This window comes from Symphodus melops (assembly GCF_947650265.1).
Source record: "Symphodus melops genome assembly, chromosome: 23".
Classification (NCBI taxonomy): domain Eukaryota; kingdom Metazoa; phylum Chordata; class Actinopteri; order Labriformes; family Labridae; genus Symphodus; species Symphodus melops.
Genome location: NC_136713.1, coordinates 12,807,564 through 12,879,470, shown reverse-complemented (window position 1 = coordinate 12,879,470; position 71,907 = coordinate 12,807,564). Strand labels below are relative to the sequence as shown.

Genomic DNA, 71,907 nt, shown 5'->3' with positions numbered 1-71,907 from the left:
GTTAGCATTGATTCATTCAACTTTAGGTGTGCACAACTTTTGTGTGGATTTCATTGAGTATTTGAAATTGGTTTGGTGCCTACCTGGTGTTTGGCGGCTTGGCTCTTTGTTAGACACTGTCCAGCCAAGCAGAAGCTGTCATGCCCACATGACGTTCCATCAGCCCAGGGGAAGTTCTTGGTCTGGCATACCAGCAAACCATTGGAAGTTGTCACAGTACACCACAGAGCTGCACATGTGGTACTTAAATCCGGACAGTGCTGGGAGTCTTCACCAAAGGTCAGGCGACACTGATGATCAGCGTCATAGACCGTACCAGGCAGGGGCTGGGGGAGCTGTTGAGGTTTGACGGGTTTGTCTAAAAGGCACTGACCATGGCCGTTATCCAGGAAGGTGGTGACCATAAGGGCGGAGCAAGGGGACCAAGGCTGCTGCTGGTCTAAGTTTGACAAGGTGGAAGCCATCATGTGGGAGCCCCAATGGGCGCCGTTGACACCGGAGCACAACTGGGAATCATCATGAGGCATGTTGAAGACGTGACCTGAAGGACAGAAATTAAAACAGTTCTTTGAGCATATCTGGTTTCATAAAAAAAAATGACATTGAAAAACAGGATTATTTTTCTTCTTACCCAGTTCATGAGCGACAGTGAATGCTGCTTGAAGCCCATCATCCTCGATGATTGAGCAGCTTCTGTCAGGGTCGCATACTGTGCCAACATCAGCCATGCCAAGAGTGTCACAAGAGTGGGCGCCACAAAGGTCCTGAATGCAAAAAACATGGAGCAAAATAAAGTTGAATACCCCCTTTTTTATTTTTCGGATCAGTCTTAAAAAAGTTCCCCTCCTCCTCTGGTAAACGTACCGTCCTGGTGAAGAGCACAGCAGTGTCGTAATGCTCGGGGTGACGGTCACTGGACGGGTTGTGCTGCCGCTGCCACTGACAGAAGTTGCGTAAAGTCATGGCAGCGTTGGATGACACTTGAGGGCCTCGTTCCTCCTCGTACACCACCAGCAGCTTAACGACTGCCAGGCTGATGGAGTTGTGGATGCTGGGATGACGGTACAGGCGGGAGGCGACAGCCATGATGGTAAGCAGGTAAGGCTTGAGGCCGGCGCCGTGGAACTCTGCCATGGACTGGTCGGCCACCAGCATGATCTCCATGTAGCGAGGGGTGGACACGAAACGTCTGCTTCTGTGGTGAGCTGTGAGAAAGAATAAACCAAACTGGGTTTAATGATCATTCAAAATTTTCCGATTTAAGTCCTGATTTTGCTGCACTGAACATTTGGGACATCTATTAAAATTCAGATTTCCCTGAACTTTCTGCAAAATAGAAAACTCTACCAGTGCTCTAAATAAATACAAAAGCTCGCTCGCTCCGGATGTGCCTGGAGGAGCCTGGCTGTGACTCAGCGTCACACCACTGACGGCTCCTCCTCCTCGGGGTCTACATTCCTACTGTGACCTTCTCTGGTGGAAATATTATGTGAGTAAGAAAAGGGAGAGGAGAAAATCCTTTCTGAGGGGGAAAAAAAAATCTGCCGGCGCGAGTTGTACCAGGAGGCGAGTTTACACGTCTCAGTACAGCCGGGCTCTGGCTGGCCCCAACCCCACTGTTCCCCTCCCCTTCTTCCGTCACTCCTCCTCCTCTTTCCCCTTGGAGAAGTTTCCTCCTCCTCCACATCTTGCTGTCAAAAAGGTAGCCGAGTCCACTGTGCATGCTGTGCAATCTGGCACATTTTCAACTCCAACTGACAGCAGATGTATGTGCACATTAACAGCAGCTCTTGGCGTTGGTACTCAAATGTATCATACACTCTGATTATTAAAGAATCACGTTTTCTTCTTTAACGTTGCAATTTTACTCGTTGCTGGTTCTTTATTTTCGAATTATTCTATTTTGAAAATCAAGCGTTTCAGCAGCCTTACCTGTTTGCTCTGCGTTAGCGGCTTCTTTCCAAGCTTCTTTTTCCAGATTCTTTGGCACTCTCTCCTCGTCCTCGTTGACCCCGCACTTGGAGCTCCCCTCCTCAGCCAAAGCAGCACGACCTCTCCGGCGGATGATGTGGACATCCTCCTCAGAGCCCTGGAAGTCAGTCGAGTTTAGGGGCTGAATAAAATACTCTTCACCCTGAAAGTAGAATCCGCCCCTGAGTCCGTGGCACAGATTAAGCGCAGCGGCGGAGTGCTCCTCTCCGTTCACAGAGCCGGAGAAGAAACAGCCCGGTTCGGCTCCACTATTTGATGGTATCTGCGTGGGTTCTGAGTCGGGGCTCCCCACTAAGCTGAAGACAAAACCCGGTGCCAAGAAGGTCTGGTCAGGCTCGAGCTGCAATACCAGCTCCTTGCCGAATACGTCCAATCGGTACTCCTTCATCTCCGCCTCCTTCTCCTTCTCCTCTGGGGAGAGAGTCCGCCACGGCTCGGTTGGGCTCTCCGAACGGGTTGTTGGGTCGAGTCTGATGGGCACCACAGTGCTCTCCTGCCAGGCGCTGTGCGCCGCGCCGACGCACAGAGCGGCAATTAAACCAATGGAAAGCAACATCATTTAAACGCAATCCAAAATTGCTATCCAACAGTTAGTAGAATAAAACAATAATAAAGTCTATACCGGAACAAATAAATCCTTTAAAAGGTTTTCCACTCTAAGCTACGAAACACAAAGTCTTTAAAGTTCCACAAAATTGTTCCCAAAATTACGCACAAGCATAAAAATCTTAAAAGGGATCAAATCCAGTGCAAAACTCGTTTAAAGTTATGTGCAGACTGACTTGTAAAAGAAATGAAGTCCTTTCTTTAAATGAAAATAAAGGCTGGAACTCTGCAGTAAATTCCAACAGGTCTCTTTCTCTCCAAAACTCAACAGATGTCTCAGCTTCTCTCTCTTTGAGTTCGGCGGCAGATTTTTCCCTCTGCTGGCCCGTTTAGTCTGTTCTCTGCTCTTGCCTTGCAGTCAGAACAGAGCCGGTCCCTCCTATATATCCCCCTGCCCCAGGACCACCCCCTTCCTGAGGGCCCTTTGATGTGAGAGGGGCCAAATCCCGTGCGCAAGGAAAACGCACCAGCAACCTGGAGCGTTGCCATAATAATCAATCATTGTGGAGGGAAGGGAGCTTTGAGCAGAGGAGTGTTTTCTTCAAACTGTGTTTATGACTCACGAGATGTACACACACACACACACACACACACACACACACACACACACACACACACACACACACACACATTATCCACATGTATGATCACTAAATGTATAAGTTCTCTCATTTTACTCAAATGTATTTTTTATATTTACCATTGTGTGTCAACACTCAGGTTTCAAGTGGCCAAAATAACAAATAGAAACCTCTAACTCTAGGTTTCATTGCTCTACAATCTATCTATTATTTTCTGCTGCGTATTACATTTAGGATTATTTCAACATAAATCAGTATGACAGGCAGGAGTGCATTATGGAGAGCAGTGTTGTAGTGTTAGTGCATCTGGCGCTGGGAGATGGCAGCGGGATGGTAACCATGATCGTCCTGGCCAAAGCTCCGGGAGCCGTACTTACCTCCCCCCCGTGCCAAGCCGGCTGTGGTGCGCCGTGGCCGGGTTCCGCAGCTCAGCTCTCCGGGGAGAGGGAGCAGAGAGGGGCCGCTGAGGTCTTAAGGTGGAGCGGCTCCTCATTTAGGCTGCCTGTACAGGCAAACTCAAGGCGAGGAGAGCCCCTGTCCTCCGGCTGCTCCCCCCGCCCGCCCGGACTGTCCCACCTACCCTCTCTCTCTCTCTCTCTCTCTCTGCAACACAGGAAGAGTTAACGCTGGTGAAATTACTGGCAAAGACATATTACAAATCAATGCTGCAGTTTCATCAAAAAACTTAACTCCCTATTTATTTCGATATTTGGGACGATATCGGAGTATCTATGGCTGAAATTACTGCAAAACGCTAAATATCCGAAAATGGGAGCTATCTCAGAAATTACATCATCAAATAAAAGCACCTCAGAGTTAATAACAATTTGAATTCACCTAAGGGCATAATTTCCTCTTCAGCGTTTAACTTTTTCACATTGAACCAAACTTCTCTGATTCAGTCTTTCAGGGAAATGATGAAAATCCACCTTAAGAGGGACAGGTCGAAACAGTGAAAAGTTGTAATATCATCATTTCCCAGAAGATGGTAGGCACGAGTTGAGGAAAATTACCTTAGATTTTCCATTAATGTAAGTTACAATACCCTGTTTAGCCTACAGGTGGCGCCTTAGCATTACATTTTGCTGCATGTGAAAGCTCAGGCTTTGAATTATTGACCACAAGGAGGCAGACACGCTTCACTAATGAGAGAGCTGATCCTGGGTCAGAAGGTCAGACTGAAGAGCTATGAAGGGAAAGAGGAAGAGCAATTCTCTTTAAATATCTTATTTTATTCCTACATGAATGATAAGGGACTTTTGGAGAATTGAAGGGAGGGATCGTGGGTCACACAAACTACGATGTAGTAGCATGAAAATGCTCATATCATGTATAAATAATAGCTACAAAACACAACAGAGGACCAGATTATGTCGATGAGTATTACATTTCCTGAGATCTTCAGTGACTTAAGCTGTGAAACTTAATTTTAACCCAACCTCTATTATATAGCCTACACTTTGATGCAGGTACAGGGAGAGATGACCCAAATACAGACGTATGATGACTAGGATATGTAAAAATAAATAAAGGCCACAATAATTTACCATCGTTCCATAATTATTTTGAAATCCCGAAATCTTTGAAGGGCTGTTCACACAAATCTACTTACTTCTCACTTCCGTTATTTTCAATCTCCTCGCTCCTCTGCCACACCGGAAGTAGTTCCAGACACGCCATGTTAAGGATTGTCCCAAAGCTCTTATAGTGAACGGAGGATGGAGGATCGAGGAGAGAGGAGGGAGATCTGAGGAGTGCTGACCGAGGAGACACTAGAACAAACTTCACAGCAGTTTTTTTTACTGACAGACACGCCCCCCCTTCTCGTTTATCCCTCAGTGATTGGACGCTGCAGTGGATCAGACTTCAGTGAAACTTCTCAACATGAGCGGACTCAGTGGAGTTTAATACCTGAAGAAAGACGGACATTAAAAAGACTTTAAACGGACCGACGGACATTTAAACAGATCATAAACATCTGTGAGTTTGAGAGTTAAAAACTGACATCCTCGTTCCTCTCTCCTCTGCCTCGTCTCCTTGCATCTCTCTGTGCATCTCTGGTGGGCGGGCGGGACTAAGATGCAACTGGAGAAAACAACTTGGAGGACCCTCGATGCAAATAAGGGAAGAGAGATGCAGCCAGGGTCTAGAATCAAATTGGAAATGGAAAAAACACATAGCAGGAAGTAAAACTGTGTGGAAAAAGTAAAACAAAACAAAAACTGATGACGGATGTCGTAAGGGCCAACATTTGAAAGATACACAAAGTCATGACTTTATTTAAAAATATGACAGAACAAATTACCCCTCCGAAATTTGGACATAAACTAAGCAGTCAATACCCAAGTCTTTTTACGTGCTCTTTTGTAATGTTAATAGGCAAACAGTAAGGTCCTTTACCTGCTTTTTGTGAAGTGTGTTGAGATGACACTTGTTATATTGACGCTATAGAAACAAAGATTGATTAGTTATGACTTTATTCAATCAGCCACACGTAGCAATGTTTTGACCTGTGACCTTTACTGAGGTGATTTATTGTAATTATACTAAACCGAATGCTTCCCAGTAATCATGTTTCTTTTAAAACATTGAGCTGTAACTCTGAGCTGTATTTAAGCCTGTGGACGAGTGGTGTGGAGAAAAAATTATCCATATTGTATTAAATAAGAAAGGAAACAGGAGCTGGCACATAGATCATGTTCGTTTGACACATTCATGCTTGGCCTAGTAACAAATGGTCATAAACAGAAATGCTTTTTACTTGTAAAAGACTATCAGATATACTTCATAATACTAACGTTTGAGTATAAGTACTGTAACTGAATCTTCTTCCAGCACTGCTGTCCTACTAAATGCCATATTATGACCTGATGGTGCTATATTTTGGTAATTGGTAATTATATACTTTATATTATACAGAATGTCACTTTAACAGATACTCTGTAAATTAGAAGCTCTTAAACATAGATCTCATGTCTTCATGTCTGAAGTCATGTCTGATTACTGAATGTATTCACACTGCAACATTTATAATAGAGCCCGATCGATTAATTGGCAAGCTGATACTATCCGCCGATATCGGCATATCCAGTGACTATCTGTGTCGGATAATTTTAACACAGACGTTGCTAGATTGATTCACCGTCAAATAGTTTTATTTTTGTTTTATTGTAACCAGCAGAGGGCGCTATATGGATTACGAGCGTTATAACTCTCCAGAGTGTTGAGCTGTGATGCATGTACATGAGCTGTTGCTTTCCAGTTGAATGAAATTATTAAAATGTTAGATATCTGCAATTGGGGGATCAGTGCAATACATGTGTATCTATGAATCTATCTACAGATCAAAGATAGATCTAACAGAGATATTGAATGATATATCTGTATTTGATTTTTTGTACTCAATATCCATATCAGCCCCAAAAATGTCACATAACTCCAAGCTTCTATCCTGCTGGATATTAAATTGTATAAAAAAGGTTATAACACTAGCAAGATCATTAAAATATGTATGCAAATACAAAACGAACAACACAGACACCAAGATATTTAAATATATAGATTTTATGTACATATATTCATGTGGTTGACTAGAAAAAAAACACTATATTCTTACATAGGAATGGATCTGCACAGACATATTCCTAAGTTAAATAGTAATTTGATACAAAATTACTTTAATAAATAAAACTCATCTCAATGCTTTTTTTATTCACACATACCAGTTATACAAACAATAAATTACAAGTTCAGTGCTGTGTTTTTCTGTCATTAAGCAAGACGGGTTTCCCCACCGGAAGAGTCAGAGTAGGTTGTGAGTGTGTAGGTTTCAAAAATTGACAAATACCAACAATGGATTGTATCAATGATGTGTGTATATTATTGTAAATATTACATAACATATACATAAGACCTACTTATTTGTACAAAAATGTCTATACTGTGTAAATAAATCTGAATGTGTGAGGAAAACAAAACACTGTAAGTGGTATGTTGACCTGAAAACCTTTTTTTTTTTTTTTAAATCATGCTTGGTTTCCTCCTGTGCATGTGCTAAATTTCTGAGGTTTACCACACAGGACAATATATGATGGATGCCAAATATATTAAAACAATAAGAGCAAGGTATTTCTGAGAAGTCAATTAGTGTGTAATTTAAATCCAGATTTGTACAACAGGAACCCTGTCGTATGCGCATGGTCTTTACCTTAAAAAAAAGTTGAATTAAAGAATCATTACAAAATAATCACATTTCTTTATATAAACCTAGTTAAATTCTCTCTTTTGTTTTGTTCCTCCTTTTATGGAATATTTTGACATTAATATTAATATTTTTGAGATTTAAGTGAGAGAAATGATACCCTCCTTGTATGCTTCCAGTCAATACAAAATTATAGCTGGTAGCTGGTTAGCTTAGCATTAAAAAAAAGAGGGGTTACGTTGTTTTAACAGTAGAGTTGTATTGATTAAACAAACCTTATACAAGGTAGCATGAACCTCGCTTCGCTACTTTGTACAGACTCCGCTCTATCTGGCCTGCTCCCCCAAGGTGGAGGGAGCGTCGGGGAAGTGTTTCGCTATTTCAATTGCCCAGTTGAAAGGGTGCTTGATAGGCTTATTTATAATTATCGAATAGAGGGGGCCAACTGTTTCCCATTGCTTCATGACTTAATGCTAAGCTAAGCTACTGCTTTTCTGGCTCTACCTTTATTTGTAATTGAATAACTAAGTGTGGTATCAATTTTTCTCCCGGGCAAGAAAATGAATATGTACATTTAATTTCACTGTTAAATCATTCTTTGAAGTAATTTCTTTAGTTTCTAGAACCAAGAAGTTATTGTGGTCATCCTCTGTCAGAAAACATTGACAAAGAGTTTTTAGGCGAACAGATTCTTTCATTGAGTCTTTTCTGTGGGGAGATCTGAATTGTGCCAATGTGTTGCATCCAACGGGGTTGCAAACAGGCTAAACAATCATTTGCATTTACAGGGCATTAAAAGTGAAATGACAAAGAAAACGTACAAAGAGTTGAATTGCAAAAGGACACTGCATTAGTATCTCTCCTGCTGTTGTTGCGAGTATCCAGGGCACACATTGTCATATTAGCATTGCTTCTGAAACAGATAAACAGACAAACAAGATATTTACTGCAACTTAAAAAAATGTGAGGACCATAAATCTCCCAGCACCAGCATAATGATTGATATAAATGGAACTGAGAGTGAGGAAGCATCAAGATCACAGTACATACTGCATGTGCTTTAAAACACAAGTCTGGTACATGGATGTGCTAGCACTTAGCATGCACAGAAGAAAAAAACCCACACACAAAAAAAATCAAGCATTTCCCCAAACTTTGAGTTAATTAACCTCCATAAATGTTAAGGAGTGTCATTATTTTGCCCTTTTGTCAATTTAACTTTGTCCTTTCGAATCCATTTACACCTTTCTGCTATTCTATACGAAACAGGGGAGTATCAGTTTGGACCACAAACTCTCTGGTATTCAGCTGGACTGATCAGTCAAATGAAAGACAAAGAGGGCCGATGGTCAGAACAGGTGGGTAGCCCTGATCCAAAACTGCCATGAGTATTTTCATCTCTTGAAAGTTGGACATTGTAGTCACTTGAAAGATATTAAAATTGGCTTTAGAAAGTCTGTGCGGCAAAATATAAAAATCAAGTCACTTATAGAAGTGAGCCTTGATACTCTGGCCAGTTCCAATTGGAGATTGGGGATGTCTTGACACACAAATCAGTTTTGAGTGAATTCTCAAAACTGATTCGATTAACTGAACTTCCTGTTTTCATTCTGAGCGGTTCCCCAAACTTTAAAGGTTTAAAGGGGCGATCAATGAAAGTCAATGAAATGTCCAAGTTTTGGGAGCTGGTAATAGTGGACCGTGGACTGAAATGCAGTGTTTGGAGCAGGGCTACAATACAGGCAAACATGACATCAATGTAAATACTGAGTGCTTCCCATCATTGGGGCTCTTGTCTTGGAAAACGGACGACAAAAGAAAAAAGGGGTACAACTTCCAAATCCCCACAGTGATTAGAAGACATGGAGTAGCATATAAAAACACAACACGCATGCCATTACAGGGCAACACATACTAAGCCACGTGACTTGGAGACCGAAGTAAAGACAATCAGTTACTGTCCACGTAGAAGTGACATGCAATAAAGTCCTTAGCCATGCCAGTGCTGGACTTGTCACTATCATACGGAAACTGTCCTCCGTCCTCCTTGCATAGCTCTTGTGATTCCAGGACATTCTTGTACCATGCCAATCAATCTCTGGGTCTCTTTGTATCCGGTCAAGGCGCTTTAAGCCAACATTCATGGTCCTGTTTAAGGTTTGATACCTTACATTTATCGGTCCATAGTCCGACATCCAGCACTTGAGACCTTTATCAGAGGTACAGATTAACGTCTTCCAACAAATTATTTCTTGATAGTCAGTTATTCCCTCTTGTCAGTTCAACATTTCTTAACCAGACAGTGTTTAAAGGCAGAAGGCCGGGCACCAAGCATGCAACCTTTGGACAGTTTCCCATCCGGGTCCTTGCACTGAACTGTTCGACTTTGCCAGCCAGTGTCACAAGTCCTGGAACAAGTCATCCAGGATCCCGTTACCCATTGCGGTCCTGGGGTTGGGGTGGAAGGACCTGGACCTGTAGGTGGCCCTGTAATAAGGACAGGGGGAACTGTGGAAGATGTAGTGGTGCTCCTAGAGGTGGTTGTGGTTCTTGTCGTGGTTGAGACACTTGTAGGAATCTGCACAGGGATCGACTTTGGATTAGGGACTAACGGAGCGGAAGGTTGCTGTGGGGTTGTCCGGCGGGGCATGTAAAAGCTGTAACGAACATCCAGAGGCTTTTTAGCATCTGTTGCTAGAATCTGGACCACCAGTGCTTCTTGGATGGCTCCTGGACCCATACTGTGAAGCCACTCATCCTTTTGGCTCCAGCCGCTATAATTGAGCACAGAACCGTTGACTGGGATGACCGTCTCAGAGGTGGAGATCATGAACCTGCCATTTAGGAGGTAATCGCTGTTAGGCCGTCGGAGTGCTAAGTAGGCAGTGTAGCGAGTTTGGTCCTTGGCCTTGTGTTGACGAACCTTGATGTGGGTGGAGCCTGCAGGGATTTTCACCACATCAGTATAGCCCTTACTGTTCAGGAAGAGAGAAAAGAAGCCAGATCAGATCAGTGTCTAATACAATGGGTTCTTTGTCAACCATAGTTTTGATTTACTAGCTGGATAGCCTGCTGGAAATACAAGAGGTCCTCATGGAACTGGAGTCTTAAAATCAATTACATAATCTGCTGCTTTTATAAATATACAAACAAACCCACGTCTGTCCAAGATATTACGAAAACAGTCTTGTCCATGCCTTTCAGGAGAGTCCCCTGAAAACTAGCACATGCTGGGTCCATAAAACCCTGAACACAATCGCTACTGGAAGAGGACATTTCTACTGCTGATAATGTGAATCACTTGTGAGGGTTGGTAGTTTTTTCGAGATACACTTTTTAACGTTTTGAACATTTGGTTTAACATAAAAAACCCCCCAAATAATTCATTAAACCAGAAGAGACTTATGCATAGTATCTTGGACTATGCCATAATATGTTAGCAAATACTGGTAAATCTCACATTATTAGTGACATATCATTAGCAATATTACAAAAAAACATAGTAAAATAAAGGAAGCTAGCAAGCAGTGTAAAACAAATAACCATGACAAAGAAGAATGTAATTTAAGTATGTTGTTTTTTTACACAGTATGTGAAATATAATCCAAAATGATGGACCAATTGTTGGTTTGGTATGGTTCAGTAAAGTCTGATTTACTGGCCATATTTGTAAGTTGGATGGCAATAGCTGCATCAGCTACGTAGCAGCGTCACATCATAGCAGCTAATAGCTAACAGCTGCCCCGCTAATAAATTCAACAAAGCAGAACAACGTGACGCAAACAAAACCAACAATATAAAAGGGAAAATAACGATTCTTTCAACCAATTAACAGACTGCAGTGTTTAGCTACAACTTTTAGGGTCAGAACGATGTACAGAAGGGTAACAAAAAGTAGGACAGTACTAGTCGGTCATTCGGGGATCTTTGGAAACGCCACAACATGCGTTCTGTACCGGGATGTTCTGAAACTGAACCGCTTGGTGGTGCCTCTGACAGGCCCTAAAGGTGCGTAAAGCAGCATGATGCACAGTTCACATTTTCCCTTTTCCCTCACCTCTTCTTGGTGAAGTTGCCAACAACGCGTATGCACCCCGTGCTGTCACCTCCACATATTCCACACTTGTCAAACTGAAGTTTGGAGCCAATGATGCCGTCACATCCTGTCCTTATACAATTCCCTTTCACACACACTGAGCTGCTGTACGGTCGACACTCCGTCCCGTCTACCACCTGCAAAACAACACGCACACATCACGTCATCTCGCAAAGTGGTTTACATTAAATAGAAACTGCACCTTGAAAAAAGAAAATAACTCACCCTCTGAGAGAACACCACATAGTATCCTGTTCCTTTGGCTCTGCAGGTCAGCTTGCACACATCTTTAGGGAGGACTCCGGCATACTTTGGCACCCACTCGACGAAGGTCTTCACTCCTTTAGGATCTGTCTGAGGGCCATTACGCACCTCACACTGCTCCTGCCGGTAATTCTTATCTGAGGAAAAGGCAATTTAAAGATATTTAAAATAAATAGGCGTGTCTTGAATGGACCTTTAAACCTTTCCAGTAGCCTACTGCTGTAGATCAAGACATTGCAGAGACTTGCATATGTAACCAAGGGATTAAAATCTGACTACATGTGAATTTATTTTTTAAAATAGAGGCATTTCCCGACATATCACAGTAAAGACGTGGAAAAATAACCGATCAATGGTAGTCTTGATTTAAAGTCCAGTCCGTCCATTCTCGGGCCGAGACAGAGCAGAGTAAAATGCTAACGACTCCAAGATGACACCGAGACCTTGGGACACCGAGTCTAATTTCCAGGGGCCTACTTTCTTAATGTTTCTTAATGTTTCAGTCACATAACTGTATTCTCAATATATATAATTTAGCCAATAAAGGATTTGACTAAACTTTTGCAGCAGCTTGTCTAGCAGTCCCAAAAGCCTGTGTTAGTGTGATAACGATCTCGTGTGAACCTGTTCCATTCGGTGAATTTAAAAGTTTAATAACCCGGTCGGTTTGATAATAATTGAAGAGCGACTCATGTTGAGGCTTCAGATCCTTGTTCAGACTTTGTAAAGGTGAAACACTAAAGGAGCACGAGATAAGGATTTCATGTGAGATCACTCATGCTTCTCCCACTCACTCGACGCTGGACACGGCGTGACGTTGCAGGACCGATAGATGGCTCTCTTCCCCGTGCAGTAGCGTCCGTTGTTCCGCGGCGGCGGGTTGTTGCACAGGCGCTGGGCAAACTGAACGCCGCCTCCGCAAGTCCTGGAGCAGGCACCCCATGGACCCCAAGAACTCCAGCTGCCATGGTTGGACGCCTGGGAGATGATACAAAGAGAGGCAAGATTAAAGAGGAGATAAGAAGTTGAGGTTGAGATGACAGCAGAGGAAAGATCAGAGAGTGGAGAGGGAGGAGAAAAGGGGAGATGAGAGAGGACAAGATCTAATCAGACATGTTGGAGAGTCGAAGCGTTTGCTATTTGGCCACGCGTCACAGAAAAACAGGAACAAGACTATTTTCATGTGATGAAGCCGCTTATTAAGACAGCATGACTGGGTCTATGTTTGAGCGGCTCACATGTTTCACCATGAGACACAGCGTAAATGGAATTATGAAGGAACTGTACTTATTTTTAACATTTTATTAGGAGCGCTTCATGCGTCACCAGTTATAGAAATGATTGTAAAATTCAACATTTTATGAGACGAGGAAACAGCTTTTTCTCACGAGTCCATGAACGCTTCAACCTGCTGCAAGAAAGCCTCAGAGGTCAGAGAAGACCCCGAAAAGGAAGAGTTCACTGTGGTTCAAAGTAGTAAACCTGTCATCATAAGAGGCAGCAGCCAAAAAAGAAGAAAAAAAAAAAGAGAGAAGTGAGTCAGAACTTGGGCCAGGTCCACACATACAGTCGTCTTCCACAGATCGGGTCGGACTCGTCAAGTATCAGGTGACAAATAAACAGATTATTCACTCGTTCTTTCTGAGTTTCTGTCTCTCTTTCTCTTCACTAGCACAGCATCAATAAGCCTGCCAAGAATGGGTTCTGAACTTCAAAACAAATTGTGGCAAAATTCATTGTTGAAATGAAGCCAGGAGAGAAAACGGCAGAGTTTAAAGAGACGAGGAAATCAGTGCCGTCCTATCTGTCCATTTCTACCTGATTTTTTATTGGCTGACGCTCAGTTGGCAGATCGCTCGTTCCATCAGTAGGTTTCCTAACTAGAAGGTCGGGGATTCATACACATTCATACGCCGCCACCAAGTGCCTTGTCCAAGGACACACCGGACGTGATGCTGCAAGAGCTGGGGATCGAACCCCCAACCTTCCGGGTTGAGAGAAGGCAGCGCTACCAGCCGCCCCCGAACAGACATGCATTTATGCCTCTCTCCTTAACGAAACTACGGCATTGTGTGACTTAGCCAAACTTCTCATTAGAAAACCCAGAGAATCACAGTTACACAAAAACATTTACAGATTGTAAGGAAAAGTGTGGAACCATGTTCTGATAGGATTTGATCAATGAAAACTATATAAAATGTTCGTCAACGTCACTTTTTGTCCAGTTCCATCTGATGTTTCCCACATTCGATGGACGTCTTACCGAGTAGTGTCTCTTCCTGGTCTTGTCCACACACTTTCCCTGCAGGCAGATGCGTCCCTTCCCGCACGGCGTCCCCTCCACAGCCGGCAGCTTCTTGGTCAGACACACCATCTGTCCCTGGCGGATCACGGCACACCACAGCCGGGAGCAGACGTCCATGCCGGGGCAGACCGTGTACTCAGGGCCGAAGGCGAGGCGGCACTGGCGGACGGCGTCGTAGCTCTGGCCTGGGAGCTCCTCGGGGCCCAGGAGGGGCTGGCGAGGGGAGTCGAGGAGACATTCAGCTAAGAAAGAAAGAAAGACGAAAGAGAGTAAAAAAAAGAGGAAAGGTTGCCACCTTGACAAAATCTATTCTAGGCTGTTTTTAAAAAAAGGCAAAAAAAAAGCTCAATCACTTCTTGAAAGTGCTGAAAGTCAAGATTGAAAAATGCAGATGATTCATGTAGAAAGCAATCCACAAAATGTAACCCACAATGCTTTGAGGCAGCAATGAATGAAAGTATTGACGAGGTGGGAATGAAAAGTATGACTCATCTTGGTTTCCTGCCAGTGATCTGTCTTTGGCTGCGCTGCAACTACAGTGTTTAAAAAGTTAATAGGATTCTAAATGACTGTCTATTAACAGGGATTAAAGCTTTGTTTGTGGGTAAACAACTCAGAGTGTTAGGTAGTGTGGGAGAAAAGCTCAAAACAGAGTCGGTTCACATGGCTGTAATTTGTAGGTGGAGAAAATAAAACGTTCCACACGGTGGGAAAAATAAAAGCAGACGTTTGCAGGGGGAAGAAAAACAACAAAAAAAAGCCCGGCTTCTTTCGAAGTCGCACGTTTTCTCACCGTTTCCATCGTCGAAGAAGTCGGTGATGGTCGCCGAGGTGCAGCGGCTCCACGGCTTGGAGGCGTCGATGGAGGTGAGGATGGAGGACATGAGACGCTTGTCGCTGTTCACGCCGAAACGCTCCTCGCAGAACTTGGAGTCGTCGTGGGACAAACCCAGGAGGTGACCTGAGGGAGGGAGAGAGAGAGACAGAGAGAGAGAGAGAGAGAGAGAGAGAGAGAGAGAGAGAGAGAGGACACGATGTTCAGAATGTGAGATGATGGAAAAAGAGAGAGCTGATGGGACTTGTTCAGAATTTGCACATGCAGCAAGAATGACAAAAGAAAACATGCTGAGCGCTCAGCTATCAGGTGAATGAGATCACCTGACGCTCCCGTGATATTAATCAGCGAGAGATGTGCTGATATCTTTCTTCGTGTACCCGGCCTGCGTGTCCATGCCTACCTATCTCATGCGCGACTGTAAATGCAGCGTGGAGACCGTCGTCCTCGATGACGGCGCAGCTTCTCTCCGGAGAGCAGATGGTTCCCACGTCGGCCATGCCCAGGGTGTCACATGAGTGGTGCCCACAGAGGTCCTGGAGGAGGAGAGTTTCAGTTAGTACCTCTGATACGTTGTGAATTGAATGGCCTTACTGTCTGATCAGACATGAAGGAAACCTGCTGTGTTGAAGCTTCTCTGACAACAACGCAGCAGCCAGCATGTCCTCCTTCTAGCTTTAGATTCTAGGCCTGATCTGGATTTGTTCAGACCAGAGAAGGTAGACGGTTTTAACACACACACACACTAGGATCGATATTAGAGATGCTTTTAAAATAATGGTAAATAAAGGTTTACAGATCGATGCAGTTTCATATTCGGCAACTTGACGGGTCACGTCACGTGTCCTGCTGCCGAAATCAAACGACTTGTTGCTGCTGCTTTAATGCCTCTTTATTGGCGATGGTGATGTTGTACAGATGTCTGCATCTTACTGTGTACTGTATATGATGGAGCTTTAAGGTTCATCTCTAATCTCATGGCTCAAACTCATCTGTTTTTGCTGCTGGCTTGCCTTTGTAGACGACATCTCCTTATTTTATAATGCTACACTTAACCCGGCACCGTCATGGGTCACACCTCCACATTTAACACCCTGATGGTCGTCGAGGTTTTTATGTAAAGCGTCCATCAGATCACTGAGGAGAATTTGCGAGAGCATAAAGAAATAAGTTTTGGTTCAACACTTTGTATTTATTATATGTAGATGTTTTCGTGAAACTCAGTGTTATAGACGTTTTCACTAAAATTCACGCCGTTATTTACCGTTATTATGGATCCTCAGCCGTATATAGGGAGTAGGGAATGAGTGAGTAATTTGGGACACAGCCAATAGGACGCATGCTACAGAAGTTGTCACAGGCTGAGTAGTAAATCCTGTTAAAATCTAAATAAGGTCAAATGTCCCTTTTTTTATTCTTATTTTTACATCCACTGGTTTTATTACCCGCTTCCTTCCTCCTCCATCACCATCAGTCTGCTTCACCCGCTGCCAGCGCACACAGTATCGATCTTTGTTTTGATTCCCACACATGTCCATGCAGAAGCGAGAGGCCCTGGGGGGGCTCTGCTCGACCCTGCTGAGTGCACGGATCAATCCGTTCATCGCGCTGTCGCATTAAGAGTCCATATACGCTTGCACATGGGCCTGCGCGCACGTGCGTACACACTGGCGTTGTATAGGCGTGCTAAAAAGGAAAACACACACACACACACACACAGACCAACATGTCCGATGGGGAGGATGAATCGTCACGTTAAGTGGCGCTGACAGGCCTGCTGGGTCGTGTGTGAGAAGCTCTCCGGGAAAAAAGGGTGTTTGCCCGAAAAGTTTGGAACAGAGTGCCTTGTGTTTACTGCACACGCGCGCGCGCGCGCGCGCACACACACACACACACACACACACACACACACACACACACACACACACACACACACACACACACACACACACACACACACACACACACACACACACACACACACGTATACAAGCGCAGAGTCAATAATAGGTGCACGTACAGACTACAACATGGACTTAACAGTGCATGCACAGTATGCAGAGAGTAGGGAGAGTCTCAACTTTCTGCAAATTAACCACGTCAAACGTCTGCATGCACGGCTGCAAAAGCAAAAAAAAAAGTGGTGAAGTTTCTTTGAACTTTTTGCTTTATCTTGAAGCAGACAAAGAGAACGTATAGAGAAAGTTAGTCTGTTTCTCTTTCCAGATTTCCCACACTCTTTCACCCCGACGCTCTTTTACACTTCCTTCCAATTTCGATTTATTTATCCTCTCACACCCTCTCAGAGTCGAGGGCCGGGGGCTGTTTTTGTTCCCATCTATCTTGTACACGGCACTTGCACTGTTTTAATAGCAAACAAGAGAGAAAGTGAAAAAATAAATAAATGTAAATCTCCTTTTGGAGATTGAAACATTACAAGAGAGAATGTGTCCCTTTTCTCTTTGTTTTCATTCTCTCACACGCGCTTTAAAACAAGGGAGGGGAAAGAGAAATAAGTTCAGGAATCAGACTCCGGAGGGAAAGGACGCCGGAGGGAAAGGGTTGTTTTAGAAGTTCCAGAAATATTGGTAGAAATAACAGGAGAGCAGGTGGGGAGCTGGTAGCAGAGGTCAGGAGACGATCAGAGCAGTGCGAGTGTGTTTTAAAGGATCGCTTGCAATCTAAGCCGAGGCTTTGAGTTAAACAAACAGGCAGCCAGACTCAGACACACACTTTCATCCCACGTGCAGGAGGAGAGCAGAGTGAGTCAAATCTGTGTGGATAAAAACAATAAAAACCTGCGTTTCAAAGGCAACAATAACCAGACCTCAGACACTGACGAGACAAGGCACCAAGTCCTGATCACCAGTGACTGACAGGTTCTCAAACACGCTCATTCTTCTGCTACTTTCAACTACTCTGTTACATCTCATGGGGAATTACTGGGATTTGAGTTGTGCAAGCTGCACTTGTAACAACTCACATGTCCACCAGTTTGATATCGTAACACGAGGACACACAGTGGGGATGTACCAAATGTTGATTTGTACAAAGTCATGAGTTTGTGAAGTGAAAACATCTTGATGCAGATTTGCAGAACATTCACATTGTCACGCCTGTCCTCGAGACAGAGAGGAAGAAAGCCAAAATAAAAGCTGTTGCTTGACGGGAGGCTGTATCGATTATTTCTGATGAATTCGAGGAAGTCGGCGAATCGAAACGCGGATAGTGCAGATTTAGCGATGGAGCCTAAATGTGTGATCAAGGACTCGTCATGAGCTGCGTTTGCATGCAGATGTCGGCTCACCTGTCGGGCTCGTCAGGACTCCAGATTTTGTAAACTCAAACAGTATTGATGAGGCCAGTTTACCACCTACCAACGTCCTCGGCAACAACTGTTTTGAGCAACAAAAAATGCAGGCAAACTCCTCCGCACGATGTCGGCAACATGTGCTCGCTCGCTCTCTCTCTCTCTTTGGGTTAAAAATCTGAGCGCTTGAGTGTTCGTCAAGAATTGGCACTTTCACACGATTGATCTTTTAACCAACAGTCATTTTAAAAGAAACCGTCGGCCTCTCTGTTTGTAACGATGAATATATCATCATTACATCACTTCTGATGGGAGACACGGTCATTACCACAGATGGATTTCCACCTGCTTTTGTTCTACATACAGTTCAGACATGACTGGTCAATACTTCTAGAACTACAAAAGTACTACAAGTAGAAACCAGAACACTTCCCATGTTAAAATCCAGACCCCTGCCAACCGATTCAACATGTGTGTGTAGAACTTTAAATAGAAACTAACACTATAGATGGTTTTGTGACACCCCACTCCTGGCCCCAACAAGGACTTGGTTGCCTAGTGATTAGTGCGCACTCTCCATGTACGAATGGCTCTCGTCCTCCGAGTGGGCGCCAATTTGAATGCGACCTGTGGCTCCTTTCCCTCATGTAATTCCCCACTCTCTCTCTCTCTCTCCCCGATTTCTCGGACTCCACCTAAATAAAGGTGTAAAAATGTTACCAAGCGTTATCATTTAAAAAAACAGATTAAAAGGGGTCCCAGTACTGAATCCTGTGGAACACCACATTTAACCTTGGAATAAGAGGACGCAACATTAACATCCTAAATGTTGGTTTTTCTACCACACACTTATTTGGAGGGTCTATGTGGTTTTCAGTTACAAAGACAGCTTAAACTCTCTTTCTATACGAGGAATCTGGAACCATGCAATGTTCAGACCACATGGATAAAAAGGCTGGACGATGAATGCAAACATTGGTTCAGTTTGAGGTCACTGATGCATTGCAGTGCAAAGAGAGGGAGGCCAAGGTGTTGTTAATGGGCAGACTGAACTCTCCGGCTAGTTCCGTCTGTTGACAGACCAGGGGCTTGGGGTCGAGGCTGTTAGATCCATGAATCGTCTGCAGGTTGTCAACATACGCCAGCCGATGTACAGCACATGTGAAATATCAGGAACAGTGAAAACAAATAGAGGGACTAGCTGTGACGGGGGCGAGGGCTGGGAAATGTACACGATAATATATGAACACATAAACAGAGACGAGGAGGGAAGAGAAGAGGGAAAACAAGTGCATCGGAAAGGGAGGAGTCCAAACTGTACACGTGTGCACATTCCCACATTCCCACCAGTTAAAATCATCATCTTCATAAACTCTTATAATTAACTTTCAATGGAGTCATGTGGTATTCAAAACAGTTCCCAAGTGCCTTATATAACAATAAGGCAATTACGTTCTACTATTTGCACGCCTCCATATCATCACAGGTGCCAATGAGCATTGTCTTATCAAATATTTGAGCTATTGCTGCAATACGCGAATGTTGCACAATTCGACTTGCATCTGAACAAGCATGTATGTCTCAGCGACTCTCTGTGTCCACCTTACAGAAGGTCTTTGTCCGCTGTCCCAGCTCACAACAAGCTAACACAGCCATGCAGAACATGCGCAGATACACACCGTCCAAGAGTCCCCTCTCAATGTGCCCGTTGTTTTGTTCCGGTGCTGGTATGTGTGGAACAGGGTGACACCGCCACTCGGGTCAGCTCACTGAAGGGACGGGGTGTTGGAGTAATTGGACCTGACCACAAAGAGATGAAGACTCCCCCCCCCGCCCCCCCCATCCCTTCACCACCACCCCGTCCTATCAGGGAACAAAGGAGTGGTCTGACTTCACGGTCACAAAGTCTTCAGCTCTAGTTCCCTGCTAAGTTTCCATTTGGGTTATGAATTTATTTTTGAGTGTTGAGAAGTAACCAAACACCTAACCTACTTCTTCTACTTCTATTTCAACGCATAGTAAGAGGGAACCTGTGCCAAAGCAACATTTTTCTTGGCTGGCTTCCTGCAAATGTAAAGTGCAGTGGCTGTATCCTTGTTTGTAAGATAACAGATTCTTTGCATTTCAAGACCTGGTTTTGTCTTGACAGACACTCGTGCTGACTGATGAAAAGGAAAGTGTGTTTTTTCAGAAAGTAACGGCTGTAATGCAATCTTCAAGGACAACAGGTGCACAATGAAAAAGGCACGTCTACTCATAGTGCTTGTTTCTCCAAGTGATGGGCTCAGATTAGAGTTGTCACAATATCACAAATTTTCTGTATGACAACAACCTGTTTTGATGCCATGGCAACAGAAATGCAAGTCCTAGGCAACCATCCATCATTATCTTGACCACTTTTCTTGTTTGGGGTCGTGGGCAGCATCCTGGACTTTTCGTCAGTCAATCACAGGGCTGACATATAGAGACAGACAAGCATCACATTGTTATCGATCACATTCACACCTATGGGCCATTTAGAGTAACAAATTGCACTAATACGCATGTCTTTGGAATGTGGGAGCAAACCGGAGTGACTGCAGGGAACCATCGCATGCACAGGGAGAACATTTAAAATCCACACACAGAGTCCCTGTCTGACCGGGATTCTAACAGTCCGAGCCTGTCAGATGGAGAAAAAAAAAAAAAAGACAGATGAGTCAGTAACACTTATGCTTGCATAACACCTGTTATGATGTGGGCACCTTGCAGATGACAGTCATAATAAATGTATGTATAAGTTGTAACATCTGTTTGTTCACTCTATTCATAATGTTTGGGCTATAATTTAATTAGGGCCCGACCGATATGGGATTTTTGGGTCCGATACCGATATAGCTAACGATATCTTTCTTTGATCCATCCCCAAGAGATAGATAGATATAGAGATACACATTTATAGTGTTGATCCCTCAAATATACATCCATTATAGCCCAAGCAATTGAGAGAAAAAGACCACAGTACTACACCTGTCCTATTTCATACCCTATTTCTAACCCAACATGCCAAACCCATCTGACCCTAACCCGGCATGCCAAACCCATCTGACCCTAACCCGGCATGCCAAACCCATCTGACCCTAACCCGGCATGCCAAACCCATCTGACCCTAACCCGGCATGCCAAACCCATCTGACCCTAACCCGGCATGCCAAACCCATCTGACCCTAACCCGGCATGCCAAACCCATCTGACCCTAACCCGGCATGTCAAACCCATCTGACCCTTACCCGGCATGCCAAACCCATCTGACCCTAACCCGGCATGCCAAACCCATCTGACCCTAACCCGGCATGCCAAACCCATCTGACCCTTACCCGGCATGTCAAACCCATCTGACCCTTACCCGGCATGCCAAACCCATCTGACCCTAACCTGGCATGCCAAACCCATCTGACCCTAACCCTACATGCCAAACCCATCCACCTTTGGATGGCACCGTCTTCCGCTTACTCTCGCCTGTGCAGGTGCAGAGGCAATACACGAGCTACAAGGTTTTTTGCCAGCAAGTTGACCGCAGGTTTGCGCTACAAGCTGCTTTACCAATATACAACAGTGCCAACTTGCTGCATACACCAGGAGATCCCAGGTAAAAACCCCTTCTGCTTACTTGTTCTGCCCCGGGCTACGACAAGACGCTGCATGAATATAACACATTTAGTGAAACTCAGCGTGTAGAGGTGCTGCTTTGCAATAACAAAACAAAAATACAGACAGGGAGGACAAGCAGAAAGAAAGAGAGATGTGAGAGAAGGGCTAAATGAGTGTGGTCTCGGTAAGCGCATGGCCTCTCACGGTGTGGATGTGTTTGTTTTTCTGACAGCTCCCAACCCCAGCTGACAGACTCTGGAAAGCAACTGGGAAAAAATGTGCAGACTGGAGTGATGAGGGGGAGAGAGAGGGGGGGGGGGGAGAGAGAGAGAGAGGCTGAAAGGACTACCTAATTAGATGCAGTTACAGGGATTTTTTTTGGGCACATTTCTGCAGTGCAACCCAGCTGGTGATTTCAAACCTCCTCCTGCCATGGGAATGAAGTTTTCGTGCAAATGGGGGGGGCGCGTCAGACCTCAAGGACTTCAAGGTTTTTTTGTCTGTCAGGGGACTGGGAGGGGTTGGAGTGGGCTGAAGACAGAAAGGAGGCTGCCTAGAAAAACACCAGGCGCAGGAAATACTGACTTTATGAGAGTTTCACAAGACACTGCGTGAGGGATTCAGTAGAAAGAAGAGGAGGAAGAAACGCACATGTGAGGAGCAAGGTGCGTCGTTTTTATCCAGAATATGGCGCACTTAAATGGAAGAAAAGAAGCTTAGAATAACAAACTGTGCAATGAAAAATACTATGAATTCATTAAAGATAGTGTTGCTTGATAACAATGTGCTTTTTGCGGTTGGAAGTTCACGCGCTGCAAATCACTATCCAAATAAAAACAAACAGTTGCGTAACACCGCGGCGCACCGCAGAGAAGAGGGGCCCGCGCGCCAAGAACAGGTGGAGGTGCAGGAAGAGCGAGGGGGCTTTGTTTACCTGCCTGGTGAAGAGGATGGCGGCGTCGTGGTGGTGCTGGTGGTCGTCGTCGAGCGGGTTCTGCTGGTTCTGCCACTTGCAGAAACTCTTCAAAGTAGCCGCCGCGTTCTTGGACACGTCGAGCCCCTTTTCCTTCTCGGTTACCGTGGTAACTTTCACGACCGTCAGCCGGATGGGGTTCTCGATACTCGCGTGCCCGTACAGCTTGGACGCGATGGAGGCCAGAGTGAGCAGGTAGTGGTTCAAGTCTTTTCCATACTTCTTGGTCATTGTGTCGTCCGCAACCAGGAGTAGCTCCACGTGCCTGGCGCGAGACACCGACCTCTTGTGCCGCGTGCCATGCTCCGGCACAGCGTCTTTCGCGAGCCGGCTCCACCACCTCCTCCCGTTTGCGCCGTGCTCATCGGCCTCCTCCCGTCTTCCCTTCCCGCGACCCTTGTTCCTGCGCCTCCCCAACGCGTCCCTGCGTCCCCTGCGACCATCTCGCGTCCCGCAGCTCTCGCTCCCCTCACGCAATGCCTCGAAGCTGAAACTCTCCCGTGTAAACACGTGGAGCGCGCTGTCCGCGTCCTTGTCTTGAAGAGCGCGCGCGTCATGCTCGTGTCCCTTCGCTCTGATGATTGGCGTGATGGAGTAGCGCGTGTGATTCACGGCGAAGAAGCCCTCGAGACCCCCGCCGCAGAGATTGAAAACGGCCAGTGATTCCGGATTGGAGTCCACAGTCCCGCGGTACACGCAGTCCCGCTTTAGTGGTGGAGGGCTCTCCCCCATCAGCGCGAGCACATACTGGGGGCTGAAGTGATGCGACAGCACCGACTCGTCCCGCTCCATGTCCAGCTGAAATCGGCTCCCATCCAGGTACACCAGGTAGCCCACCTTTCCTCCTCCGTGGTAAATCCTGTCAATGGTCCGCACGACCCCGTCCGTCCTCCGGGCAGGTGTGAGCAGCGACCCGTTCGCAGGTGGAAGATAAAAACCCTGGAAAGTAGAAACCTCTGCTGCAAGCTCTAACTCCATGACGCACAGCAACATTAACCGAAAGCAGAGCATGCCTTCGGCCAGAGCACCAAGCAGCCGCACCATTGTTCATTCCAACACGAACAGCATCAATGTATCCACTAGACGAACCGCTGACTGTCCGCAGAGACAACTTTAAGTAACTGTTCCTCCAAAAAGCGCATCCTCCCGGTGTCAAAATTCCCCATGAAAACACACACAGCAGTAACCAACAGGCAAGCAAACAAAACCATTGAGGGAAAAAAAGGAAAAAAAAGAAAGAGCAGCAGAGAGGAACTATGTGCAGAGTGGAGAGAGCACTGAACTGAACTTGGAGAACAAAAACACAAAGTTTGCTCTTAATAGGACCCGGAGAGAAAAAGTCCTGCCCCCTTTGCGCTCAATCACCACTCCTCCACCCCCCTCTCCTCCTCTCTCTCTCTCTTTCTCGCTCTCTCTCTCTCTGCCTCAAATCAGAGTTAAGTCAAGTGCTAGAGGAGAGGAAGGGAGAGGAGAGAAACCTGAACAATGCTGTCACTGGAGTATTTCCTGACGCCTCAGCAAAACAAAGAAGAGCCTGCCTTTGTTTGAAAGGCCATCAAAAAAAAGTCCTCTTTCGTCAGTGATACCTCTGTGTGTTTTCTTCAAAATCAGGATGTCAATGTTCACTTCAGCCAGACAAGCTGCACTCTTCCCCGACAAACACAATAACAATGAGTTTAAAACCTCAAGTTCTTTCCTAAAACAAAATTCTGATTTTAATAAAGAACGTTGTTTTAAAAATTCGGATAAATTTCACAATTAAATCTTAAATCCTGAATTTATAGTCCAAATATAAAGATGGACGACCTGACAGCTTCTTAGAAGTGAAGCCAAAACCCTTCTGAGCTCCTCCTACTGAGTGGCTGCTGTAGGTCATGAAGCCTGTCAAAACAACCTCCGTCATACATTTTTATTTTGCTGATTCATGTCCGAGTGTTCATTTGTCAGAGAAAAGGGGACGACGTCGTGATTGACAGCTCCGTTGACAAATGAGGCTCCTGTGACGTTGCCTGCGCAGGATCTTTGACACTGTTTATCAGGAAGTAAAATGTTTATGTTGGTTAGCAGAAGGGGCGGGACGTCGAATAAAATGTTTCTACCAGTCGATCCCCGCTGCACAGGCTCCGCCTCTAAATGCTCAATATGTCAGCTCCCGTCACTGGGGTGTTAAACCTCTTTATGTACAGCCCCTGATTCACTCAGACTTCTAACTTTGAACCTGCCATTCTGGATCCAATTATGTAATCTTCCTCTTTAGTGACCCCTCCTTACGTTTCATCAAGCGCAGCATCAGACGGAAATTTCCTGAACAGTCTTGCGCTGTCGCCTCCAGGACCAACACCATTAATCTTAACTCTAACACATTTCCATTAAAGACCAGTTATTTTTACACTTTCACCACTTTGACTCTTTTAATAATTGAAGGTCTGACAGGATTTGACTGGAGACTTTCAGCAAACTAGATAATTTATGGCCCAACATTTCCCCAAGAATAAGAGTTGTGGGAACTCTCCGTTCCCGTGTGAAACCTTTTATAGTGTGTTAGCAGCAGGAGGAGGAGATGGAGGAAATCTGTGAGCATGCATACAGTAGGTGCTGTAATGCTGCTGCCACTTTGGTATGAGTGGGTTAAGAAAAAAAAAAAAAAGTGTGTGCGAGCCTGCAGGTGTGACAAGGCCTGGAACTGCCATGGGAGCTGTCTTGAATATTTATTGTACCTTAAGGGAGGCGTGTATGGTGGTGCCAACAGGATGTCATACGTGTGTGCAGAGAGGGATTTAGCCTCAGATGGGCAGAGTGGCTCTTCTTGAAACTCTTAAAAGTTCCAACACACTGCTCGTTTGCTGAGTCACCTAACAGCTATTACCTTTGCACACACAGACACACAAATAGCAGTCTATGTTTTCGTCTGCATGCCATGTGGTAGGGCTCTGTCATTTCTTTTTATTTGAAGTCTTTAAGGGTGGACATTACGATTCAACTTTCTTGCGTCAAGCAGCGACAGGCCGCGCGCTCTTTAAGCGGCAAGCTAATCCAAAAGCCCCTTCTACGTGACCGTGGGTGGTATGATGATGCCAGGGGGTGGGCGGAAGCACGGCCAAAACACGGAACACGCTGTGCTGCCATCGTAAGCCTCGCCCCCCCCCCCCCCCCCCCCCCCTGTCAAATCCCAGCATGGTTCGATCCACACAGAAAAACACACATGGAGGATGCACTTTATTTGAATAAAGCCCTCGGAGAATTATGCGAGCTATAGTTAACGCAGCATTAAAATCTGACTACCTTCTAGCTAACGTAAATGCATTTGATGTAGGAAATCACTTAAAAGTACAACTAAATAGTTTGTGAGGGAAAAAAAATGGTGACGCACACTGCATCCGAAACAGCTTCAAGAGAGAGATGACAGCAGAGACAGAAATGCATTTAAATCAGGCGAGCTTCAAGCTAACGGAAATGCATCTACGGTGGAAAAATGCCTTTTTACTGAAGGTAAAACTTTAATATGAATCAAGAATATGAGAAGAAGTCATTCAGGATCTTTGTGTCATGCACACATTTGAATAAGCCAAAAAAAATAAAAAATAGCATGGAGCTTTGGTTAATGTGGCATTTAAATTGGTCCGTTTTCAAGCTAACGGAAATCCATCTAATGTGGGAAAACACATCTACAGAAAGTATAACCAAACATTGATTCAAAATGTAAGAAACAATTGTGCAAAATGTTTCCTTGGTGTCCGTGCAAAATGCCTGAAAGGAGTGGGGGCCTTATTACCTGAATACTTCTAAAATCCCTCCTACGGTCCTGCCCCACAGTGCACCTGAAAATTAAAGTGTCCCCTTCTTCCATAATTCAACACAGTGACCGATAGAGTAGATTCAGTATCGAGCTCCCGTCCAAATCACCCAACTTGTTATGCAACGAACCCTCCACCACCACCAGCCGACTCTTTTTCTCTCTGTCCTCGAGTCTCGTCTCCAGCCGCCCCCCCACCATGCTGCCGCCTGCTCCTTCCTTTACACCCAACTGTCAAGTGTATTACTTGCAGTAAAAAAAAAAAAAAAAAAAAGACGCCCCATAAAGACAGCAAACCAGAGATGTGTGTGGGAGAGGATGTTTGATCAGGACAGTGTGACGTTAAGACGGATCTCGTCTCCTTGTGTTTGTCTCGCTTTGACTCGGGGAACAGAATTGGTTCTTTACATTAGACAAAGTGGGATTTTTTTTCTGCAAATGCATGACCAGAGTTTCAGATATTTAACACCTAAAAGTCTTGACTGTAGTATGTTGGATGTTTTTTTTTTAGACACAAATGATTATGAATACATGCAGGGCCATGTACTGCAGCTGCAAAGTTGTCTCAAAGAGCCTGACCAAAAAAAAATAAAACATCTACAGCTTCTATGAATGCTATGCTGAAATGACCCACACACACAAGCCCACTTTGGCTCCCACACTTCCCTCTTCTCCCTCCCTCTTCCTCTTTGCATCTCACACACTGAGGAGCGCCATTGGATCATTTTTAATCCCTATCATCTGAAAGCAAGATGTGTGCCAAAGCAACCATATGGACATAAACCGCCCCCATTACCCACACACACACAAACACACAATTACACAGTAACCAGGATCACACGTGCAAAATCAGTCTGCATACAGTATTGAGCGTCACCAAAACAAGTTAAAGCCCGCGTGCCGAGCCACGTGCGAGCCGGACCAACCCACTTCCAAGCACGGCTGGGAGGGGAAATCCAATACGGTTAATTGACAAGCAAAGCTTTTTACATAACCGGCAGGCTCTATCTAAGTGGTGGTGTCACAATCCCCCCACCCTCGAGCACTCTGCTCGCTCTCCTCCTCCTCTTCTCTCTCACACACACACACACACACACACACACACACACACACACACACACACACACACACACACACACACACACACACACACACACACACACACACACACACACACACACACACACACACACACACACACACACACACACACACACACACACACACACACACACACACACACACACACACACACACACACACACACACACACACACTCTCCTCCTCTTCTGTCCCTTCATGGATGTTAAACCAGTAATTCCCATCAGGATGAAAACGCTTCAAACGGCAATCACTAGCGCTTGTTTTTTTTTGTGATGGTTGAATGGCTGATGGGAGTGCTTGTGCATCCTTCCTTCATTTCCCCTCTCTCTCTCTCTCTTCATAGAAACCAGGTGTGTTCTTAGCATCTGTTGGCATGGCGCCAGGGAAGAGAGAGCAAGAATCTCCCAGGTGACCGCAGATACACTCACACAAAGATTCTCACCCTTCTGTTGCAAGAAATACACAACACAAACTCTTATCCACAAGGTATACATATATTCATTTAAAAATAATAATACACATACAAAAGAAGGCTGTATTGAAATAAAGAGGCACATCTATACACCTGTAAACAGAGATGATAACATTGAGATCAAGAAACTGAAAGAGCAGATGAGTTTTGCATCCCAGAAGAATTTTTTAAAGGATTTCACTCAAAAACCTTCAAGTTTCAAGTTTGCATAAGGAGCTAATTTACCTTTAACATATTTATCACATCACTCAATCAAGAAGCCATTGTCCTCTCTTTGTTTGTTTTTTTTGGCAGATTTTTACACAAGTTTTTACCAAGAAGAGAAAAATCTGTCCTTGACAACGGAAACAAGTTGGAGACGATGATGAGAGCAGAAAAGGCTGAATCAATCAAACAGGATACGATGAATTATTGGGGCCACATGATAGAAAAACATAATAGATCAACTCTTTTTTTTCTCGTTTTTTTGTTTTTACAAATTTATTGTCTTGCGACTTTATTTGCGGATCTCCTGATAACCTAATCCTTTATAAAAAACAAATTACAACTTGACCGTCGTCATAGCACGTTTTCTTGAAACTATTTTAACGTGAATTACAAACGTCTTATCACGACTTCTCTTACAGCTACCTAAATAAATACAACTTTATATTAGGACGTAATTCTCTTACGACTATTTTAACGTAAAACGCCAGTTGTCATGTTACGACTGTCTTGTGTTATCGCGACTTCTTTTACATGAACGGAATTTATTCACAAAAATACGACTTTATTGTTGTTATATTACAACATTATCTGATATTCATATAAATATATATTTATTCTCCTACAGCTTTATTCAAGTAAATCAAAACCTTATCATTGCTATTAGGGCTTTGTTAATCCTGCAATTTTTTTCCACATAAGTTACAACTAATATATCACGGCTTAATAATAAAGTACAACTTTATTAAACTTAAAGTGTCTTATGAAGACTTAATACTCCCGCTAACTTTTTTTTTCATGTACAATAGAACTTTATTATCGTTTGCATAACAACTCTGGTTTGTTACGACTTTGTTTATATTCATTCTACAACATTATTCACGCCAATTAAAACTTTTTTCTCCGATGAATTTGATTGCTTACATTATGACTTCAACTTAATTCTCGTATGGTTTTATTTTAGTAACATTAGAAGTTTCCCTAAACATGGGCCCCATACTGCATCGTGACTCTCTGAATGATACATGGAAACCGGCATATTGACTTGGAGTGATTTTGCCTAAACAGGATAAGGCATTTGATTTGAAGTAGTAAATGGTATACAGAGGTCTAGTCTTCTTTATTATCATTCAACATGTTCATTGTAAAACCCTTAATGTAATTCTGTATCAGAAGGTTAACAAAGGCAAAAAAAAACAATCATGACATAATTTAACAAAAGCTGTAATCAGACCTGACATTTACAAACAGCATTCACTTTAAAATATCACCTTATCACTATCAGCTGATTTCTTTATTTGCCACTGAAAAGTCCCACTGCATATTAGAACCATGTTACACTTCAACATGCTGTAACATCCAGGAGGGGCAGTGCTACTTTAGCAGTCAGTAAAAACCTACTGTGCGCATTAAAATATTTTAATATTTTGGGCATAGAATAAAAAGTAATCACTGTGTTGTCGACACAGCAGCAGCAGCAGCAACATTTTCATATTGAATTAACCCATACTGATTCAGATTAGACAATTGCATGTTGTCCAAACTAGTTTTTTTTTTTTTGGTACAGTACAAAGACGTGCATGTTGTGTCTTTGGTTTGGCAAAAATGGCATCGGAATTGATTGTGTTTATTTTCAGAGAAAAAAAAGAACCACGTGAGAAATCTATTCGGGTTGTAATTTAAGATTCGTAATTCCAACTTTAATCTGAGCAGCCCAACTCGTGAACTGTGTCCAGCGCCGTTGCGACCCATCCGCTGCTACTTGTTCGATTTTGTGGTTAAAATTCACAGATTTGTAAGTCTAGAATGTTCTCCCAGAATATATTCAACTCTGAACTCAAACTTTGAACTCAAACTGCTATTTAATTATCAGACCAACCACATAAATCTCTTATTTTACTTTATTCTCAGGTTTTAAGGTCAAAGTCAATATTCTGACTGCAGTGACGACATCCAGAGAGCGATAATGTGCGATGCAACGATGTATATATATAACACTTATATATATATATATATTGCGTGCTGTGAGGACACAATGTTAGAAAAGTAATGGCGCTGTATCATCACTTCTGGGCCTCCATACCTGTGTGGTGGTGACCCTGTCTTCTGACTGGATTTGAATGGTTTTTTTTGGTGGACTCGGGATGTTTTTGAGCTGGGAGTTGTTGTGTTACCCCGAGCCAATGACAGCACACAGATGAGTTAAGAAGGGGATACGAGTCAGCGATTGGATGAGATTCAAACCGGCGAATATGACGGACGTAGAAGTAGCAGCAAAGAGAATGAAAGGCAGATGCCAAATACCGGCAGTTAGCTTGTGCTAGCGTGCGATAGCTTGCAGTGTAAGTACAAGCAGTAAACTTACACACTACATGCTGCAGGACGAGGGGCCAAATATGAGTGTTGTTTACATCTGCAACAAACAATGCTACAGACTCCACCTTTAAACACAGAAATCAAACAGTGACGTTACGAATCAAAATGTAAATCTTGAAATTTCCCTCAGAGTTCCTCCTGTGAACTCTTGAGTTTGACAATGATTTCTTTAAATTAAAACGTTGATCTCCAAGTGTGTTCACAGAAGTCAGCAAGAATGTTTGATTTAAAAACGGAGGCTCTCTTTCCATGTGACTCGTCTTTAATCTGAAGAAAAACAAAGAATTAAAAAAAAAAAGCACAGAAATCTCTCCTGCCTACTTTTTTTTTTTAGTGATGGATATGTCTGATGGTTGAACCCAGCTACTCTGAAGTAAACTGATACTGTTGACCAAGACATCGCGTGAAGCTTCATTCATATTGGCAGTAAACGGTTGTTTTTGGGCACCACTTGATCCGAGTGTAAGGCATGTCATTAACCATTCAACTGTGATAAGGAAACCACAGAGGACAAAGAAATAAATTAAAGGCAAAATAAGACCAGACAGTATATAAAAAAAGAAATGACTGTCTGACATTAAGAGTCATGTCAGATGACACTGGGAACACGGAGAGGAGAGTCAGAGCTCAGAATGCGGTGATCTCTCACAGAGAGTAAAGTGAAAGGCTTTCTCCGTAATGCTGGATGGCTGGAGGCGCTGTGATTTAATGGTCTACAAGTACAGTGATTCAGTTAGTAAATACATTAAAAAAGCCTGTCGGGGTGGTCTGGATCGAGGAGTGTGTGCTCTTTTAAAAGAACAAAGTCTGCTAGCCAGTAACAGGTGGGCTGGGGGAGGGTCTTAAAGGTAAAGCTGTGTCTCGACTCAGGACCGGACGCCTACAGAAGATCGGGTTTTTTGAGCTCTGGAGGGCTCAAACTGGACTTATTGCTTCTCCCAGAATGATGCAGTCCGACCTCAAAGGCAACAAAACGAGAGTGCATTCAGGTGGGAAATGCAAAGTTTAGCAACAGGCCTTTGCTGTTTGAGTTTTAAATGAGCAGAAAATGTTGCTGTGTTTTTTTTTTGGTTGACGTACCAGTTAAGAAACCTGCTGTTGCTCTCATCGGTCGAGTTAATATTTAACATCTTTATACAAAACATCTGGAAATCCTCGAAGTGTATTGACGGCAATCGACCAAACGTTTCATTTATGAATGGATCAGTGTGCAGTGGATTGTGGGATACCGATGGCTGCAAAGATGTCGTCCGTATTCAGGCACAAAGCTCCATTCGTAAAATCTTCTCTCTTCGTTAAGACTCGAGGTTCCAGCTGCTAAATCGTGACCCAGTGTCTAAACGCGACCCTCCCATTGACCACACCTGATTTGCTGACCAATAGTTCATTGTCACTGACCCTTATCAGGTCATTGGTTCCTTTGGCTTGTCAGTCAGCGGCAGTGCAGAGCTGTAGGGCAGCGATGAGTTGTTAGAGGGGAAGTGTCGGAGGGCCAGTGGTAACTTTTTGGCAGGGCTGCACAGGATTGTGAACCGCTGTGGGATCAGAGACAGTGAGTTTATATTTGAACCAACACAATTTGATTGGTTAGAAAAAAACAAAACAAAACAGTGTTGGTGATACCTCTGCCAGAGTCCCCGGGGTGGTGGCCAGGGAGTAGATGGCCCAGATGGGAAGCAGGGAGACGGAGGAGAGGGTGAGGATCCAGCCGAGCGTGCTGGCCCAGACTGGAGCCACCAAACCTTTACCCAGTTTTAAAGGAGACCAATGCACCAGTGAAAACATGAAGGTCGCCTGCCAAGGACACACAACGGACGAGGGCTGGGTCAATTTGCAAACGGGAAATCACAACAAGACGGACGTTTATCAGGTTTATGCAATAGCACCATATTCACTTAGGCTCAACATTGTCAGGATGGACACCTGGATGATTAATGAATAGCTTAATCTGGCACTGAATTAGCTTAGCTTTTAGCACACACTCTGCATTGGTCAACGCGTTTCGGCCTCTTTCTGTCGTGAAGCCTTCTCAAACGTGAAGCAGCAGGAGGGGGTTCGGTGTCTTGCCCAAGGACGCTTCAGACGTGGCTGCAGGAGGCTGGAGATCGAACCCTCGACCTCCAGGTTGAGAGACGACTGACCGTACCACAGAGCCACAGCTTCCCCGTGGTAAATGTTGAACTTTCCCTTTAAAGCTTGTGTTGCTAAACTCTAAACTTGGAATATTTCGACACATGGAGACATCTTATATGTCCTGGGATCGAGGCTTTAATTCGTGAGTTATCCCAGGAATGAGTTTATGTGTATACTATTTCATAACAAGCAGGCCAGTGGGGACGAGATACTCACAGTGCACACAGCTGGGGTCAAGTATTTCCAGCACAGTCTGAAGACGGGGAGCGGGTTGTAGCCCGTCATGTCCCGGATGTTGTCACTGAAGCGCTCGGCTCCTACGGGACAAAACCAGAACGAGTTTGTCAAAACATTGTTGAGCTTCGGTTTGGTTTATGACTGCTTCGGCTTTTTGGCTGACATCACTTTGATTCTTCTTCTTTGAGGAAGATGTTAAAAAACGTCTTGGATAAAACGATGGTTTAACTGAACATTGTATTGTCTCTATTATTTATCACTAGTTGTAGGTGTGTAGGAGTGGTTGTGTACATTCTTGGACCATTGGATCCAATGCTATTTTCAGTGGGTCCTGACTGAGTGCCTGAGAAAAAAATACTTAAAAAGTGCTTTTTAAATGTTTTTAATGCTTTTAAACGTTTTCTTGTTCTGTGTTGTTGTTTTTTTAAATTGCATTACTGGAGGGGGAAACTGCCAAAGAGGAGGAGACATAACCAGCAGCAGCAGCCAGAGTGCTCCAGTCCTGAAAAAAAAAACCTGTCAAGCCTCTCAGTCATTAAAAGGGACATGAGCGGTGCACTGGAGTCCTGACCGCTGTTACCCAGTTCACTTACTAAAAAAAAAAAAAAAAAAAAAAAAAAAACTCTCTCCTCAAGCTTTCTGCCCACGCCCACCTACCGCTGAGAGAGCCATAAAAACAAGCTTTGGTGGTATTCACACACATTCATATTAGACTTCTTTTTTACTGCGGAGACTGACTTATATCTATCCTAAGTACAGCAAAATGTGTCCAGAGTTTAAACTCAATTGTTCTGGATTCTCTAAAATAAAAAATAAAAAAGCTGAGCGATGCAATATTGCACTAATAATGTTACCTGTATTACAAACTGTAAAACCCGATATCAAAGAACATACAACTCCACTGTTAGCGAAACCCTTAGAGACAAGCCATGCAGTCTCATTCACAGACCAAGCGACATCTGTGTAAGAAGGCAAAGTCTGTTTCCTTAAATGCGCTCCAAACTGCGCTGCGGCACAAACAGTGTCATTGTGCGCGGGTGCTGATTGCGTATAGATAAATCATCATGCAGTCTTTTACAAAAGCCACGTGAAAAAAAAAAGGTGCCGTCTGCCGAGGGAGTTGGCGGTAACTGCGCCGCAGTATTTATTGTCACAATCAAACTTTCCAGTAACATGACAACAAATCCTCCTCTGCATGACCTTAGAGTAACCCTGATTAAGCTGTGAATGATTTATTAAAAGTCTAAAAAAACCTCACAAGTGTCTTGTTAGCAAGCCTGTGTTTATGGTCAATTAGCAGAGTGAGCTAGCACCCATTACCTGGTGCAGGTACTCACATTCCAGCCATGTCGTTCTTTAACTATGTTTTCTTAATGCTCTGAGGCCCCAGGTCTGGCAGGGATCGGTGGCTCCCTGGGGCCGCCAGACAGAGACTGAGAGGCGATTGCGCCCAGGGGCTGATTTAGGGCCCCAAAGGAGACAGACAGGGGCCTGGCTACGAGCCAGTCTTCTTACAACAGTTGGTAGCCGCAGCCATCTTAATATACTGTCTACTGCCTCTCACTGGAATGCAGAAGGAGGGGAGGAAGTGGACCAGTCGACTGTGTGTGTTTATCAGATTTGAGGAACTAAAGTGGAGGGTTAAAAAAAAGCGGTAACTACTGATTTTAAATAAATTCAGACATGGAATAAAGGCAGGATATTTTCTACATATAAAATAAGTTTTAGATTAAAGGATCGATGTGATTGAAAGTTTTGTTTAAAAAAAAAGAAAAGATAAAGATCAAAGTGGTGGTGGCTGTAGAAAAGAGGAGGCCCATAGGGAGATAGGAAGAAAGAGAAGGAGAGGTAAGGAAAGGAGAAGGGAGGAAGAGAAAAGAAGAAGGAAGAGGAAAAAAAATTAAGGAGATGAGAAGTATGAAGAGAAAGAGAGAAGAAAACAAAATAAATAGGAAGGTTGGAAAGAGAGATGAGGAGGAAAGAGAAAAAGACAACAGTCGAGGAAAGACAAAAAGGAGAAAGGGGAGGAAAATTAAAAGAAAAGACGAGAGGATAAAAACTTGAAGGATAAAAGGAAATAAGGAGAGAGGGAAACAAGATAAGGAAAGGAAAAGAACCGAGGGGAGGGCAGAGAAAGGCGAAAGCGAAGACTGACAAAAAAGAGGAGGAATGGAGAGACGAGGAAAGGAGGGAGGAGGTGAGCTGAGATGCGTACCGTAGACCCAGCCGATGGCGAGGGACTGAAAGATGGAGAGAAGCAGCAGGCTGGCTCCACTGCAGGAGAAGTGGTCGTAGATCTGGAACACATACAAACCTCCCTGCAAGTATGAGAAATGTTAATTTGGCAGATCATAAACCGAGCGGGCAAACATCCCTATCAACATTTGAGCATCCTATTTTGTGACGTACCGGCGTGACCATGACCAGCCCGACCAGGAAGCAGACGATGCAGACGAACAGCAGCAGCAACTCTCTGCGGTGTCCTCGCCGGATCAGGTGAGGGTAAAGGTCCGCAACTGACGTCATCAGGGCCTCCAGACTCACAAACTGGAGGGAGGGGGGGGGAAGACGCCTGGCTCAGTTTTTTTTTTTTTTCACAACACATCATCGCCATTAAAAGTCAAGAAGAATCAATGTCAGGTTGCGTGCGTTGTTTTCAACCTGTGTGTCCAGCCCTAACATGATGATCATGAGGAAGAAGCACACGGCCCACAGCTGAGGGAAAGGCATCATGGCTACGGCTCTCGGGTAGACGATGAAGGCGAGGCCGGGACCTGAGAGGATATGCAGAACAGGACTATGTAAACAGTGGAGCAATATGCAAAATGATTCTTCTGATCATGCACAGATACTATTCATCATCACTCCTGCTCGGGATTTTGCTGCTTCCACCCCTCCCTTTTTCCTGTCTCACCTGACTCGGCCACGGTGGCTATGTCCACACCCTGCTCCTCAGCCATGAAGCCCAGCACTGAGAAGATGGCGAAACCTGCCAGGAAACTGGTGCTGCTGTTCAGGAGGCACAGGAGGAACGAGTCCCTGGAGGAATAAAGATAGGTGAGCATTACAAAACTTCCAGGCAACACTTTGTGGAATAGGAAGGAGAAGTGTCACACAGAAACCACAAAAAGTGTTTATGGAAACAGGCACACAACAGAATCCAGTGAGGTTTTAAAGGGGACACATTAAACCCCTTTTTTCACCTTTTCAAACAGTCCCCCTGCGCTCTAAATATAAAAACATGTGCTGTGGTCAAAATATAACATGAATCAAGCAGCAGAGGAGGTTTGTGACCCTGTAGAAACCAGCTCTCAGAACGCTCCGTTTTTGGTGTGCGTCTCTTTAAATACAATAAGCCCCGCCCCCTGAGTTTTCCCAGTAGACATCACTCCTCTGTGGAGAGAATAAAAATGGCGGACCTGCACAAAAGTTTTACTCTAGGCTGGAGGTGGAGTCCATTGGAGGAGATACCAGGGGAGGAGAGGGAGTTTTCTTAACAGAATCCAACTTGTGATGTCACAAACACAAACAGCACTCTCTCTCTGTGTGGTAAAACCGCAAATATTATTTGTAAATTTCTCCGCTGGCGAGATGAATAAAGGATTATCTTATTTTATAAAAGGACTGGATAGATTTATTTCCAATGTTGTGGGTCCATAGACACTCAGGTTACCCAAATAAAATGTTCAACAACACTGTAAAAGTGGATTTTTCATAATATGTCCTCTTTAATGTTGGTTTTTGGTATTGAAAAGCTCTGGTCTGTAGCTGTCAGATGTGTTTGTTCACCACCTTATTTGCCTCTATGAAGGTTTATTCTCTGATGGGCCCACTGCCCAACAGAAATGTAGTTTTTCTTATGTAAATTATGTAATCTGAATTACTTCAAGAGCTGGTCTGGCTCTTTCAGTGTGTGTATGTGGGAAACATGGCAGCGAGGGCTTTCTTTAAAGGTGTGGCTGTATCAGTGTATTTTCTCTGTCCATTCCAGCCATTCCTTGTGGAAGTTGTCTGACCAGAGGGAGTCTACGTCCTAACTTTTCAGTGAGTAGTAGGTTTCTGCTCTCAAGTGGAGTGGACGGAGGCGCTGTGTGGCTACAAGCAACTGTTGTGTGTTTCATGCATCACAAAGTGTCTCACTTATAGCAGTCATTGTTGTATTTGTTGTAACTGCCCAGCGCTGTGAGACTTCCCAAACAGATTCCGTACGAGAAAAAAATCTGGGTACCTGCATCCATCCATACCTGTGGAAAAACACAGACAGAGAGAGAGAGAGGACAGAGAGAAGGGGCGAGACAACAGGAGCACATCATTATTGTTTCACTTTGACTAAACTTGTTCAACAGCTTCATGTTTTTTTTCCCCCCCGGACTTATTTGTGTAGCGTAAACAAATATCGGAACATAAAAAATATCTAATGTTTGAAAAAAGCATGACATGCTGCTACAGCTAACATGTGGACGTAAGAGAAGACATGTTTCCGCAGACTTTGAATTTGTGCACATAGATGATCATCACACTAAAGAGCATGTAAAACCAGAAAAAGAAGAATATTGGAATTAATGTGAAAAGGCGTGCATCATAATTATTTAGTATTACGGCAGTCGACAAATATTTCCTTTTCCTGCACGAACTCTTGAAACCAACATCTCGAAATATCATTAAAAAATAAAGCGAGGCAAAAATGACTCGTTTTTACTGAAGGTTTCCATCTGTTGTCATCAGGAAGCTTCAGACGTGGTTTATTCTGGCCAAAGAAGAGATAAAGCTAAGATTTTTTTTTTTTTTTGTGTGTGCGCCGTTGCTGTAGTTTCTCGCGAGCAGAGCCCGATGTGTTGTGACTTTTTTGTGCCCCCACGTCACTGTGGAACAAAAAAGTTATTATCAGGTGAAAAACCTGCCTGCTGCTCGACTACTCAACTCACCTGGCAGGTTTGAGCCCTCTACCTGTGAGCTGACTGGAAGAACTTGTGTAAGTCTAAATGCATCCGACCTGTGTGTATATGTGTGTTTCTACCTGTGGGTCTGCCAGGCGGGTGTGGTCGGGTTTCAGGTAGTAGATGATGCCCTGCATTGCTCCGGGCAGCGTGGCACCGCGCACCAAGAGCACAAACAGCATTAAGTATGGGAAGGTGGCTGTTAGGTACACCACCTAGAATGTACACAGGACGACAGGAGGGGGGGGAGGGGGATGTGGTCAGGGTGGCAGCAGGGACAGAGAACGTCTGTGATGTCCTCACAACACAACTTAGGCGCTGCTAAAAGAGGGGAAACCCTGGAAAATCTTTCGAGCTGTTGACGGATGGTGGAAGCGACAAAGCAAACGAGAGAAAATGTAAGCGGTGACATTTTTCCAAATAAAAAAAAACAAGAAGGCAGACGGTCCTACATTTCCCTCCTCTCTGGGTTCTGCTGCTGACGGTAATCTGACGTGGCTCAGCTTCAATCAAAGGATTTTTTTGTTGACTAATGGTACACACTTTATCATTATTCAGTTAAAAGAAGAAACATGGCGTTTTTTGTTTTTTTTTAAGATTTATTTTTGGCGTTTTTATGCCTTTATTATAGAGGGAGGACAGTGGATAGAGTCGGAAAGGGAGAGAGAGTGGGGAGAGACATGCGGGAAATGGGCCACAGGCCGGACGCGAACCCGGGCCGGACGCGAACCCGGGCCGCCCGCGCGCGAGGACTGAGCCTCAATACGTGGGATCGCGCGCACTGCCGCTGCGCCACCGGCGACCCCGAAACATGGCGTTCTTAACCGTCAACTGTACCAACTGTCCACCATTATGACCTCATTGAAAAAGTGGCGCCGCCAGCCTCGTCATCGTCGCTTCGTCCCGGCACAAACGCTCAGCTCACGAAGAGAAATGTGGAGATGATGCATTCCTCGTTTCCTGACGTTGATAACGCGCATTTCCCCAAACGCATTTGCTTAGACAACAAACCGCGAGGCGGCTCGTCATTTCTGCCGAAGTGGTCGACCTCCTGCGGGGCGACTTCACTGCTCACCTTCCCGGTGGACTTGACTCCCTTCCAGACGCAGAAGTAACAGACGAGCCAGACGACCGCCAGACACAAAGCCAGCTTCCAGCTGACCGGACCCAGCCCGTCCAAGTTGTCGGAGAGCTGGAGCACATGCCGCCTGGATCACACACACGGCCGTTAAATCATGACAGGGACGCCCAAACTCTATTACTGTGAACCCTTGAATGATGCACTCACTCCCAGAACTCCATGACAGGGGAGCTGGCGTTCTCAGGCAGGCTGCTCACATTGGCCGTCTTGTTGAGTTGGTCAAACAGGAAACACGACTCTGCAGGAGAACACACACACACACACACACACACACACACACACAAATCTTGTCTTATGATTGCAAACTCTTCAGGAGGCGACAGATTCCGTTTCTACGTTCAGCTTGAAGCCCCACAGAGAAGAGTCAACGTTTGCATCGTCTCCGTCCGTACGCACCCGTGTTCCACGTGTTGTTGCAGTGCGACCACGGCAGCTCCGCTTGGAAGCTGTAGCTCAGGTAGAAGAGAGCCCAGGCCAGGATGACGATGTAGTACACACAGCCGTGAAGGATCATCACCTGGCTGGCGTAGCCCAGACCTGTGGGGGGGCAGAAGATGACACAGGTGGTGGTGACTTCCGATAGATAGCACCCTGATGCACGGTCACAGTCGAAGCCTCGTCACACACTTCTTCTATTATCCTCCAGTTTGAAATCAAAGAATCCTTTTACTGAGGCGCTCAATTTGCCGCCCACATCGAGTTTGTCTTCGTTAAGAATGAATGACGCTCTCGTGAGTGGGTTTACAAAGCAGACAGAGTCGCTGGTTGTGGTCTCCCGCTAATGAAATTCAGGCCTTCATCTAATGACAGTAAATTAAATGAGTCGACGAGTGAGGAATTCATGCAGAAGCGTTGCCGTGTGTGTGTGTGTGTGTGTGTGTGTGTGTGTGTGTGTGTGTGTGTGTGTGTGTGTGTGTGTGTGTGGACATGTTTGCAGCAGGCGTGTGTCCTCGAGCTCAAACACATGGCCGTCACATTAGTGGCTGTCAACACAGCACTGGTGCATGCGTGTGCGTCTGCAGGCCATATGGAGCCAGCAAGCACTTAAACACAACCAACATTTTTGTCATTTAGCATTGCAGGAAGGAAAAGAAAGCGATGCCTTCTTTGCGAGAGCTTTGAATTGAACAGTAATCAGTTTCACAGGACTTTTCAAAGCCGTCTTCGTCCTCATGCTTAAAAATTTTAAAAAAAATGAAAGAACTTTTGTCAGAGTCTCATACGCTTTCAGGACATGGCTGAAAGGTTGCATGAGTTGTGTTACGTGCATTGAAGGCTTTAAAAAATAAATAAATAAATAAAAAATTCCCAGAAGGATCATTCCGGAAACAGCGTATCGGCTCCAGGGCTGTTTCTTTTACAACGTCGTTAAGTCAAAGTTTTGTTCCTAGAAACAATTGCACTCACTGTTCCGTACACATGAAAAGGTCACTTTATTTTTTTTAAACACAAAAAGGCGTTTCTTGAAAAGTTGGAGATCGTGCGATACAATCAAAGTCTCCAAAACAACTGACTTTTTTTTTTTTAAGGATTCTTTTTTTGTTTGCCTTTATTGGAGAGACAGGACAGTGGACAGAGATAGAGGGAATGGGGATTAAGGTGCGGGAAAGGACACACAGGCTGGATTCGAACCCGGGCCGCCAGTGGTGAACACTATCGCCTCCATATATGGAGATGAGTGCACGAACCACAGCGCCACCGACAAATGCTTTTTAGCGCCTTTAGAAAAATCCAGGGGAAAAAAAAAAAAAAGGAGTTGAAGGAGACTGAGCGCTCCAGAAAATGTGCAAAAAATATTTTCAGATTTCACCCTGGAGTTCTTCCGTGTGTAAAAAGAGCATATTTCTACAAAAGATCTTAAAATCTTAAAGATTTCCTGATAAACAGACGTCTTTTATGCCACCTGTCCATCCTGCAACATTAGTAAACGTTCTCATCGAACCTTAGTTACAGCTGTTTACCATAAACAGCCACTTTGGCCAAACACACCAACAATTGATTGATGACTAGCAGTCATAAACTAACAGTACATGATCCCTCCAAGAACACTGCACAGATAAAGAAATAAACTTGATGTTCCAAGAAAGACAAACAGTTCAAGTCATGGACAGTGTCTAGTCTAAACAACTTTACGGTCCTGATTAAAAAAAAAAAAAAAGTCTACCTTAAGCCAAGTACTATTCCAGTATGATAAGATGTTAACTTGAAGGGGAAGGTTTAAGCTGTTCTCCTTATTGCGGGCCCAGTTTGCAAATCAGGCCTTTTCTGACCCATTGAAAGCAGTAAAATCATGTCCACCCAATTCATCCGTTCACTGTACCAATCCTCCAGAGTGGGTTGTCGAGGCTTTGGGCTCGTCCAAGCTAGTGGGGTCGACCTTGGACAGATTTGTAAGAGAAATTTGGAGTCACCAATGAACCTGAATTAACTCTTAAGTTGCATTACTCACACACACAAAAAAACCCAACAACTATATGCAACCTCCACAAGAATGGTCCGAACCAACAAGGAAGGTTTGGGGCGGGGCGTCAGTGCTAACCAGAGCATTGTATTGCATTGTAATTTTTTACTTGTGAAAGCCAGATTCCGTTCGAACTCCAGATGTCTCATGTGTTAAGCCTTAATATCGTTAGTGTTTTATATCTCTTAATGAGATCAAATTGATCACAGCCTGTTCTGTGACGCTGTGTTTGGATTGCAGGCGACCATGAAACCAAGACGAACGACTTGAATCGTGTGTTTTATTGGCTCGCAGGCAGCACGTCACCTCGAGTTGTTTTGATACAAAAGACTAAGACTGAATAAGTTCTGCACACACATGCAGCTGGCACAGCACGCCAATTTTACCAATCGCAGACAGATTGTTCAAACGGGTTTGTATTGATGTGGACGTTGGAATGCTTTGAACATTAGTGGTCAGTGCAGGGAAAGATTAGACGGGGAAAATTCAAGGAAAAGGAGACAGAGAATGAGAAGAGATGGTGGAGGGGAAACAATAAAGTGAGCGTCGCTGACAGGTGTTGGCGAGTATCAAGTCATGCTACCATAGCCAATTATTCTTGTGCAGCTGTCAATGTGTGTTAGAGCTTAATTCATTTGCTTTGCGAAACATATGATGTTACCTGTATCCAAATTTAATAGCTTTTTAAGTTCTTCAAAGGTCACATATTATCCTTCTTTTGAACCAGTTTAAGTTAGTCTTAGAGCTCCTCAAAACGTGTGTGAAGTGTGTTGTTGTAAATCCACTCTGATCCTGTATGTGATCATGTCTATAAACCCCTCTATTTCAGCCCTGCTCAGAACAGGCTGTTTCTGTGTCTGTAGCTTTAAATATGTAAATGAGCTGTGTCTGACCACGCCCCCTCTCTGGAAGGGCTCGGGTGTACTCGCTGCTTTCTGGCTCCATGTCCTATTGTTTACGGTGAGAAGGCAGACTCAGAGGGCAGAACAAACACCTAGCTGTGGGAGTGTCACCCACCTGGGGGAGGGGCTACTGCCCTTTGTGATGTCATGAAGGGAAAATCTCCAAAGAGCCTGTTGAGCACACATTTTCTAAAAAGTGTAGCAGGCAAAAGACAGAAAGGATGGACTTTTGTCATATTTGGGGGGGGTTTTGTAGACAGACTAGAGACATGTTATAGTTATAAATGCATGGTAAAGAGTATTTTTGCATAATTTGTGACCCTAAAATAACCTTTAGTCTCCTGCTTACAAGAGAGACTATATTTAGGCTAAAATCACAAAAAAATCACACCCCATTTGTTGACAAAGCATGATGCAATACTTCTGTTAGGTCAACAGGACATCCTGTTTAATTCCCTTGAAGGTATTTCGAAAATAAGTTTAGAAATATATTTATTTCTGCTTTTGTTTTCCTGTGGCTCAAATGATTTAGCACAAGAATTTAACGGCAACAAAACAAGGGGAAAAAAGGTGTTTCCATCTTGAGATAGTGTGTGAGTATTCATATGGCCTCAAGTGAACATCAAATTAAAGACATCCTTTAACATTCCTGTCAATTATAGTCCACTAAATCAAACCCCAGTACTGAAGTGCAGCTGTTTATGAAGCCTTAGTGCTGCAGAAGCTAACAAAGCGTCATCATGTGATAAAAGAATGACCCTCCATGCCTGCTTCAGGGAGGAGTCTGATCACAGTCGATGCATTGAAGGACTTGTGGAATTTGCAGTACATCCTCTCTAAGATCGTGTCATGATCATGTTGCATAACTGCCATTTCGGTGAGTCTTGCACACGGTTAATGGCGATAGCTTACAAACCTTGTCGTTCTGCAACTGACAAAAAGTACACAGACAAAAAGCATGGACGTAGGAAAAGTGTGAAAAAGTCTATTGATCACGCGAGACAAAAATCTGAATGTAAATCCCTTGTCAAACACTGCAGCTTGTAATAGCACTGGTGATAGAATTAGTATGCGGCGCACCTCCAAATAACGGGCAGATAGTCCTCCAGGCGCTGACTCCTCCCAGGCTCGTGTACTGTCCCAGAGAGGTCTCCAGGAGGAAGAGGGGGATGCCACACATCACCAGGAACAACAGGTAGGGTACAAAGAACACACCTGGACACACAAGTGGGTGGAGACCATTACCTGACTGCTTTCAAGCACAGCACAACCTGTATACGCTTTAAACACAGAAATACAACAACTATAAGAACCCCAGAGTTAAACATGAACTAAACAGAATATATATATTTTTTTAAAACCCTTGGAAATCATTGTAAAGAGCACATGTTTTTTTTTCATTTCTTCATGTTCAGGAGGTGTGAAAATAGCAAACATCTGAAAAATGTCATCTTTAGTTCTTGAAAAGAAACAAAATAGAAAATAAAAGGGAGGATGTCGAGGAAGACCATCTCTAATACTTTTTTTTTTCTTTTTTTCTTTCTTTCAGCTCAAACTCCCTCTCCCCTCGTGCCTCACCCCCTCCATTCTTGTAGCACAGGTAAGGAAACCTCCAGACGTTTCCCAGCCCGATGATCTGCCCCGCCACGGCCAGCAGAAACTCCGCCTTGCTGGCCCACTGGCCCCTCGCCTGCAGCCCGTCTTTGGTGTCTTCTTTCCCATTGGGTAGGCCCTTGTGTTGGAGCAGCGGGTTTTCCTGCTCTGGAGGGAGTTTGTCGGCCATTGCTGCTTCTGGCAGAGACACAAAAACACCCCTGAAGAAAGAAGAAGAGAAACGACAGAGCATAAACAAATATGTACAAGCTCTCGAAAAAAACAGAGACAAATAGTAGCGAAGGAAGCAGCACAAAGTGAGACTGACTCACATCTTTGCAGCCGGTCGCAAATAAGAATTTGAGTGTACTTTTCTGACAGTTGGTTTGGTAACCGTACTTATCTGTTGTGTGTGTGTGTCTCTCAAGGACGGAAACTCGAGGGTGTGTGTCCGTTATCTGCGCTCACAGCACGCTCAAGGACTAAATGTGTCGATTCACGGCTTGTGTATTGGTCCGGGGACTATCTCTCTCTCTCTCAAAGTACTGATTCACTATTGTGCACGTCCCTGTTGGCCATGATGCAGATGTTTTTAACAGCGTGTTGAGTCAAATGAAGATGATTTCAGGAAGATATGCTTTATTTCCAGATTCATTTGACATGTGCCGAAATATCAGTGTTTAAAGATGCTTCCGTCCTTTCTTATATCGTTATTGGAGTGAAAGGACGGAGGGTAGAGTCCACCGAGCCACAAGCGCCCTACAAAGGGTTCTGAATCAAGGATTCTTAAACTTTATGAAACCATGGACCCTTTTTAGGCGATACATTTTTCCAAGGACCCCCTCATTATTGTTACATTGACAAGCATACAATGTACTACAATGTATTAATGTATTATGAAGTACTTTGCAATGGTAGAATTAGGCTGGATTTAAACTTTCCAAGTAATTCATTTTAGAAACTTTAAGAAAAAATGTGTTCTTTTATTTTGAGTTAAAGTGGACGGGAGTATTCGACAAAATAGCTGATTTGATTGGTGCAAGAGGTCCCATTTTGTAGATGTGCTTTTTCAATAATAGAGCACACTTTTACAATATTTTGTGAGTTATTCCACGTAAACAAAAAGCTGTGGTTCGAGCACCCCTGAGGGTCCTGGGACCCCACTTTAAAAAGCACTTCAACACGTTGCCTTAAATTGGCTGTAACGTATCCTTGGAGAAAAACACGTCCCAATAAATGTACATCCTCTGGAACTGCTTTTGGTTTTTGTCACAGACAGAGAGCGAGAGCAATCATTTTACGTTGCATGATAAAGGAGTTGCTGATCTGCCACTACCTTGATTGTGCAGTTTTATATTGTCTTACAAGATTGACCATTTAAAACACTTGACCAAACGTCACAATAAAAACAACCTAGTCACGGCAGATCAGCAACTCCCATGTCTGTTTCTGGTTAAAGATCCCTTTGTCACTGCAAGGGTTTTTACAGTGATGCTGAGAAGATACCAAGAATAAATATCAGAGCCTGCCTGTCAAGAAAAACAAGCAATTTTAGAGGACATATGTAAAGAACCATGAATTAAAATTTTTCTCTCTTTTTGTTTTTAGAAGATTAGAATCTAACTTATATGAAATATTTTTATTCTGCATTATCAAAGGTCTATTTTATCTTATCCAGACTTGCCCTTTTCGTCGAGTTGAATCCAATATAACAATTAAATTCCCGAAAGTCATCGCTCAATCAATCAACACACTTGTCACAACACAACAATTCCCGAGTCTGTTTCTTAATAAACAAAGCATCTCCACCTTAACACAAAGCTTTTTCATCTGCTCAGTGATGCTGCCTGTGAGATACAAACAATAAGGGTCTGAGTTAGAATACTTCATAGGCTACATTTTCTTTTTAAAGCCAACAACTTTTGATGGGGAAGCTAAACTCATTTAGGATGCACAATATGGATGGTCTTTAAAATGCCCACCGTATTTTAAATATGTCATATGGACTACTTTGGGTATTAAGGTCGTACAATACTGTCATCCATGTGGTATCATGGGGGTTTTGTTTATGGTGTATTCAGACCCATACAGGCAAGTTGAGACGTGTCTTTACCTTGTAAGTGGATACCAGACGCAGGTGTCGCAGCATTAGCTTTAGGTCGTAGACAAAATGCCTTTTGATTTCTGAACAACTTTTTTTGCTTTGTGACCACGCACGTGACCCGACCTGAATGAACTATCCCTTTACCTCAACATTGTCCCCTGCTGTGCCATGTGTCCACGATATGCTGTCATAACGAGCACAACAAAGCCCCTACCTCTCCCTATGACTTTAAATACAAAGACATTAAAGTCAAGTGAGGAGCGGCATTACAATGTAGCACATTATAAGCTCGGTTATGTCTGCTATGAAGGATACATATGTAACACCTTCAGCTAACAGGAGGAAGCTCATCAGTCCGGGCGGGGTTTAAGCCTCGCGATGCTCTTTAAGTTAAACCAAACGCTAAGACAATGCACCTGTGCGTTAAGCTTCGCCAGCTGTGTCGTATGAAAAGGATATATGGCAGAGAAGTCCACATTTCGCTTCCTACCTCTGCGTTTCCTGTTAGATCTGTGCACCACGACCACCCCCCCGTCCGTGTGGTCAAATGGTTTGATCCGGCCGGGGCAGTTCTGTGTGGAGCTGCAGCTCGCCGGTGCAGCGCCGCGATCCAAATTTGTGGATGGCAGCACACTATGTTCAGTCCCAGCCTGGAGTTTTACCTAACGGTGACTGTTTCCTAACAGGTTACAAAACGACCCTCAATGTTAGTGAAAAAGCGATGAAATAAAACAAAAGATGAAACTGTCCACGATGTTTGTTTAGCGCTCCCTAAAAAAATGACAAAACCACGTTAAAAACAACGTGCATCATTTTTTTTTTTTTTTAAAGCATCCTGCTGCTACCACGGGCTTACTATTATGACGTAATCACCTCAAGGACACACCTCCCTAAACCGTCACAGCAATGCTCTTTAACATGAAAAGACGGCATACTTTATTTAAAAATATTAAGTCCCAGGTTAAATAATACAATAAATATGAATAAGTTTCCCCAGTTTAAATCCAGCAGCTCATCTGTTATATTAACTTATCTGTCAATTATTTTTCAGTAGGCTAAACTGAGTGTTTACATTAAAATAACTCTATTTTTTTCCCCTGTAAAATGACTCAAATGTCCTCACTCATCCTGCACTCTGGAGTTTGCTAATTTTTGTATAGAAAAGCCTTGTTGAAGCTAGCAATCAACTTTTGGTGCATTCATGTGGTGTCGGACACGTTGGAAAAATGGGTTTCCGACTGCTCAAGTCAGAAACAACGACTCGGAAACTCGGAAAAGAATTACAGACTTACAGACTTGACATCAGAATCGTCTTCACATGGGGGCAAACATTTTTTTTTTAATGTTGACATTTTAGCAATTCACTTTCAACTTTTTGTTCAATTATAACTTTTAACAGTTACATTTCACTGATCTTCTTTATAGCATCAACCCTGTTTTGTGCTCCGACTTTCCCGAATTGAAATCAGGTGAACACACTGATGTTTGAAGATTGACTTCCTAAGTTGGAAACTGGGACCATCCAAAAGATCACATGAGTGCAGTAATAGTTTGTTATTTTATATTTTATGTTAAACTGCAATATTGTTCACTGTGTGTTTTCTATGCAGTGCAAAGTCTAAGTGATTTACTGTATACAGTATTTGAGTGAATCAATTATTCCAGACTTCCCAAAGAGGCGAACATTAACCATTTCTATTCAACTAAATGGAAAAGTTTATCTGCACACTTCAAAGTCCAACAAGTTGGTCACAGGCATTATTTCTATTTGATCTTTTAATCTTTGCAGTCTAAAGTACTAAGCTATGAAATCCTGTTTTTTTAAATTATTATTATAGAGAATTAAAAACATTAAGTGGTTTTGTAACTGTTGCATTAGTGAGGCAAAATTGTTCAACATAATACTTAAGTGTAATTTTTTTTTTTTTTCATCAAGATTGTTAAAGTCTGAAATAAACTCCGGCCTTTAAAACCTTGCACTCTGCGTCTTAACCATTTAGGCAACCTTAAGCAGCTCTCAGCACATTTTAATGGACTGTGTCATTCAGCTGGGCATTTATAGCCACTGTAAAAAGTCCTGGCTCCAGCTGACACTCTGCAGCTTGGACTTAAAAAAATTTCATTAGGCATATAGGTAGCATAGGTTATTTTAGTAGATATATAAATCACGTGCAAAAAGTGGAACTCATTGCACTCTAACTTGTAGATATGTGCTCACGTGCATACCTGTGTTTCAGTGAGAAGGATTTTCACACACAGATGTTTTCTTAAAATTCATTTGTGTACTGAAATCCCTTAACTTCCAAGAACTAAACCAAGCTTAGAGTCCAGTAAAGCAATGGCTTCCAATTATTGAACCACTCCTGGCTTCAACTTTCCACAGGAGAAGTTATAAGGATTACAACAATGAGAATACTGAGAGTTTAAAGGCACATTATTATGACCAGAACAAGACAAACTGTGCAGCAGGATGAAACAATGCATAGTACATGGAAGGTAACAGTCTCGTCTCACCTTCTGTATCCACTTGATGGGTTTAAAAAAAATCCTGCATGTCGACTGCAACTACATCAAAAGATTTTACACTAACCGTCCAATCGATTTTCATCACTAACCTGCTGCAACAATTAATCAGAGAGAGCAACTACAACTTTGCAAATCTAAAATGATGATTAGTCTATATGCTGATGACGCACCGTTTTACCTACAAGTGTCCCAAAGAAGCCCTGCCTCTATAATCAAGAGTCAAAATGTTCGATACTTAGCTACCATTTAATGCCATGTGATTTAAAACCAACCACTATGCCTTTCATTCTTTGTGTACGGACTGAGCATGGTAAAGTTTCCATTCGCTGCCCCCTCTGCGAGGACCGGCAGACCTGATTTCGCTGGAAGCCTTTGGCTCGATCTTTTTGTTTGTGAACTGTTTGTCATGGCGTGTGCTGCCCTCTTTGGCCAGGTCCCCCTTGTAAAACAGAACTGAGGGTGCACTCATACGAGGCAAAGTTGTCCTGAACCGTCCTTAAGCACGATATGGAAAAGCGCACTGAGAAGAAATGAATCGTTAAAAAACTCCTGCACACTATAAGTTGCACTTAGCAGCATCTGAAACTGCTGTGGGATCTTGCAAAGAGATGCAGGAAATGCTCCCTCAACCTTTCAAAGAACTACTGCAACAATCTTCAGTCATGGTTGTCAAATGCTTTCCTCTTTTTAAACTTTAAGTTTGGAGTCTGTACTTGCTCACCAGTCTGTTCTGTGATTAATTGAGCCATTAGGTGGAGAAACAAATAGAAAACCTATTACTTCACCTGATTAATTTAACCCTGGAGTAATCGCTTATTAAAAGCACTTCAGTCTTTAGTTGTTTCTTGGCAGGTCTGATATGATCTGCTGACAGATTTTATGAGGTCATGACAGATTTACTGGAAAAGGTTTCCTCTCCCTGGAGACGGTTTGAGACACTTTGTTCAGTACATTCGGATGTTGTGTCTCCTGATTATTCTACAGTTCAGGTCCTTCGTAATTACAACAACGCCTGCTGCCAAACATAGATCTGCTGGAGCAAACTATACACAACATACCAGTTAAATCAAACAGAACAAGAGCTGTACATACCTAATGTAATATTCTGACTCGCACGAAGGCATGTCGTCCAATGTGATTGTTTTTGTTCCTTCAGTTCATTCAAGGACAATCAACTGCTTTTTACTGCAGCTTTTTTTATGGATTGGTTGATAAGATTTTATGACAAGAAATCACTCCAATGGTTTTTTATTTCCACCTGATGGAACACTTTGACCTACAACCCGAGTGTTACCTGGTGCAAACAACACCAGGTATCAATATGAAATTATACTGTACCTGAGCAAAAAACCCACAACAGGATGTTTTAATTACCACATATACTATCTATACTAAGTTGTCTAAATGTAAAGGCTGTAAAACCTCCAGTCTGACATTCATCAAACTAAAGAAAGGATCCTTAAATTACACCTTTTCTTTTGTTGTACAGCTGCAATAAGGTGCCTATATGAATGTCACATTTTCTTAGTCGGCCTCATTAGGAGGCACAATTCCTCGTACAAAAATTTGAAGTCAAGGGTCAAGAGTCAGGAAGTGGTAAAACGTCTTGCAATCATATACAATGCACAAATTCCTCATCCACACATGTGCCTGCATATCCTCTCACCGAATGCAGTCCCAGCTGAGCTTCCCAGGGGCCAAATAAAATCCCAGCGTTAAGGGTCCTTCAATACAGTCTTCTTTGTTGTGTCCTGACAAACCTGCAGCCCAGTAAATGTGGTGCCACGGTGTGTAACTCAGGCGTACACAATTCCTGCATGCTTTATGGGCTCTTTTATTGGTGTCTGGCAGCCAGGACAAAGGCAGTGGGTCATTGATATACAGTGGTACGCATTGTGAAACCCTCCCAGACTGCCTCTATCCTCTTGTATAACTGAGAGGGTTTCAAAACTTTTAATAGGTGGCAACAATGCTGCAGGTTAAGGGGGGGGGGGAAGTTAATTCAAGTTTGATTAGGACATGTACACAGAGTCCTTTCTGCAAACACAAAGTGAGTGTTTACACTTTATTACTTTACAAACCACGTGCTTACATGCATCATTCTGCACAGCACTGCCAACAAACACTAAAACACAACATGAAACCATATGAAAATGCTATCTAAAGTTTGAATATAAAAGCCGTGACTACATCTGCAGGTTTCAGGATTGGTTAAGGGGATAACCCAATATCTGACAAGCAGAAGGTGTCAGGTTTGCCATGGTGTCCAACGGTGCTATCTTTTGACTCTGAAATTGATACCCATCACCTTCCTGCACATTTACTCCAAGCTAACATTGGTGCTAACCATATCTTAGGTGACAGGGTTACACAAACACAACTCCATAGTATCACTGCGGAATTACAGGAACTTGGCAAACACACAAAGACAAGAGATGTTTCAATTAATTGTGTTCATTGACGAGGACACCTAAGCCCAATAAGGCTATCACTAGATGTTGCACAAAGGATGAAAGCAGCACAGGTTTGTAGTAAGCTACTTAAAGATACTATAACAAATAGTATGTTTGCCACTCTGAATCCCTCCACCTACTGTTTTCCAGAAGTTAATGAAATACCTAAAGCTTTGGGGAAATCTGCTTATTGGCAATTTCACACCAATACAAAGTCTGTGTTTTAACAAAAGACCTATTTAGGAAGTGCTTAGCTTAGTTTAGCAAAAATAAAACCCTGAAGCAAGGTGGTAAGCGATAGCTTGGCTCGCTCCGAAGTTCAAAACATATCTTCAAACACGCCTGACACCTAACAAAAAACATGTTGTATTGTTTTAAACTGTTGAGACTTATATATAGACAGTACTGGGGAGTGTACACCTGATCTCCTATAGACCAACAACTGTTTACCTACCTAACAAGCTAAGGTTGCATGATAAACCTAAAAACTGATTTGATGTCAGAGATTGTTCCTGTGATGAAGCTTTTTCCAGTCAGTTTGATTCTTTCTGGGAAAAAAATCCCTGTAACTTTCCCTCATGAAAGAATGTGGTTCATGCACAGGCCCAATAATTAAGGTGTAGGAGTTTGCCTTATAGGGATGTAAAGATTAATTGTGAGGCAGTTAAAAATCGATTCAAAGTTTCCACGGTTCACATCGATACTTTCAAAAATGAATCGCAGTGACAGCGTCCGAAATCAACACCAGCCATGCACCAAATGCGGGTAGATTTTCCGTTTGGTGAGTTCATTTCAGAGGGATGTTTGACACAGAGCGGGTGAATGTTTAAACATAAAGTCATCAAAACTATGCTATAAGCGCGTTTCAATGTAGCTGCAGCTACCTGCCCCTCTCTCTGCTGCTCGCTGAGTCTGACATACCAACGGGGGACATTTTATCTATATATTATATATATATTTGTTACTTGCTAAGTGATGTTTTGTTGGTTTGTTACCTGCCAAAGGGACTGCAGATGTAATTTTTTTTATTGCACAATGTCCCTCACAAATAAAGTTGAAATGGAAACAGACACTTCAGCGCTAACGCACACACATACACAAACACACGAGCGCGGCGCGCCCCTTTTAACTTTTAGTCCATCAGCACACAGCTGATCCGTGATCCATACGACCGAGTCGGGAACACGTGATCTGGTTAAAACGGTCGGCTTTTCTCCGTGTCTGCAGCTAACGTAGCGATAGCAGCGTCCTCTCACGGTCTCTGTCATAGACATGTCTATGGTCTCTGTAGTCTCGGTCTGTGAGTGCGCTGAATGCACGCGCTGCAGGAGCAGACAGAGACGTCTAATAATAAACAGGCTGATTATATTAAATGTCTAATGTTGTCAAAGCGAAATCAAGAGAGAACTTGTTTAGTGGAATAATAATTTATTATTCTCTGATGGATTTTAGTTTTTAGTCTGTAATGTTAATGCAGGGGGGATCAGAGAACAGGGGGCTCTGGGAACTACCTATTTAATAAATAAATGCAAGCAAATATATATTTTGAATTTCTCAATTTCCTGATCTGATAAAATTATTGAATCTTAAATCTGTAATAGATTCAACAGAACATAATGCTTTCTCAATTAAATGTACAGTAACAATTGTGTCGGCTACACAAAACACTATCTGTTATTTCAGCCATTAAAACGTGTTTGGCCTGTATGTTTTATCTACCTACCACCTTGACCAGTGAATCAAAAAGTTAATTTGGGACCCTGTCAGTAATATGGTGATTGTCAGCACATTAGATATTAGATATATTATATTAGATATTAGCTGACTATATGTCAGCATATATTAGTAAGGCGTAACGCCTGCAAAGACTTACAAGCAGGTTTGTAGCCCCGCCCACACAAACGAGTTTAAGAGCCAAAGAGATTACAAGGTGCATCGGTGTTTTCATTCAAAATGAAACGCATCTTTTGTCTCACTTTGTAAATAAACAAAATCATTAAAAAAAAAGGTATTGTTAACCCAGTGTCGTGAGTCGTATTGTGATTGAGTGAATCGTTACATCCCATAGCTCCTTCTCCCTTACTTCCAGTATTTTAGTCAAAGCATGTACCCAACTTGTACTCACCTGAGATTGTCGAACCTTTGATCGCATTCTTTCAAAGAAATGAACAGCGCTTCTGGTAAAAGGTTGAAGAATTCCTTTGGCTGCTTTGTTTTCAGCTTATTCGGGGTTGGGTGCGGTTGTTCAGTTAGTAAATTTAGCTCGGAGTTTACCTTTGGGTCTTCTCCCAGTTGGAGGTCCCAATAAAACCTCTAAATAGTTGTCCAGGAGGCCTCGTGATGAGATGCCCAGACCTATTCAGCTGGTTCCTTTTAATGCCAAGGGGCGTCTGCTCTACTCCAAGCACCATCCCGTAAGATTCGCACTCTGATGAATGACGCACATCCATGACCCCTGAACTCTGCAGTTGCAATATTTAGGACAACTTCCCCTGAATTGTCTCCAAAGGCCAAATATATCCCAGAGGTGCAACCAGAAAAAAAAAAAAAAAAACACTTTGCAAATCTACATGAATCCGGCGAACGGTGTTGCATCATCTTGCCAAGAAAGACGAAACCGAACCAGCTCCTTGAGCAAAACCTGAGAGGACAATTCGCTAAGCGCTGGGTGGCTGACCAGTCGCAAAGAACCACATCGACTCTCTGTCCTATTGGCCCAACACATAGGTAAAGGCGGGTGCATAGTTGTGCTGATCCCTGGCATCCCAGATTAACTAATTTACTAAAGCCAATCAGAAACAAACAAAGCTTAACAAAGGATTAAATCACTTGAATTAAGTGATATAATAATCACGAGGGAAGCTTGTAGGAGGTCATACGTCTTGAAACAGTCAAACTACCTGACAGAAGACTTGATCAAAAGCCTTTTTACAGCCTGACTGTTTGACAACACTAGCCAATCTTCCTAATTAGAGTCTACCTACTATCAGACCAGAAAAATAATTCAATATTGAGGATTATTCTGGTCAATTAGACAAAACACAATAATCTTCTGCCTGAACCCTCAGGTCAAAAACCCCGGTTGAACTAAAGTGACTAAAGAGAAGTCGAAGATGTGGTCAGACTTCTAACTCTACTTTGTACGCTACCTCTCATGTCCTCAATAGGTACACATTCCTGTGGCTTTACCTCTTTCCTCTTTAACATGGGTGAAAGTATGCCCTGTAAGAGAGGAGTAATTTAAACATTAACCTCTGGCCTTAAGTCCACACTGTACACGGCTCCCCTGAGGCCCTTGAGGCCAGATTTTTGGTGCAGATAATCTTTCCTTCAGATTTTGGAAATCTTTTCGGTGCAATTCCCTACAAGAGTCTTTTAACTGCTGTGGATTGTCCAGGGATGTGTAAGTGCGTCTCGAGGCTTCACTTGAAATGTAAGATAACGTAAGCAAAACTAAGAGTATGCTCATGTCTAATTTGGGGGGTTTTTACATTTTTTCCTTCTCCCTGTTGATTTCTAACCAGCATCGATTCTATGTTGTAACAGTCACCTGGAATCTTGAATTTCCCTCGGGATCAATAAAGTATCTATCTATCAATCTATCTGGAATATCCACATCCCTGCACCAATTTGCACTAATTAAAAGTGTCCAAATCATTTTTAAAGAGACCGATATACTATAATTCAAATCTAAATATGTTGCAAAGAAGGACCATCAGGTGATTGTAGCCTTATCCCATTATAAATGCAATAAGTAAAGTTGTTGTAAAAAAAATCTGTTAAGAGTAATGCGAGCTGCTCCAGTCCAAGTCCTGAATGCCAAGCGAAATTCCTAGCATGCATACAGATTTGATTGGTCACCTTTTTCCCATTTTCTGCTATCCAAGAAAGCAGATAACCGTTATACCCAAAGGCTGAACAATTATCTTTAGTTATTCAAACACTATATACCACAATTCCCAACCCATTACTCATGCAAAGTCATCAATAACACAGAGCCCCATTTTAAAATACACTAGCATTAACATAAAGACGTTCAAAAATCCATCTTCTTTCTGCACGCTGGACTTGGCGCTCTCAATCCCCTTTATGGATACAGATTTACAGTAGGTGATTTCATTTGCAGCACATTTAAGAAACCAACTGCCAGGAAATACAGCACATACAGTGAACACTTGTCCTACTTTTCCCAGACCAAAGGTTAATGCCAATGCCGTTTAAGAACCCTATACTCTAAGTGCCAGTATTGGTTGCATTTTGCAGATATTGCGTCTTTGGTACAGCTAATCTTTTAACAGTTTAAATTGAGCCCTGTCATGCTTTGGGGAAATTAAGTAATAAAGACAGAGTAAGAGTAATCAGACATGAAGGTTACAAAAGATATTTGTTAAATGGTTATAAATTAAAAAACATTTAAACATACACGCACTCTGATGTACTAAAGTGTTTTGAAAATGGGATTCCCAAGAAAGACTTAGTAGCTACTTAGGGATTTCTTGTACCGGACTTACCTTTTTTCTGTGGAAATGGGTTCCTGCTAAGCCTTCAATGTACCCCCTAATGAGATGGATTAATTAAAACGCCGGCCGTCCAGGTCAGAAAAGTGAGTACAACCCAGACTCTCCCTCGTCCTAACAGCCTTTGACTGTGAGGCTCTCGGGAAAATCTAGGCAAGCTAAGCAAAGGCAGATTCCTGTTGCTCACTGAGCATAAGGCAAAGGGAGAAATGATCATATTGTGGGATTTAAGAGGGATGTAGGACTAATATGTCCATCAGCCCTAAAGCAACTTGCACAGTGGTAGAATGGGAGATAATGTTACGAGTTCAACATCATTGTTTGCCAGTTTAAGAGCCAGAAAGCAAATATGAACACTGCTGTAACTATGATATTAAACATTTTAGTTTGCAGTGTCTCTTTTTTTCAAAAATTAATCCTGTATCAAGGTGTGCAGTATACATTAATAGGGTTGGCTATATTTTACAAAAGCATAATAAGGAAAAGGAAGTCAGGCATACAGTCATAAAACCAACCAGAAATTTGGGTGGAGCTCCCAGACCTTCGCACATTGGGCTGAGATTGCCCCAGGGAGGAATGCGGCACTGGATTATCCCAAAACATCAAATAATAAGCCCCCCCATCCGCCACCACTGATGGCAAATGAAAGTTTTCCTTCCCTGTGGAGAATAAAATACATGGACAAAACTCAGCGTGGATCCAACTCTGAAGCCAACGTGAATGAAACCAGCTATTTTAGGCCAACAAAATATGAATTTGATTAATTTTCAGTGACTAACACCCCACGCTCCTCCATTGTGCTGCGCATGACTACGTCACGGGATACCTGCAAGGTAATTATATCATCACAGGCCATCGCTTCCATTAAAACCTGATTTGATTATTTCATTACTGTGCTCTTTGCTGACTTGGCAGCTCTCTCTGGCATGGTTTTGCATTCCATAGCCAGCCTGAACACACACTTGGACACAGAGAGACTTAATGGAGGTTAAGCAGCCCTGTCAAGAGGCTCCAGAGGCCACAATACTCCGGTTAGGATATGTGAAGAGGCCCCTCGATTCTTTGACTTGCAGGAAAACAACAGAGAAAGAAAGGGTACAGAGTACTCAGACAGCAATGTATGTTGACATGTTGCGTTGGTCCAGTGAAACCGAGAAGCCACCATACAAATGAATTGGTTGTTTGGTTCACACACCGAAACATGAATAGATGCATTTTCAGTCTTTGTGACAACATGTCGACTATCCTGCAGCTCAGACTGTCATCTACTGTTTACTGATTCCCACATAATTAATGCACTATAACTCCTACACATACAACCAACGTAATCCCTTGATTTGCAGTGTGTAATACAGACGGAGTGAAAACACTTTTTGCATATGCGTGATGAACACTGAACATTCATGGTGATACCTGTTCCTCAATGCAACTTTGGAAATCCATCATGGTGTGGCAATGTCAAACAAACAAAAGGCCTTTTTATCCAGAACAGAATGCCAACTCTGGACTATTGTTATCCTCATAGATTTATATTTCATCAGTTAAACTGATAAGTTTCAGTACCTGTCACATGACAAATAGCTTGTTACAACATGTTAGTAGTTATTAAAGTACTGCACAACACAACCAGTCTTAAAAGACGTGTTTTTGTTACCTTCATTTTTCGTGACTGTGCCAAGATTTAAGGGTTAGGGTTAGAAAAAATAAAAACGTCTCTTATTTAACCAGGTTCATGAAGTGAGATTATAATGTTCAGTCAATCTGTAATAATGTGTTCCATCAAACAGTTTAGGTTTTGGTTGCTTAGGTGTGGTTGGAAAACCAAACCATAGACTCTATTCTTACCCTGGCCAAGAAGAGTTAGCTGAGTGAGGGCAAGCTACACTTTAATCTACACTGGTAATCTGTTATTCTGCCCAGATACTTGCAAAACAGAACCAAACCAAATTTGTCGATGATCCATTTGACTTTCACAGAGATATGAATGAGTGCAGGACAGAATAGTGAATGACAAACATTATGATGTAAGCTAGCTCCATCTGATAGCATCTTTGGCACACATGTTTCCAATTACAAAGTACTACTCTCGTAATAGTAGGGTGAAACAGACCTCTAAATTATCTAATACAGGACCCTGAGCGTAGCAATGCTCGCTATTTGTACACAGACGGTGACGCACAGTTGAACTACAAGGATTCTGGCAACCGTTCAGTGCTATTTTTCTGGGTGGGGAACTGGGCCCATATGAGTGTTTTCAGTTATTCAGTTCAATTCTCCAGCCAACGAACCATCAAAAGGGGCAGTTTGCACCCCCTGCCACCAATGATGACAGAAAAACGGCTTTTGCAAATCCGAGTAGCTGCCTTAGCACTGCAGTGGGATCCAACAAAAGGATTGGAAAGCTCATAGTCGACTCTGGCAGAAGTTACAAAGTCTGTGTAGCTAAATAGGGACGACAAATAAAACACGTGTTGTTACACAAGTGACGTCACGCTATGGCACAGAGGCACAGTAGGTGAATAATTTACTATGTGGTGGCATATCGAAGTTGGTTTTATTTAAGTATTTAGTAGTTAACAATGTTAACAAAAATAATTTATCGTTAAGAGTGGTTTTAACGAAAATCAAAGTGTTGGATTAGATGCACAAGATGCTTAAAAAAAGAACTGGATCATTAAAAGAGATGTGCGATCTACTCATCCAGTAGACGTCGCATGAGCGTGGACAATGCTTTGTCCACACCTCCGCTCTACTCAAGCCTCCAGCCCCTCCTCCAACCACATTCGCACAAAGGAGTCAAACGCAATGGTGCAGAGAACGACACAGCCAGCAGTAACTCTCGCTTCCCACTCATTGTAGCCAGTCTTGACTCAGAGAGACATTTACAGAGGTAATATTTGGTTTCTGCTGTATTCATGTTTACAATGTTGCACTTCCTTCCTCGAACTTTGTTTTAGCAAATACAAAGATCAACCTCAAGTAGTTAAGAGTTGAAGCCAAGCCTCAAGGAGAAAGTGGTTTAGTCACTGGGTTCACTTCTCAGGACGTTTTAGCTTCTATCTCAGTCCGTTCTCAGTCGGTTTCTCGCCTGCATTTGTATTACAGTCTAAGATGTGTTGAGCTGCTAGCGTTGAAAATACCCCATTTCCTGATATTACTGTTTCACAATAAAAGCCTGTAATCAACATTTAAACCTGGACCTTTTATTGTGAAGACCTTGCCGGATACAGAATGTGTTTATTTTGCAGTGGGAGACGTTTCAGCGGTTAGGGGATCTGGGAGGCGTTGCCGAAGAGTGTGCCTCATGAGGTGACTTTTTCACGTTAACCTAAATATTGGTGTGGACATTTAAGCCATCGTTTGAGATTGGTATGGATATTTCCATACGCAAATCTACGCCTATGTGTAGGCGGCCTGGGGGACCATTTGAGGCCTTTTAGGGTTTTTTTTGCAGCCCTAACTTTAATCAAAGAACTGAAAATTCTTTGCCCCGAAGCCTCATTCAGATGGCAGATTTAGTTATTTTTCTTTTTCATGTTAGTGAAGGCTGAAAGATATTCTTAAAATAGAAAATGTTCAGTACATGTGTTTTTTTCTTTCTTTTTTTAAAAACAGCTTTGACTATTTTTCCTTTTTTTTTTCAAACTATGAAAATGAACCTTTGCATAATTTTTGCAAACAAGCAGACTGTTGTTTAACCATTTAATAACGTGAGCTAAATACAGAAAGCTTTTACCAAAACATTAAACACGTTACTGTAATGTTTTCGCTGTAGGTTTGTGTTTGTTCTCTGTCTCCCCCCCTCCCCCTTCTGTCTGTTCTCCTGCAGGTATGTGAGTGGCAGGGGGTGTGGCTGGCTTCTCCACACAGAACAGGTAAAGCACACCTGACTCCAATCAGTCATCATCTCCATAAAAGCCTGGCTCCACTACTCTGCAAGATAATTCCGTCATGTTTTGTAGCTGCTCTTTATACTATGATCTCCAGATTTCGCTAATGTGCATCGTGCTACTTCTAGTTTCGAGTTTCCTGTATGATCAAGTGGATTGTTTTCTAGCCAGCCAGCTCCCTGCTCTCACTGTCTGCTCGTTTTTTGTGTTTATGAAAACATTAAACTGCTGTATTATTATTCTTTTTAATTAACTTTTGTATATCAAGTGTGAGTCTCTGTATTTTAGGTCCAACTAACTGAAATCCAACCAGTTACAGGCTCGATTCTGAGAAAAACAAATAGTAAAGTAAGGTCCTTTACCTGCTTTTTGTAAACATAACAACGAGCATGGTCTTGTTACCTGCTCTTTTGTTAATGTTAACAGACAGTACAGTAGCATCTCAATCAACCTGGACTTTTTTATTGAATGCCTGTTTTTACTACCGCATCTTTTGAGTTGTCGAGTGACAGATATCCATAGATTCATTTAAACCAAATATACTGTAACTTTCAAAAGACATAAGAGTCCAATGAAGACTCCAGCCTCCAATTACAACACAGACTTGCTGATTAAATAGTTTAAATGTTAGTTTGATTCTGGCATGACCATTAGCTTTTAGAGGCTATTGTTAGCTAACGAAAGCTAACTGGGTTATAAAAGTTACTTAAGCTTTCATCAACTTAACTCTTTAAAATATTACATATTATTGGAACTCAGTCGACTGTCGAAGCATAGAAAAAAACCCAAAGTAAAATATCTTTTATGTGGCAATATCTACCATAACATTAGCATGCTTTGAGCTAATTAAAATCCAAACACTTCCACTAGCATTTCCTTAGCCTTTGTTTATCCATTATCAACCTCTTTGATGGGTGGAAATGTTAATAGACACACTGTGACACATTTCTTTGATTCTTTACGAGGTCTTTGTATCCTGAAAACTAGTTGTTGAACAATTTTAATTTAAAAACAATGAGTTTAGCTTCCACTCTGTGGCTGGTTCTGTTCTTGGTTATTTTTTCTCTTACTACAGTGAGTTTCCTGGCCAGGATAATTTCTTAGGGTTAAACCATAGGTTCCAACAAAGACGTGGACATGACACTTCGTCGCTAACCTGGCGCCGCGGGCTACAAGACAAACGGCGTTGGAAAGTGGCGGCCACCATTTAACACTTTGTGGAGCTGCAGCACGGGCTGGACTCTTTCTTTTTCAGATGGTATGTTCTGTAGAAGCACAACCAAGGTTTGTCTCCTTGTCAGTGAGTGTGCACAATTCAAAGACTGTCACTGTCAGTGTGTCACGTCATGTAAAAACTATTAACTGTCCGAGGTAAAAGCAGATAGAGATTTATAAAGGGAACGGAAAATGATGTGTCTGGGCCGTTACACAGTTTGATCTCATTGTTTAGCCTCTACACTGTCGGGATAAACAAGAACGTCTAAAGCAATGGTTCTCAAGGGGTCCAGCCTCAGGACCCACCATGTCAGACTTTATTCAATCAATCAGATTATTTAATGAAAAACTGCACCTAAAATGATGCAAACGCAAAAGAACAAAGAAATGGGGGGGGAAAAAATCACACATCAAAAACCGCTTTTTGTTCCAGGCACACTGTCTCATTCGACATCTACTGGAAACGACTCCACAACTCACTTTAGGGCATGGACCCACCAGTTGAGAACCACTGGTCTAAAGAAACAACGGGTAATAAAATGGGATGTAAAAAAACAAAACATTTCACAAGCTGGAAAATAAAGGCTAAGAAATCTAATTATTTTATGAGCGATTCACTGGATGATCTGTTAACACAGAGGTGTCTCATTCCCTCTAGCTTAATCAACGTTGTTATCTATAAAGTCACTAACTTGAAGGTGTTTTAAGTTTAATTTCTTACTGGGTCAATATGTGCAATGAGGCGCGTGAGCTTGATCTTTGAACTTATTTTAGTTCATGAGTGTCAGGCTTAACTGCCCTCTTTTAAGCTCTGTTTCAATTTATTAACCAAACCTGACACCTGATTCTTACATTTTTGCTGTGTCATGGTGGTTTTAACAGAGGAAGTTCCTTAACAATAGAGCACAGGAGATTACGAGAGCAGGCAAGGCTCAGGACGAGAGGTGGGTGGGCTGGGTGGGAGAACCGGCTCAGCACGTTGTCATGGTTAAATAACAGATATATCCACAACTGACACTTGCAGGGTTGCTTGTTTTACAGGGGAGTTTCGCAAAACGAAAGCTGTGGTGACTTGGCGCAAAGCAAAGAAACATCTCGGGTTACGAAAACAATTGGTTATAATTTCAACAAAAGCAACTCAACTATGACTTTCATCATTACTACAACCATTTAGTAATAACCTATCCCTCTGAATCATATTATACTGCGTTACAAACACATACATAACTCGTGCCAAAATTCAATTTTCACCTGTTTTAAAGTACTGCTGTCCCTCTCAAACATTTTACACTATAAAGAAGATGCACATGATTGCAGTCATATAATCATCACACACCTACCGTTAGAAATTTGACGCCGTCCTCTTTGTAGTCCTCTCAGGTGTCGGATCATGGGAATCAGGCAGTGCAAGGGTAGCAATAAAAACCCAGAGGACCAGGTGGGAGGAGCAGACAAGCCTCCGTCATTCAGGTGTGGTTTTTAATGTAAATTGACAGGCACAAAGAGACATTGAGGGGGCTGAACCAAACATGGAGATAACCTTATCTCACAGGTGTTTGACAAAGGGGGAGGGGTTGACAGCGTCAAGCAACTCAATTCAACTCATTCAAACAGCATCAATTGCTGATACCACATACTCTCTATTTATACAAAATGGGAAATAAAAATCCAGACAGTTTAATTGAAAAAAAAAAGAAGCTGAAACTGCTGTAACAAAACAACGTACCATAGCTGCTTCCTCACTCATGTAACATTTTACGTTTCTGACTTTTATCCTTGTACAACCACAGATCCTTTTTGTCCTTTTTTTATGATCAAAAATTTAATTTAATTTTTAACATTGGAGACAAAATGTAAATCACAGCAAACCATTAAATCATCTGTTTCCTCCATTCTCAAACCCCTCCCCTTCCTCTGCCCACCCCACATAGAGCCTTGGTACACATCCAATGAGAATGACTGACATCAATTGTCAACACATGAACATACAGCATATACAAGCACAATCAATAACAAAAATAACAAAACAGAATAAGAAAAGAATCATTTTGTTATCCTTTTATTTGACTGATTTTTTCAATGTTTTATTCAGTCAGGTCATTTTCTAACAGCCTTTTAAAGATTAGTATCTCTTTGTAGGTCTTACTACTCTTTGTCTGTAGGTTACAGTTTTATTTGTTTTTTATGAACAAGCTTCTCCAAACCAGTTGCCTAATGATAGATATCTGTGTTGAATTGAATTAAAAGTTTAACGGTACACAACGCGATAGTGAAAGCCAATTCCTAGCTAACGTTGCTGTCACAGTACACAGCATGAAGGGAAAGGTTTACATTTCTAGCTTCATGTTTAACGCAACACTTCGAGTGAAAAATGTGTACACTAACCTAAATATTTAATGGTACACAATGTCATAAGAAGTGGTAAACTTTCTGGCAAATGCAACCCTATAATAGTTCACAACACAATCTAACTTGAGCAACTGGTAAATGAACAACAACATGATGTGAAAAGCTTAAAGTTGCAGCTAACGTCACTCTACATTGTTGATGAATTCTATTTATGGACTGCCAGTGCTAGCTTGATGCTAGTTCATCCAATGTAGCTCTGACCAGAAGTGCGTCATGTGGCCCGTATTTTGGTATGGGTCTAACAGCATTCTAAAAGCGGAGATTAATATGAAGTAAATATTTGTATGTAGCATGCAGCAGGTTATTAATATGGTATCGGACACCGCCTATACAGTATATTCAATAACTACACTTAGTTATTAAATTCACCAAAATACTCCCTAAGCATGGGACGCTTGGGAGGCAGTGGTTCTCAATTATTTTCTGTCATGACCAACCTAGGGAACAGAAAGTTTTTCACGCCCCCCCTAAATTAAAATACTATAGATAACCTAATAATATTTATTTATCTGTACAAACCACTGTAGTTAATTTTAGTTAGTTGCTGGCATCAGAATTCTGCACGCCAAACATAATTTTTACCGACCGAAATAACAAATTGTGTTTTTGTGTCACATACAGTTACAGTATTAATAGAGAGAGCATTATGTGATGTTGAACAATTACAGATTTAAGTCACAGATCATTTTATTCGATCTGGAAATTGAGAAATTAAAAAAAAATATTTTACTCTTGAACCGTTTGGATTACAAGCACCAATAAGGTGTCTTTGGAAAACTAACACTCTGCAGGTTCAGAACGTGCTAGAATCCTCAAAAACATTAACACATGCAAACTACTGTTAAAATAAGACCAGCCATAGCCACAGACCACAGTCTGTTTGGAGTTAGTGATGATCTCCTATCTGCAGGGATTACAGTTCTCCTTTGCTACGATGTACTTCTGTCAGTTTCACAATCAAAATATTTACTTTTAGACAGAAAACAAGCGGAGGAGAAATGAGTCTTAAATGCTCCAAAAAGCTTAATCTGCACGTTACAATAGTTAATTTTTTATCTAAGTTTGATGAAACGGACGACTAGCTGACAGTTGATGTCGGCGTGCAATGCGTTCTGTCTTCAGTACGGTTTAAAAGTATGAGTCAGCGTGTCCTCGTTATAGTCTACATTTATTGTGTTCACCCTCTCTTGAAGGTTCATATCGTCTTACACAGAAATTGCTCTTTAAAAAATACTGAAGTGAGGTATCCGCCCTTGGTCTCAAGCACCTGTTGCGAAGGTCTGGGGCAATGGGGCCAGTTGCTACATGACTAGGATTGTGAAAACAATGGACGACAAATGAGGGACGGGCCTTATATGCATCTAAGGGCGTGGTCACACTGGTAATCGGTACCAGGTCTAAGCATGCTTCAACCCTAAAATCAAAAATTTGTTTGACAAGTGTGAAGGCTCTGTAATGTCCTCAGGCACAGTACACTTCCTTGGCTTTCGCACACTTCGGAGTGTGTGCGACAGCCCTCCCCATAAAACCATGCTTCATTATAACAGAAACCATTCATGTGCTGTATTACGACGCTATGTACTTTTGTTATTTTTGTTTGTGGAGAGTTTGGGTGTGAGACAGTTTACACGTGTTGATTTGGTATATTTCCACCAAATCTACCAGGGTAGAAATGTAGTTCTGGGGTAGATGTTTAACCCCCCAAAAAGACCCTGCTAGAGGTTATGTACTTTCTGAAGGACCAGGGACTTTCGACAATAGGGCATGCAGCCCCTGCTGTGCTGAACGCTCCCTATCTTGTTTCCCTTCATTCATAAAGCCTAATCTGCATAAACTTTCCAAAACTTCATGCAGCGGCGGCAACGCTGACAACCATGGGCCTCAGGAACCTTTAAGTTCCTTAAAGATAGGTCCCTGAATCTTTTAGTTCTCGGTGCCTTTGGTCTAAACTGGGCTTTAGTTCATTTTAAGTGAATTTTTGGTCCATTTATGTTGAGAGAGAGAGACAGAGAGCAAAAGAGAGAAGAGACAGCCTGTGTGTATGATGTGTATACTGTATACTAAAAGTAACAGTAAAAAATGTGGCTCTTCGTCTATGACAGGTTGGCCACCCCTGCCTTCGGGCCAGAACATTGAAAGAAGCACATGGGAAACTACATGTTCTCATTCCTGATTTAATCAACGTTGCACGTGGCATGGCTTCAGTTGACAGTGTCATAACGCTTTTCTTTGCAGCTCATTATTGGTGAATAGGAGGAGTTTGAGTTTATTTCAACTTTAACAGGTGGCAACAATGAGCGTAAGAATTATTTTAGTTGTTTTTACAGTGTAGTTGTTCTTTGTGTGTAATTCTTGAAGTTTAAGATCAAAGCAACACAAGGAAGAATGTTTTCCAAGATAAAAATAATTCTGGTAATCCTAATCCCAAGCAAAACATGACAATGACATGGTCAGACATGATGACAAATCAAAGTGGTGCTTGTATGTGTAATTATGGTTTGTGTGTGTAATGCATGTGAATCAGTGCTGTTTTAAAGGTAACACCTTAAGCATCTTAGCGTGACAAAATAAAAGCAAAGCATGGTATCTTGCAGATCCACAAACTTGGCCTGTGTCCAGAAATAACCCTTTTAGAACAAGCTCTTGCAGGGTGTTGCGTATTTCTTCGTGTAAGGCTCTTTGTATTCTTCAAATGTCACATAAAAAACAACAATGCTAAAAAAGATTCTCAAGTGTCCTTTTAAAGCACAATTGTGTTTATAGCCTGTGACAAGTCGGAGTGTAGATGCGACAGTGTAGCAAAAAAAAACGATCTGGAAAAAAGATGACAAGTGATTAAGATTACTTAGAGAATCAAAAAATCTAATTGGTGGTATCTGTGTTGTTTGGTCTGATTTTCATGATTTAAATCACACTTTGAATTGTTGGAAACAGTATGTGAGGTAGACTGTTCGGATGAAAATAAATTCAAGAAAATACTGTAGAAGTATCAGAAGTATAAAAAATATTGTATTCAAATGCTGTATATTTTTTTCCCAAATAAATACACATCTGGGTATTTTTGGAATATTTCCAAATGTAAGGTCAGTTTACGTAGTTTGCGTCGTGAGATAACATTCGGCATGAATTGGCTCTACAGACTGGAAAAGACCTGGAAATAGCTTCGCCATGGGTTCGAACGAGAATCGGCCTATGGGATTTTTGCATTAGATTTTGGATCACTGCAGAAAATAAGCTCTGTGGCAAACACACTTTTCCGATCCGTAGCTGTTTTGTTCAGCTGGATAATCTTTACACATTTATATGAAGTTTGAAGCATGCAGTCGAGAGAAGCAAAAAGCTAACGTCATGCTACAAGCGAACTGCACCGCGGTCGGTTGAGTTTCACGTCACAAACGTTATGCCCCATCGAGCTAACCAGCGGTTTTGACAAGCTAGCTTAATAAGTTGTTTATTAAACTAATATTCGCAAGAGCACTGAAAAACATGACTAGAAGCTGGAAGGCGGATTTGTGGGAGAGTTCCCTGCGTGATGATACTGTCATTTAGCCACTTGTTAGCAACTGCCGTTTTAAGTAACGTACAAACTTTAAAATTCACAAGTGGTGGTCTAAAGCTAACATAGTTTATCTCGTCTAATGAAACGTCAACATCTCTTCAGCTTGTGTTAACCACAGACCTTATTTCAGGCCTCTAAACACAAACCCATTCAAAATCAACATTGCCTTTGAGAGTTATGAAAGCATGGCACTAAAATGCTAACTCACTTCTGGGTTTTGTGACTCATTCCTGTGCCACTCTATACAAATAGAGATTGATTGATTATCATACTGCCTTTCCTTGTTATGGTTTCAAATTGTTCCATTGTGTGTTGACTTTTTTTTATTTCCTCGTTATTAAACTGGTCCATTACCTTCTTCTCACATTGTACGAGGTGTTGTTTGGCCAGTATGAAAACAGCAGCTGCAACAAGTTGACAATGTCTGATATCTTTGAAAGGCAGTAACAGACTTGATAATATAGAACAGACCAAATGCCTCCTACATTAGCGTCTTTCACAGCTATCTGGCTTTAAAAAAGAAAAAAAAGGCTTAAACAAATATTTCACAGGCACGCTTTTGACAAACATGAAACCACTCTACAAACACTGCCTGAACAAATGTCAATTCCACATTTCATTCTTGGTGTGCCCATTAGGCACAATTAGGTTAAATAAAAATGTGTTTATTGTCATTGTGTGATTTGGTGTTGTTTAACTGAGAACAAATGTTATCACTGACCCCGTTCACTTTTCATTTAAAGATAGGTGCGCTGCTTGGTGGGTATTCATCCTTGAGGCTTTGAACATGTGTTTTCAACAAATGCATTCTATTGCATTTTAAAACAAATATAACTTCTGTTACGCTATCTGATTTGTTTTTCAACAAGTTGTCGACACTAAACATCGAAACACTTTAAATTGTCAAGCTTGATAAAAGGCTCAAAATGTCTATAAACCTAAACAAACCTAAAGGCAACACCTCGGATCCAAAATGCTTCCAAAAAGCACAAATGCATCAACTTTTCACAGAATAATAACTTTGAAATAAGCACGTCCTTCTCCCTTGGTCTCAATGGCTAGTTTAAGTCTTATTCAACACATCTTGATGTTTATATCCAATGATTGTCCTATTTTGTGTGAAGTAGACTTCAAAGTTGCTCATGCATTTGGAATTGGGCACCTGTGACGGACAAGTAACTATATTACCTTAAAGCCAAAACAGGTATCCCAAGTTATTACTGATGTGCCAACCAGGCTAGTGATAGCTATCTTTCCAACAAAAACCAATTCAAACATGGACGTAGTGTCAGTGACGCCACCCATTATATCATCGGGGACAACCTAACTGCTAGGACATCGGAGCCAACATGAGGCTTTTTGGAGCCCAAAAATATTGATTGTCCTATTATAAAGGCAATCTCAACTTGACTTCCAGTCGACCGAGTAACAGGCAAACATTCGGAGTTGGGCCTTCAACCCTTTGATGAACAGCTACAACACATCCACCTGTCAGTCAGTTTAGCCAGACCCCTAAATTGCATAACTTTGCTCAAATATCATGAAAGCACTTATTCAAATATGGTCTCTTCTTGCTCCAGAAATCCAAAATGGTAACGGTTAAATTGCTCAACTTTCGGGCTTCAAACAGTAGTTAGAAAACCAATGGGTTGCTCATCGTGGCTTTGTCCTATTGCTTGAAAACTCTATCATGAAGTCATGAAGAGAGACCTTGAATAAATTCTAACTTAATGTCCAAGGTAGACGTTGTTGCTTGACTTGGGATATCCTCACCACAGTGAATTAAATAACACAACCAGAGAAAACAGCAATCAAGTGTAGCAGCTCTGCGAGGGTGCTTGCTCCAAAAATGTACACAATGCATCTTCTGCACACCATGCTTATCTTATTTAAGCATGTTAGAATGATATCATTGGCTAACTAAAGCGCCCAAAGGATACCACATACCGTCTTTTTCCAAGTGAGCTAACTTCAGATGTTACTGAGAGTTGGTATACATAATCATCTCTTTATGGGTCAGTTGGCAAAGAAGGGCCAACACCCAAAGGGCTATACATCATGCTAATGTGCTGCTGTCTGGCATTCAGATAGGAAAAGCTGTCTTTAAAGGGGGGTTACTGGGAAATCATCATAAATCCAGTCCAGCAAAATCTCAGGGAGTAATAATGCTTCAATCTGGTTCAACGTGGGGAGAGACAAGTTAAAAGAGTGAAAAGAAGTCGAGAATAGATGTTGAGGGGAGGGGTGGTTGGAGCCATACACAGCATTCCTGTCTCCCAATATAAAGTCATCCGTATTAGCTTACAGTGCTGGTACTCTGTCATTTAATGTCCTTTCATTCCAGACAATTGTGGCATGTTGATAATCCCCCTTCAGCTGTATGATCTCTGCCCAGTCTGTGCTCATGTAAACACAGGTTTGTAACATTTCTTAGGATCTAGAACTAAAATAGAAAGTGAATAAATATTAAAAATTCAGGTAAAAATCGGGATACTTAAGGATTTTCCAGCTACCAAGAATATTCCTGCCCAAGTGAGGAAGAAATGGTGTGGGTTTATGGTCTCATTGGGCACCACAAATGTCTGAATCAACTTAGATGAGCTGGAGATCAACCTGTTTGTCAGTCAATGCTGCCCAACCTTTTGTCTTCTTAGACTGCAGCCCAATGTTGAGCTCTGTGTGTGTTCACGCATCCTGCACACTCTGTACACGATTGTAAAAACCCAATTAAGCCGGTATCTGTTTCACCTCAGTGGTTTTCTGGGAACGCCAGAGAGGGAGACATGCCGACTGATAGAAGCCAAAGCAGTCTGTCATTAAGAGTGCAGGGCCCCATCAAAACAAGACCAACATGCTCTAATAACCAGCTTTCCACCATGCTCTGTCTTTGTTGTCCCCTCGGCAGTTCTCTCGGGTTATGTAGCCTATTTTCTCTCCTTCTGAGTTCTATTGTAGGTCTAATTTGACGCCCTATGCTGAAGATGTCTTCCACGGGTGCTATTTAAGAGAAGCCGATGACATGTTTAAAAGTTTAAGCTGGCTTCACACCAAATTTTTTTTTCCTGCAATTGTGCAAAAAAGACGACTTCGAGGACATGCTGACTTTTCTCAGTATTTGCACGTTTTCTCTCTAACTTCTAACAAATCAAAGGTGCCAAATGTACACGTCACAGCTGAGTCGCTTTACATTGCTCAGTAACATTTCAATTATGTTAATTAAAAAGTGTCAGTTCATACAATAGACGGGCCAATAATACCCCACTGTTACGGTAATCTAGTAGGCTACAGTTGATTTAAATGAACTTCAATTTTATGCAAGTAACAACATGCAATCAAATGTTCCTTATATATAAAACTATATAAAAATATATCAAACGAAAACAAAAGGATGTGCAAGTTTATAACATTGGCTAATTAGCACTAAAAATAAAGCACCAATCTGAAAAGAACACAGCCAGAGTCATTGCACTTCAGTTCACAATCAATTAGCCTGCTGCCTCTTGGCCTGGCTAAGCAAAAGACGATCGAAGGATGGATGGATATTTGAAATGTGCATGGCGACTGAAGGACAGAATGCTTGAAGATGATCTTGTCATGAAACCAAGACAGTAGACTTTCTGTCTCCTCTTTGTATCTTTGTCTCATTCCTACATTATAACATCATGTAGCCTCTGCTCAGAGTTGGTATCTTGCATTGTCTGGTTATCTTGTTTCAACATGAAATACTTTGAAACTGTCCACACCACTGAACCAGAGGGTAGAGTTTGGTGCAACACAAACATGTCTCCTTGACAAAGGTATTTCCAAAACTTGCCAATAAAGCTTTCAGTTCCAATGGACTGTAGCTTGAATAAACAATAAGTGATGCAGGTGATACTTGTTGTAATCCGTGGTGACAGCTGTATTTCTACACAGTCATTGTGAGTTGGTTATATTGATATGGGCCTTTCTAGTGTTTTGGGGCTACATGCTATGTGCTTCTGGTTTCCCTTCATTCACACTTGTAAAAAAGGTTCCTTATTCCAAATGAACACATTTTATTTTTAGGGATAGGGTACAAGTAATCAATGCTCAGTGTTTGCATTTGGCTCCAGTTTAGTGCCACAATGTTCTACTATGTTAATTTCTGTCTGGGTCACAGAGCTAAAATGATGGTGGACAAGCAGTGATGCAAAAAAAACCTGCTTGGCACAGTGCTGCAGTAAGAGCAAAGGGAAAATATGCAGAGAAAAGTAGGTTGGTCAATAAGTAGCTGAGAAACAGCAAGAAACGAGGAAAAACATGTGATTAAATTGTTTCATACCATTAGCCCATCTGCCCCAAAGAAACCACATGAAAAGCTGCCAAACTACATTTTGAGGCCTGACTTTTTTTGATCATTCTTCCTGTTTAGCTTGATTTTCCTGCCTCCTGTTTTCAGTTGAAACAGAGGAAGCCAAATAAGTGTTGAACCCTGTTTGGAAGACAAAAGCAAACATATGGTGGGCTTGTGTTGGACTCTGCCTTTGAATAATAAATATCTTCCAAAGCTTGCCCAGCAGTGTCTCCTATAACTAACTTCACCCAAACAATGTACCATAACAGCCCTCCTATTAACCAGTCTGTAGGATTTTGAACGTATACCCATTGATAGCCAGAATATCCTTCCATCCAACCAAATGTCCTTTAAATTTAAGAACTATCCAAATCCTTTTTTTGCAATTTAACTGGCGCCATCAGACGAGCTTTTGTCCTTTATCTGGTCAAATGATGACTTATGGATAAATAAAAGTAGACCCTCCAAAGCAAATGAAGTGCTTAAAAACAATGGAAACCCCCTCATGTGCCTCTATAGTGTCTATACTGAGCCGTCAGCTGTAATTGCTGTATTATTATTAAAGTGAGATACAGTCATTGTTGGTGTAATTATACCCACACCCTTTCCCCTTCTGACAGCAGGGAAATACATTCCAGGCATCTTCGCTCGACAGCTTGACGTGCTGTTGTAACTTTATCTGATGGTGTTTGAGTCTGACACCGTGATCTACAGTGAGAAACAGACACATGCCGGAGGGTTTACAGGTGTAACAGCGTAGTTCAAAACACACA

General features: G+C 42.5%; 3 protein-coding genes across 6 annotated transcripts in view; all 3 read right to left on the bottom strand.

The window, feature by feature from the left end:
- Window positions 1-3,076, bottom strand: part of adamts1 (ADAM metallopeptidase with thrombospondin type 1 motif, 1) — a 6,171-nt gene extending 3,095 nt beyond the window's left edge. Inside the window, exons 1-4 of the mRNA XM_079336015.1 lie at window positions 1,933-3,076; window positions 865-1,205; window positions 632-764; window positions 84-541 (exon numbers count right to left, since the gene is read on the bottom strand). Of these exons, the coding sequence (XP_079192141.1) occupies window positions 84-541; window positions 632-764; window positions 865-1,205; window positions 1,933-2,551 (1,551 nt within the window). The 5' untranslated portion in view covers window positions 2,552-3,076. The remainder of the gene's footprint in view (window positions 1-83; window positions 542-631; window positions 765-864; window positions 1,206-1,932) is intronic.
- Window positions 3,077-6,727: 3,651 nt separating this feature from the next.
- On the bottom strand, window positions 6,728-24,349 carry adamts5 (ADAM metallopeptidase with thrombospondin type 1 motif, 5 (aggrecanase-2)). The gene is made up of 8 exons (XM_079336831.1): window positions 22,755-24,349; window positions 15,284-15,416; window positions 14,839-15,006; window positions 14,004-14,287; window positions 12,535-12,718; window positions 11,702-11,877; window positions 11,438-11,613; window positions 6,728-10,355 (listed from the first exon to the last, which is right to left on the bottom strand). The coding sequence occupies exons 1-8, from the start codon at window positions 23,835-23,837 to the stop codon at window positions 9,662-9,664; spliced, it is 2,898 nt and encodes a 965-aa protein (XP_079192957.1). The 5' UTR covers window positions 23,838-24,349; the 3' UTR covers window positions 6,728-9,661.
- Window positions 24,350-28,165: 3,816 nt separating this feature from the next.
- LOC306818529 (sodium- and chloride-dependent GABA transporter 2-like) lies at window positions 28,166-55,762 on the bottom strand. 4 transcript variants are annotated; one of them, XR_013778275.1, is made up of 16 exons: window positions 44,479-44,622; window positions 44,132-44,367; window positions 43,634-43,768; window positions 39,587-39,727; window positions 39,338-39,428; window positions 39,125-39,257; window positions 38,130-38,264; window positions 37,253-37,356; window positions 36,027-36,151; window positions 35,774-35,886; window positions 35,522-35,659; window positions 35,328-35,430; window positions 33,092-33,192; window positions 32,366-32,536; window positions 28,821-32,277; window positions 28,166-28,681 (listed from the first exon to the last, which is right to left on the bottom strand). XR_013778275.1 is itself a non-coding variant. In XM_079336156.1 (15 exons), exons 2-15 carry the CDS (start codon window positions 44,334-44,336, stop codon window positions 32,146-32,148), a joined length of 1,827 nt encoding a protein of 608 aa, XP_079192282.1. In that variant the 5' UTR covers window positions 44,337-44,367; window positions 55,741-55,762; the 3' UTR covers window positions 29,473-32,145. The 4 variants fall into 4 exon arrangements, 3 of the variants coding, with proteins under 3 accessions (XP_079192282.1, XP_079192280.1, XP_079192281.1); XM_079336156.1 differs by lacking the exons at window positions 28,166-28,681; window positions 44,479-44,622 and adding an exon at window positions 55,741-55,762 and having other exon boundaries at window positions 29,473-32,277; XM_079336154.1 differs by lacking the exons at window positions 28,166-28,681; window positions 44,479-44,622 and adding an exon at window positions 46,741-47,093 and having other exon boundaries at window positions 29,473-32,277.
- Between the last annotated feature and the right edge of the window lie 16,145 nt (window positions 55,763-71,907).

Bases quoted from the DNA above. Each gene is read 5' to 3' on its own strand.
- adamts5 (XM_079336831.1), bottom strand. From the start codon at position 23,837: ATGGTGCGGCTGCTTGGTGCTCTGGCCGAAGGCATGCTCTGCTTTCGG. The intron at 15,417-22,754 runs GTAAACAAAGCC...CTCCTCCTCCAG, and splicing joins CCATCCTCTTCACCAGGCAG to GACCTCTGTGGGCACCACTC. The intron at 14,288-14,838 runs GTGAGAAAACGT...TTTCTTTCTTAG, and splicing joins CTTCTTCGACGATGGAAACG to CTGAATGTCTCCTCGACTCC.
- LOC306818529 (XM_079336156.1), bottom strand. From the start codon at position 44,336: ATGGCCGACAAACTCCCTCCAGAGCAGGAAAACCCGCTGCTCCAACAC. The intron at 36,152-37,252 runs GTGAGACACTTT...TTATTCCTCCAG, and splicing joins TACAACAATGACTGCTATAA to GGACTCGTTCCTCCTGTGCC. The intron at 35,887-36,026 runs GTGAGACAGGAA...ATATCCTCTCAG, and splicing joins AGCCACCGTGGCCGAGTCAG to GTCCCGGCCTCGCCTTCATC.